The 72,089-nt window shown below is 33.6% G+C and overlaps 4 protein-coding genes across 8 annotated transcripts; all 4 read left to right on the forward strand.

The window, feature by feature from the left end:
- Positions 1-7,255: 7,255 nt before the first annotated feature.
- LOC146897761 (uncharacterized) lies at positions 7,256-9,162 on the forward strand. The gene is made up of 3 exons (XM_085733831.1): positions 7,256-7,374; positions 7,467-7,528; positions 8,729-9,162. Exons 1-3 carry the CDS (start codon positions 7,317-7,319, stop codon positions 8,855-8,857), a joined length of 249 nt encoding a protein of 82 aa, XP_085589957.1. The 5' UTR covers positions 7,256-7,316; the 3' UTR covers positions 8,858-9,162.
- Positions 9,163-27,750: 18,588 nt separating this feature from the next.
- On the forward strand, positions 27,751-34,732 carry LOC146897762 (AT hook motif DNA-binding family protein). Of its 5 annotated transcripts, none has more exons than XM_085731799.1 (6): positions 27,751-28,081; positions 29,105-29,620; positions 32,051-32,118; positions 33,074-33,205; positions 33,590-33,751; positions 34,324-34,732. In XM_085731799.1, exons 2-6 carry the CDS (start codon positions 29,194-29,196, stop codon positions 34,561-34,563), a joined length of 1,029 nt encoding a protein of 342 aa, XP_085587925.1. In that variant the 5' UTR covers positions 27,751-28,081; positions 29,105-29,193; the 3' UTR covers positions 34,564-34,732. The 5 variants fall into 5 exon arrangements, with proteins under 5 accessions (XP_085587925.1, XP_085587927.1, XP_085587928.1 ...); XM_085731801.1 differs by having other exon boundaries at positions 28,080-28,157; XM_085731802.1 differs by lacking the exon at positions 27,751-28,081 and adding an exon at positions 28,177-28,885.
- Positions 34,733-38,667: 3,935 nt separating this feature from the next.
- On the forward strand, positions 38,668-39,196 carry LOC146897763 (putative ripening-related protein 1). Its single transcript, XM_085733231.1, has one exon. The coding sequence runs from the start codon at positions 38,669-38,671 to the stop codon at positions 39,116-39,118; it is 450 nt and encodes a 149-aa protein (XP_085589357.1). The 5' UTR covers position 38,668; the 3' UTR covers positions 39,119-39,196.
- A 3,368-nt stretch (positions 39,197-42,564) lies between these two features.
- Positions 42,565-45,117, forward strand: LOC146897764 (protein GAMETE EXPRESSED 1-like). Its single transcript, XM_085733229.1, has 6 exons — positions 42,565-43,122; positions 43,279-43,866; positions 43,947-44,073; positions 44,177-44,363; positions 44,485-44,632; positions 44,737-45,117. Exons 1-6 carry the CDS (start codon positions 42,635-42,637, stop codon positions 44,984-44,986), a joined length of 1,788 nt encoding a protein of 595 aa, XP_085589355.1. The 5' UTR covers positions 42,565-42,634; the 3' UTR covers positions 44,987-45,117.
- The last annotated feature ends 26,972 nt before the right edge of the window (positions 45,118-72,089 follow it).

Here is a 72,089-nt window from a genome sequence, read left to right on the forward strand (position 1 = left end):
CTACCCACTCATACAAATAGGTAGGTGGTCCACCACAGACCACTTGGGGTTAGCTTCACATCATCATAATCGAGCATAATCAAACATAAACATTCAAGGATTTCATACATAACACATACATATTCAACATTCCTAGAACACTATCATCACATGAATATTATCTCCAGTTCAACATAGATCATATCATCCCACCTTTATCATAATACATCAAGTCTACTCATACCTTAAATCATCATCAAGATTCATCACTTAACAACATCAATGAATGTCATAATTACTCACATTATTCCTCGTTTAGCATAATTAACTCAACAATACAATTCATCATTTCGAAAGTATAAGCAAGAAAGTCATCGTCACCAAAAAAATCATCAAATCACATTCATATAAATCACACGTCATTATTGTCACCAAAGTGAACATCGTCAATTAAAAATCGTCATGTGTACAAGTATAACAAAACATCAACAAGTACACAATTCACCAATTTCACCAATGCACATAAATATTTATGCACGTAATCAACATAATCAAATAATTCACCATTCACAACATACATCAAGCACATAAGCAATTATGACTCATGTCAAATTATGTAATGCGCCTAGACACGACACCTATATGCATGTGGTACCAATCACCAACAAAGGTCGTCACCTCATAATGCAACAAACACATCATATCACCAACATTTGAATAGAAAGTATTTGATCACCAACATTGGATATCAATATCCTACGACCTATGATGCATGTACATACGACACACTATGCACATACTCAACGACAAACCACCAACATTTTCACCTTCATTTTACATACATGAATTCACCAACAATATCACTATCATTTGCATGTAATAATTCAACAACATAATTCATCATCAACATAATCAACATCAAAACATAAACATGTTTATCACCAATCATTCCTCAAATATTCATCACCAAAAACAAACACTTTTCATACATGCAAGCACCACAACTATCATCATCAAATTGCATATAAGAGTTCAACAACATAATTAAATACATGCAATCACCGCATCCAATCATCAACATTTAGCATGTATAAATACAAAACACTAACCACCAATAACGTAATTATCATACCATAATTCATCGACACAAACAACGACATAAACACCCTCATCAAGTTCAACATCATTAACATAATCATCAAAGATAACATTTTCAAGGGAAATCACTATTACGGAGTTCAACCAAAACTAAGTAAACATATGCAATTGCCTCAACAAAACACATGCACTACTAGTAGCTTAGGTCTCTAGATTTTGGTAATGCATAATAGATTTATTCCATATTTTAAATCAAATTAACATATTTTGTTTGAGCTATTCATTACCTTTTTTTAGTAGTTAAGTTGAATGTATGAAATTCATGTTTCCATTACTCTATTTGCTTATGTTCTTTTAATCCTTATAGAGAGTTTAATGTTATGGTGGTGAAAAGATGACGCTTGTTCCGATTAATGTTTTAACTACCGTTATAGTGGATTGGTTCGTCGCACAACTCATTTTAAGGAAGTTTAAACAACATAATATGGAAGGTCCTTTGACAAACTCACACCATAGTATAGTAAGTTGGTTTGGGGAACCAATTAAATATGTTTGAGATGCTTTGGATTATCCCGTCTGGTACTTAATTTTTTCCTTGCTATTCTCCATATGATTAGTGACTTATTCACCTACTTAATTATATTTTTAATACTATCACGTTCTTTTTCATTTTCATGACAATTAATCAGTTTTTCTGCAGTGGTGTATGTTTAGCTCCAAGAATTGTAACAACTGAATATGTTGCATCCACTTGGAGGGGTGCGATAATTATTTCAATCGGGTAGTTTTCAAACCGATTAAAAAAAATTTACAACAACTTTGTCAAGCCAAGGTGAAATGTTGGGAATGTATTCAGTGGTATTTTCTTTGAATTCTCAAAGCCCTTTGCTATTGGCGATAAAATTAAGGTAAGTTAAGTTAATAGATATAGGGTTTTTTCCATTATATTGGGGTTTTTCCTTTGATCAGATGGGTGTCCTAAGATGCAGGGTTTTTTTGAATGTGCAGGTTGGAGAGATCGAAGGTCAGATTCTTGAAATTGGTCTAATTAGGACCAAGCTATTGAGTCCTCAAAACCTACCAATAAATCTGCCGAATTCATATTTTGCTGACAAGGTATATTGTCTTTCCCCTTCTTCTTAAGTTGTGGCAACTCTCAGCAGCTTCACTCATAATATTTATGTTAATTTGTAGGCCATTTTAAACATCTCCTATATGGAGTATCATGCTGTAATTCAGAAAATAACTCTTAAAATTAAGGATTTTAGCAAGATACCTAAGATATCAAATGATGTTAAGGAGATGCTAAGATCAAATGAACAATTTGTGTTAAAAAAAGAGCTTCCTTGTTGCTTCATGTCCGGTGTGCTTAGTTCATATGGCAAACTAAGTATTGCATATAACATAAAAAACATGGTATGCCCATTTTTATATTATTTAATGTTTTTTGTTTTATTTTTTGGTTGACAAATTATTTTCATGTTGTTGCATATGAGTTTTTCTCATGATTTTTTCAGCAAAGAGATGAATTGAGTTCTGCAAATGGGGACATTTTTGTTAAAACAGTTGACATTGTGAGGAACCACGACATTGTTCTAATATATGAATTACCATAACACAAAAGCAGAGGAGGTTTTGGTTGTTATTTTGAATCAATTTACATATATTTTTCAAGTTTCTATAAACTGACAGTGAAAAAAGATAGTGAAAAAAAGTCTTGCATCTTGAAAAGTTGAACATGCATGTAAATTGCAATGCAATTAAGAAGTGAAAACAAAGTGTAAAGAAATGGTTTAGCTCATCTTATTTCTCAATACATCTGATATTAATATACAAGTGTGGCACTCACAGTTTCTCCTCATATTGTGTCGATGATATTACACCTAATTACTGCTATGTTAATGAGCTTAATTACAATACTGCTGTAAACAATTCAATTTGAAAAACAGAATCAGATTTTCCTAATTCTATGTCAAATGTTGAGTTATTAAAGTAAGAAAATCAATATTTTTTTGACAAAAGTAAAAAAAATCAATACTTGATATTTTAACTATTATGATTTGTATTTATTATCCAACATATTTCTAAACCTCAAAATTTTGGGGAAAACAATCAATTTAAATAGAAATATATTTTTTTAAGGAAATAGGAATATACATATAATGTAACATATTTTAATTGTAGATGTTCATCTAGATTGGTGGGTCAAGATAAGGGTCTAAAATCCTCCTGACCTTACCATAACTTAATATTTTTTATGTTTTGTTTTTTGAGCATTGTGTTAATTTCTTTTTTTAATTTTTAAATGTTTCACTATTTTTTTTTTGTATACCTCTAAATATGCTAGTTAGGCGAGCTTTTATCATCTTGTATTAGTTGTGACTTAAATTTGAAATTAATTTTTTTTATTGTTGGGCAATATGTAGATATTTTTGTTGAGTTTTGTATCTTAACTCTCTACTTCTCGATTTTGTATATAAAGTTTGGTCAAATCAATCTTCAAATTCAATTTTTTTCTTGAAAAATTTATCTTTTTACTATAACTCATAATTGTAGTCAAGAGTAATCTTATCGAATAAGTTTGACTTTTCAATCAAGATTTTTAATTGTCAAATCAGAAAAGCAAAAAAGAACTTTGTATAACAATACAAAGTTTTAACTTTATTTGGCTAGGTCTTTTACAACAACTTCATTGTATGTTTGGTGTGACAAAATTTATTTTTAAAAGAATCGATATAAAGGGTTTTGCGTGTAAAAATCAATTCTATAATAAAAATTTATAAATTTTAACTTCAAGTAGAATTAACTCTAAAAATAAAATCAATTCTACTAAAAATCAATCAAACATGTCAGAGTTAGTTCTACACTTCAAAAAACAACTCTTGAATTATTGCATAGTAAATGCATGCTTAGACTCAACGTTTAGGAGATATGAAACTAATTCTAGAAATAATTGATTTTGATATGCTTTTACTATAAATTAGGTATTCGTTGTGTACAATTACAAACACTAATTCTTCGAACTCATACCTAGAATTGAAATCAATACATTTGTTTAAACTTAAACATTTGAGTGAGGCTTTAAAAAAAAGTGTTTTTGAGTGGTTTATTTCTTGAATAGGATCAATTTGTTTTAGTGTTAATTTAAATTAAAAGTTGGAATTTTGAATTTTTGTCTCTTGAATTGAATTTTGTTTTTGATGCATTAGTGTTCAAGTCGCCTATATATAAATATATCTAAATATAAATTACTTCAACATTGTTTTTTGTAAAAAAAAAATCAAATTCATTTATAATTAATATTGGCTATTGTTAATGCATGTTTGAATTCACTTTTATGATTAACAAACGTGGTTGTAGACACAAAAAACAGTTTTAGTATATTTGATTTTTTTTTCAAGAGTTAAATATGTTTTTGATCCTTATAAATATATCAACTTTTCGTTTTGATCCCTCATAAAAAATTCCTTCAACTTTTAGTCCCTATAAAATTTTCAATCGTTACTTTTGATTCCTATTTTTAAGATAATTTTTTGTATTTTAATGAAATTGTATGTAAATGTGTAAAATATTGTAAAGAAATAATGTAGTTGATATATTTGTTGAGAAAATTTTACATATAAATACTACATATACACTAAAAATAATAAGAAACAATGTAAAATTTTCTAAAGAGGTAGAAAGTGTATGGAGCTTTCTGAAGATAATACATCATACATAAGTTGATAAGTGTAGTTGATATATTTGTTGAGAAAATTTTAAGAATTATATAAAATATTACACCATGAGTGTGTATGAAATAACTATACAACACTCTTTGAAGAAGAAGAAAAAATCTCATGTACTCTCCACTTTTTTTTGTCAAGTTGTCCAACCCGTATTTGTTCTAATACTTTTATACTATTTCATCTATATACGACGACTTCTCTTCCACAAAAAATTACAGGTTGGTAGAATAGTGTTCTTCTTACTTGTTGAGTGAAAAAACTGAGGGATTTGGCTCTCTCTTCCACAAAAAAGTATATGAGAAAGTGAATAGGATAATTTATATTTCTATAAGATGATAAAGAAAGTTCAATTATTTATTAGCACTGCAAGCCACTTACACCTTCTCCTTAAAAGTTTTATCTACCGTAACTATCAAATAATTGTGATTTTATATAAGATGATTCCAAAAAACAAAAGTGATGTTTATACTAATGAAAAACCAAGTAAGTTCAAAGGATAAACTCATTAGTTATATTTTCTAGAATTGTAGAATGTTACTCTATATTAGCATTGTATGGATGATATATAAATCAATTTCCTAAATAATTAAATGATCTACTTCCCCTAATAAAAATAATCAAATGTTCCATTAGTTTACGTTATTTTCGTTTTCCATTGAACTTACATGTTCATGCTTGATTTTCAAATGTAACCTTTCTTTCAGAAGAAAAAAAAAGTAGAATTAGCATTTAGCTCTATAATGTTTGATTTTCCAATTTATAATGAAGCACTATTAATATGAGATTGCTTTTAATACCAATAGATCAAATGGAATTAAAATGTGATAACCTAAAGATTAGTTTTGAATGAATAATGATGTGATAAGAGGAATAATAGATACCTTTTATATATTAGCATCATATATATAGTGAAATATGACCTCTTACAACCTGAAAAATAAATTAAGAAACATACAATAACTTTAGTACAAATGAAGAATAAAAAAACTTTGTTAAATATTAATATGATAGTATATCAATATAGAACCATGGTGAATACATTCGCAGTTTGAGTGGAATTGTGAAATGTGTAGGAATGAGTGGATATAAAGGAGGAAAGTGAATCTGAAAAGATTATGCACTAAACTTTATCACTTTGTGGGTTATGATGGAGGAATGTTAATGAATAATCTTTTAGGTTATGGACGTTTCTTTTTAATGAGAATTGAATTAATTTCTTTGTGATTTTTTTATATATAATTAGACATTAATTGAATTGATATAGTATAGTGGATAATTGGAAGGTTTTAAGAGAGGTTATACATTTAATTGAAATAGTGGAAAGTTGCAAGATTCAAAAGAGGGATAAAACTCTTTCTAGAGTGCCACATAAGCATAATGGAAGCCTAAGAACAATCCAAGGTTCTATTACAAAGATATATAGAAGATAGATATATAGATATAGATAGATACATTACTAATGAAAATTCACCTTTAAGTCATATATTATTTCAAAGAGGATCAAGTTGGCCTTTACATCTCTGATATTTCCCCAACTTTTTTCACCCAAAATCAAAGTGTCGTTAGCAAGTTGCAAGCGTGAGATGCGAAAATTAGAACCTACACCACCACCATAACCAAAAAAGAGAATCATATGGACAAAAACGTTTAACATAACATTTAAACCTTCAAAAACAATGAAAAACAAAAACGGCAAATTTTTTGTTTTTTAAACTTCTTAATTGGACTACCATTAACTAAAACAAATGATGTCGTTGGTAGCTCTTTATGGGACTACCAATTTGACTTTTTTATTTTGGGGGAAACAATGAAAAACAAAAAAGGCGATTTTTTTGTTTTTTAAACTTTTTAGTTGAACTACCATTAACTAAAACAAATGATGTCGTTGTTAGCTCTTTATAGGACTACCAATTTGACTTTTTTATTTTGGGGTCTTGTACATAGACTTTACGTGTTTATTTTTTTTTTGGTATACCTATGTACGATATCCATTGCTTTTATAACTTTATGTTTCTTATCTTTGTTTATCTTGACATAGACTTGTAAAATGAAGGGACAAATTCATTGACAAGTAAAGTAGGAAAATCAAAATTATAATTAAGCCAATAAATATTATTCATTCCGATCCTTTTATAAGATTTTTTTTTTAAGTTCATTGAATATCTAATCTTATAAAATTAAACTAATTTTTAAAGAGTAAGCAAAATACATTAATTATGAAATGAATAAAAAAAAGATTATTTTTTTTAAATAAAAGGATAGGAGGAAAACTACATAAAATGGGTAAAATTGAATACATTAATTATGAAATGAATAAAAAATGATTATTTTTTTTTTTAAATAAAAGGATAGGAGGAAAACTACATAAAATGGGTAAAATTGAAGGACCAAATGCAAAATAACTCAAAATTCTTATTCTTATAAGAGACAGGGTTTTCCCAAATTCATACAAATTAGGGTTTTCTGAAAAATCAACAGCTTCTTTGAGACTACGCAACACACGAAGCAAAAATGTCGAAGAAGAACGACCTCGCCAAGAGAAAGAGACAACACGAATTCGAACTGCGAAGTACACTCTCACCTTCGATTTTGCCCCCAATTTCAAACCTAATTTTCTAATTTTTCACATTCTAATTTCATTTTTGCAATGATTTCTTTCAGGAGAAAAACTTGAGAAGGAGAAGAAAGAAAAGAAGCTCCAAGCGAAGAAAAACAAGATGAAAGTAAGTGCTTGCTTTTGATTTTTACTTCATTTTTTGAAAAAAGATAATATATGATTTTGGGTTTTTTATATTTGTTTTTGATTTAATTTAATTTTTTATGCCAAAGTTGTGAACTTTTTGTTCAATGGGATAATGGGTCAACCATAATCTCCCTGAAAAGTTAGCAGTGTTTGATAGAACTGAATTATAGTGAAGTTAGTTGTTGAACATAAATTGGTATTATTTTTGTTTTTTAAATGATATTGGTGAGTTTGGGTTTCCTATATTTGTTTTAGAGTTAATTTGATTTTTTATGCCAAAGTTGTGAACTTTTATATTATTGAGATTGTGGGTCAACCATAATCTACTTTTTGGTATTTCATAACATTTGATAGTACATGAGTTTATAGTAGCCGAAAATTAGGTGTTGAATTTGAAGTGTTTGATGAACATAAATTGATATGAACAAATATGTTAATAAGTTGAATGAATGTTGCTAACTAAGAAGCATAGAACACACGTGACACAGATACTGATAATAATCTATGAAAATAAAAGTAATGGAATGTTATTAGATGTGTCAGTGTCAAATACCAGACACTTTCTAATCCTGCCAGACTTGAGATCCTTGGGTGTTGGCATTGAATGGCCTCTGAGTAGGGCACCTCCGTCGACTGCAGCCTTCTTCTTTGGGCGAATGAGGGTGTTGTACTCGCACACGCTCCAACAGTCTAGTTAGCAAGCGCAGTGGAATGATAAGTATATGTGGGTAAAAGTGAGCGTATCTGACCTAATGTCCATGAGCTAGTATTTATAGAGTAGGTTTAAAGGTTTTGGTCCCTGTACCTTTACTTGGACAACTGTGAGTGCCCTGGTCCCTTGAGAGATTAGTGCCACAGACCAGGTTATCTGTTTACGCTTGGCCTCATGTGCGGTATCACAACCCCAATGATTCCTTGTGCGAGGAGCCCTTTGGGACATACTTGTGGTCAGGCATCAGCCCATATCAGAACACTTTCAATCTAAAGTGGCAGTGATTCATAGGTGCCTACATATTATGCGTGTGATTGTGCAATAAAAGCTGGATATTAGATTTAAACTTTGGAAGGAAAACTAAAAGTAGAGATTAGAGAGGTTGAATTGTTGTTTTGTGTGAGTGTTTGTGTGTATCATGAGGATTAATGGTTGTATGGTTCGGTTTTTGTTGGAAAATTTGTTTAGGTTGATGGTAGTGACAAGAAAAAGAAGGGTGGTGGAAGTGGATTTAAGGTGGGAAAGAAATACCTGAAGACCAGGTTGTCAGCTCTGTCGAAAGCTAAAGCTGCGCAGGCAATGGAGCTCGACAAATAAGGCGGCATTGTGAGGTCTCGTTTGCTTTTGTGCCGATGCCGATGCAGTGAAATTAATAGATGACAGAGTTGTTCTGAGGTTCTGTTTTTGTATTCTTTTTTATGTTAAGTTATTTGACTATGAGGATGTGAGATGTATATTAGTAACTAATCTCATTGTAGTTGCTGTCTTTCTCTTGCAATTTTGTCTCAAATCAACCATGTACTTTTTATTTATATCTTGTAATTGATTGATGAAATTTTACATGCTGGAAAACAGAACATACACAGAATGAAATTCACCACCGGAAAGGGATACCATTTCAAGGATAACGAGTCCTTTTTCTGGCCGTCTGATTAGACAATATATTACATTCAGTCCAATGTAACGCACGTTTGGTTTGGTGTCTAACAATGTCTAAATAAATGTGTTGGCCATCTGTTTAGATGTTACTATGTTAGTGTTTGGTAGGCTGTGTATTATTGATGTTGATATAATCAGAATGCATTAATATCTGTAGGTCTCCATTATTACATTCAGTCCAATGTAACGCATGTTTGGTTTGGTGTTGGCCATCTAACCAAACACACACGAACACATGCGCATGCAATCTGTTTACAAAAAAAAAATACGGTATTCATATCTATGAATCTGATCTTAAAGGGGTTTTCAGTTTTACTTGTCACACAGGTCGACATGTGAGGGTTGGTAAACCGATTATGTGTTATAACATGAAACAACTAGTGTCTGAATGCTCCTAGAGTTCGGTAACTGGTTTTTTATTTTTGTTGGTAACATATACCAGTAAAAATAGATTGATTTCATATACAAATCAAAACTCAGCTCTTTCTTTAGTTCACTTATGACAATCTGGCTACAACCTGAAGTAACACCCTTTTTATGCTATTTTTGTAGACACTTGAAAATATGCATTTTTTTGTTGTGGTTGAACAAGTAATGGAGTGTTATAAATAAGGGAAATACGTTTCAAATTTCTATTTCTTGTGGGAGGGTGTAAGGGAATGTTGAAACTTGAAACAGCGGCTATTCATCATTAACCCATTGTTCTCTATGACCACCAAAAAAAGAAAACAATGTCTGTCAGGTTAATGAACTGCAAGTTGCATAATGTTCTTGGTCTTGAGAATTACTCATTGAAGCTTAACAGCACAATTTAATATATAAAATAGAAGGTGAAAAATGTTCTATAAATGAAATATATGAATATTATTTATTGAATGTTGCTTGTTGGCGTTTCCCCCCCCATGAGTTTTATTCTTTCTCCCCTACCTGCTCTTTCATTCTCCAATTTCATAACCTAACAAAAAATTATTTTCTCAGATATCTGACACTAATTAAAGTATATCATAAAACATTTTCAGTAGCCTGGTGTTCAAATGTAATACTCGGTGTTTGCTCAGCGCACCTATTCATATAATTGACATAGTTGTTTTGAGGTTCTGTTTTTGTATTCTTTTTTGTGTTAAGCTATTTAACTATGATGGTGAAAGATGTATATTTGTAACTAATCTCATTGTAGTTGCTGTCTTTCTCTTGCAATTTTGTCTCCAATCAACTATCTACTTTTATCTTTATATCTTGTAATTGATTGATGAAATTTTACACATTGGAAAACAAAACATCCACAGAATGAATTTCACCACGGGAAAGGGATACCACCATTTTAAGGATAACGAGTCCTTTTTGTGGCCGTCTGATTTGACAATGTATTACATTCAGAACGCATTAATATCTGCAGGTATCCACAGGCAATTATTTTGCTATTACAAATAAATATGATATTCATATCTATGAATCTGAACTTAAAGGGGTTTTCAGTTTTACTTGCCAAACAGGTCAACATGTGAGGGCTGGTAAATCGATTATTGTGTTATAACATGAAACAGCTAGTGTCTGAATGCTCCCAGAGTTCAGTAACTGGTTTTTGGTTTTTGCAGGAAACATACACCAGTAAAAATAGATTGATTTCATATACAAATCAAAACTCAGCTCTTTATTTGGTTCACTTGTGACAATTTGGCTGCAACCTGAAGTAACTTTATGCTATTTTTGTAGACACTTGAAAATAATTTTTTTGTTTTTTGTTTTTTTTTTTTGTGTGGTTGAATTGAGTGTTACAAATAAAGTGCGTTTCAAATTTCTATTTCTTGTAGACACCTGAAGTAAAGGGAATGTTGAAAGTTGAAACATCTGCTAATCATCATTAACCATTGGTCACCTTAATCACGACGAAAAAAAAAAAACTCTGAGATTAATGAACTGTAAGTTGCATAAAGTTCTTGGCCTTGAGAATTACTTATTGAAGCTTAAAATGCACAATTTAATATATAAAATTGAAGGTGAAAAATGTTCTATAGATGCAATATACGAATATCATTTATTGAATGTTGCTTATTGGCGTTTTCCCCTATGAATTTTGCATCCATTTTTTCTTTGAAAAAATTACACTCATCTCCCTTGAGGTTTTCTTGAAAAGCACCAACACCCCTTTTAGTTTCAACTAAACACTAACCTGACAAACGCACCCCTTTGGATTAACAAAGTTAGATCACCGTAGTTACCCTTCCACTTTCATTCACCTTCAATCATTGTCACTCTCTCCTACCATCTTTTTCATTTTCTAAGTTTAGAACCCAACAAAAAATTATTTTCTAAGATAACTGTATATCATAAAACATGTTCAGTAACCTCGAGTTCGAATGTAATACTCAGCGTTTGTTCAGCGCACCTGTTCATATAATTGGTAAGTGCAGAGAGGGGAAAAACAAATGCAGCCCTCCCAAGCAAGCAACTGTAAATTCCGAATCGGCAATGAAGTTACAAAAAAAATTAAACGATTCATAATGTATCTCAGAAGTTAGTTTTTAAGAAGATTTCAGGAATAGATCACATATAATTTGTTCTAGTTCAATCATTTGTACATATTTCAAACATTATTTAAGAAAATAAGGAAGTGATGTTGGAGTCGCATTGAATTATATATTTAGGTAGTGTGGCACACTGGCACGATGCAAAGTGAAGGTGAACGAAAGTGGAAGAGTGATGATATTGTACAAGAACCAAGCCCTCATGAGGATGGGATTATGCTTCTGATCCCTACAAATTTATGATCGGACTTAACCTATTCTTACATGTCCCTTGATTTTGGGTTCTTATCAGCAACCACAAACACTCAAGCATTAGGGTATCCTTCAGTCACGTCTACCAAATTTATTAGTAGTGCAGATGGATTATTATTCATCAGTAAAATTGACTCATGGTCTAAGAAATTGGTTGCACCTCATTTATGGGATACAATGCCATATGATCCCGGTCCACTCACTTCAATTGTTCCTATTGTAGAGAGTGCCGACTAACTTGATTTCTCGCAATGACCTCCATCTTCAGTGCTTCTATAAAAAATTGCATAGGATGTAATCTCGTTCGAACAAGACACGAGAAACCCTCACACTTTTGGGTTTGTCCAAATATTGAAAGTACCGTGCTTTATCCTTATATGATCCGTGGTATGTAGCACTTATTAGGCATGTTTCTTTGAATTGGTTCGCTGACTGGGTCTTTTGGTGTTGTGCATTTTGTGTCCTTATACTTTGATGATGATTTTCGTTATTTTAAGATTAAGATCCCTTTGGTTTATGATAATTATCATGGGTTTCTTTGTTCCTCAAAAGTGTTGAAGATCATTGTTGTTTGTGTTACAGGAAGGATTACAACAATTGAAAATGAACTAGGTGAGAGCATAATTTCTAAAACCAGTTCTCAAAAGGTTGAATTGAGAGTAAAATATTGGGTTTATTGGTTACACCTTCATCAAGTTCCTTATTGTCCTTAAATCACCCACTTCACACTAATGCAATATTCCATCAAAAGAGAGTTTCAAATTCTTTACAACATTTATGTAACAAGACAAATATTGATTCAATTGTTAGAGTCATTGTGGTGACATTTTTTAAGGGGGAAGACCTTGCTATATTGAGGCCTCACACCCTTGCTTTTGTTAGCCTATCCATGAAGCTTGCTGAGATTTCCAACGAATCACCAAGTGCTAAAGATAGTTCAAGTTCATGTAGTCACTAATGTTAAAACTGACTAATATTGTTAGGTTGAGGGGACATTACACGTAAACTGACTTTAATTTAGAGTCAAATTTAACTGGCAACGCCATAAATGTCTGTAACATCTTAAATCAAAAGGCATTTATCTTAGTTAAATATTTGGAGAAGTTCTTAGTTAAATATTGTTGTGAGGTATCTGAATGTGAGGTTTACAATTCTTTAAATAGCTTTGTTGACCTCTACAAAATAGAAATCGTTAATGTTAAATTGTTGAGTTGATGATAATTGACCTACTTACACAAGTTAATTCTTAAAAACTTCTTGTTATTATGTTCAACAACAAAACCTCCACAATGCCTATCACTCATTCAAACTTGTGTGAACACCACACACATAATTAAATGGCAACACTCATGTTCAAACTCTGAAATCGACATTCTCATGTCGTTGAAATTGCCAAAGCAACCAACTACCAAGTGTGGTATTTAGTTGTTATGTGTGGTCACATAATATATGTGTCGAAACATATGTTCTTTGGTCTATAAATTCTTTTATTTTGGGCTTAGAGTGTCTAGCTTTAATATTCCAAAACTTATTTCGTTTTATTTCATTTTATTCCAAAACATATTTTTCACTCAATATTCTTCCCATTTTTTTTTAAACAAAAGAGGACAAAGTCTAAAAGAAATAAAATTAGACAACTTTATGAACATTCCTAGGCATATAAGTCCCATATATGTCATCATAGAGAAGACCATTAATCTTAATAAGAGGGGTCTTCAAAAGAATTCAATTCTAAGAATTCATAGTAAGGTTGAAGTTAGCAAGTCAATCAACACTTATGTTGCTTTCTCTCCAAGTGTGACAAACCTCAATGTGCCTATTACGATTCATGATATTTTGAATACGCCAAATGAGTGGAGGAGTTATCCCATTCATTTTGCAATAAATTGTAGCCATGCAATAAGCAATTTTGAGTCACTTTCTACACACAACTGTGCAACGTCTTCACTCCAAAGCCAACTCCTGACCCTAGTACCCTACATTTCTGCATGAAGAGCATCATAAGCGCCAATCTTGTGATCAAAACTTTTGATCCATCTATCATCAACATCCCGAAGCAATCCGCCGCAACCCGCACGATCTCCATTACCTTTGCACGCCCCCATCACAATTGAGTTAGACCCATCCCTCTTGAGGATGTTTCCAACCAACATGGATTGTTTCACTGTGCTGATTGTCTCTTTGAAGATGATTACAAGTACATTCTTCAATATTACTTGTAAACTTTTGGATGATACAAGTGTTATTATTTGGTCTATAGAGATTTTTCTTCGAAGACTGTTTTGTTCTGCTAATTCCATAAATGCCAGCAAGTAGTCATGAAAGTTGACTTCCACTTAGAGTTGGGCTCTCCATTCCAATGCTTGTTGAGGTTGGTAAAAACCCAATTCCTGCAATCAAAGGAAAAGAAGTCAGTTCTCCAACTAGAAGGTATAAGTCTCATCCATACCTTAGGTGTATAAGTGCAATCTCTCAGCTTATGAAGAGTGGTCTCATCCACAGTCCCACAAAAAGGACAAGTTAGGGATATGCCTACACCCCATCTACTTCGGCAGTAATTAGTTAAAATGCAATCATGAGCAACCAACCAAATGAATGTTTGAATACGACGGGGACCCTTCCAATTCCACAAAGTTTTCCATTTAACTCCAGTATTAGCATAATTTACGTATTGCATACTATGATCACTTTTAACTGATAATTGTCGTGTACTCATGCTTCCCCAGTCAATACTACCAGGACGATCACCACTATGGTGTTAGGCAAGTTATCAAAAAAGAAATTCTAATCCCAGTTACTAAAGGAAGTCACCACATCCTTGAAATGAAGAGTGATATCTACATAAGAATTTGTCGCTACATAAATGAAGGAATTGTTGTTTGGACCACACTTATTCAACCAGAAATTGACGTTGTTACCATCTCCTATCTACCAAACAATGTGTTTGGGGCACCATGAATAAGAATCAATCGGTTCGGATTTCGGACTACAAATCTAGAACCACACCACACCAATTAACCAATTAACATGGTCAATGTCCTTATCATTCAGTGTAATTAAGCGAATTGAATTTTAGCCAAAATGCCTAGTTAAATTTGCATAAATGCATACTCCCTCCGGTCACATTTATAAGCAAAAAACATCTTTTTAGATACATTTAATAATTAACGTATCTGGTCACATTAATAGGACAGATACATTAATTATTTAATGTATCTAAAAAGTTGTTTTTTGCTTATAAATGTGACCGGAGGGAGTATTATCTTAATACCTTATGTTAGCTCGTAGTTTTATAATACAAATATATTAAAATAATGGAAAATGCTTTGTTTTGCGATAGAAATCGTTGCACGAGAAACGACGAATGTTTTACTACCCTTTGGATGTTAAATATTTTCATTAACTAATTAAATTCTCTCTCCCATGTTTTCCTTTCCACCCCTTGATTTCCACAATTACCGGTCGTTGGCTTTCGTCTCGCACTAAATAGCACGTCTGTAAAATAATTTTTGACAATTGTAGTTTAAATAATAAAAAATCGCTTAAACCGCGTTAAGTTAGATCAGATTTTTTAGAGTGTCATTCAAATCGAACAACAAGTAATTTAGTTTTTGGATCGGATGATATTTTGCTCCGTAACATAATGAAACTATACCGTAAACACCGTTTGATCCAATTATAACACCACATCAATATACTACACGATATGTTTTTCTTTTTAATGAAAAAGCTTTCTTCGTTTAGTTGCTCGATTATTTTATTTTTAATAAATTTAATGTGAGTGAATTGTGCTCTGGTCTAAGACAGACAAGACATTCAAACCAAATACCACTCACAAAGAAATTTACATTTATTTGTTTCCAATATAACGAGGCTTGAACACACAACCTTCAAATTTAGAACATGTCTTTTTACTACTACTAGATCAAGCTTTTAGAATACCTAACCTATAATTACTAATAATGTAATTATAGTAAATATTTAAGCTAGCTACTGTCATACTTAAACTGAAAAGAAAGCTAGGACATTGTCATAATGAATGGGATGGAATGACCTATTCAAATAATAAATAAATGGAATGGTAGCCAACTCCTCCTTTTAAAGATTGGGTGATTGTTTAATTTATAAAGTTAACTGTTTTAATTGTTGTTAGCAAACAAAGACGCTGATGGAGTATCAAGAAAGGATTTACTAGTCAAAGAAAAACTCATTTCAAGAGAGAACTTTTTCTGTACCAAAAGACACCACTTATTGTTTCATCAAAAGAAAAAGACACCACTTATTCCACACATGCATGATAGAGCTTGAGGGTTGCTTTGCTTTCCCACTATTCCAACTTTGTACCAGTGTTTTGATTTCATCATTGTACTTTTGGCATGTTTGTTTACTTGGTCCATTAAAGTATGTACAATACCTAGTTGCCAACCGTAGTCGGCTCCGTCGGTAAAAAGTTGACTCATATTTTCATAAAATGTTAGTTTCATTTTTGCTGCCAACATAAGGGTCTTGTTAACATGTAATCAAAAGCATCTATGTTAGCATTCTGAGTCTTAAAATCTACTCTAACTCTGATGAGATAAGCATCCGAACTCATTTCACAAAAAAATTTAATTACCAAAAACAAATATATAGTATAGCACCTAATTACCTAAAATGATGTGTAAAGAGTAATAAGGTGACTTAGTAGTTTGAAGGAGAAACATAGAAATTGAGGTGTTAATGAAATCATTTTCTTCATCTTTCTCTGCTAACAAAATAACCATAAACAACTAATATGTGTCAAAATAATAATAACTAATGTGATGTGGTGTTCTTAGTGAATAATATGGTCTTTTGAATGTTTAACTATGAGTATTGTTTTAGATTGATCCATATGGAAATATGGAATAATATCAACAAAAAACATCATTCAGAGAGATTAATCTCTAACCTTCTAAACATAAAATACAAGAGTTTACATCAAAAAAGAGATGCATTTATTTAATTAATATAACGAATAAAACAAACAATTAATTATGAGTTTAATGGTGGTGGGTCAACGATCCAAAACAACTTTGCAACATAACCAATCAAAACATTTAGAAAGGTGATAAAAATATTCTCTTCAAGCAATTTTTCGGAGGGATTGTCTTCATGCAAATTATTTTGACGATTTGAAAAATCAAATTTTTATATACTTTTTCGTTAAGCTCAAATTGTAGATTCACTCTAGGCTATCAAAATCTTATAAACGGTTCCGGTGGTGTCATGGTTTCAAATTTAAAATCCACATCCGTGTGTATGAATTACTTGTAATATTTACCAGTCCATCTAAAAAAGCTTCGACATTCAAGATAATTAAGATTATGTTGTATAGTTTGAAAGAAAAAAAAAATATTGTTTAGAAAAGATAGGGGAAAAAAAAATCCTTTGAAGCTTTTTTTCCCGATGAAATTCCCTTGAAGCTTGGTCATTGTCAATGCGAAAATTGAATCATGCTCCCAAATCCTATCTGTATATTATATATATGTGAGTGTGGAGCAACCATAATGGACAGTGACTATAATATTTGTAATTTTATTTTGTCAAAAATGCTTATAGTACTATATTTAAATAGCATAGGAATAACATGTGGACAGATGAAGTCATCAAATGCAATATAAAAAACATCAAAGTTGTCTCCGAAAGTATGGGATCATAGTAAATTATAATTCAAGTCCTTCCATATTTGTTTGGAAAAGAAGAATCTATCTAGTTCGTGATCCCATGTGGGCCAAATCAAGGATTTTGATTTTAATTATTTCTTCATTTAGGACACTCGAAAACAACAAATATAAGGCGTGCGGAAGCTCTCCATTAATTTATTTATTTATTTTAACAAGTTCGATGCAAGAAAGGAAAACTACTATACCCTAAGAATATTAATTATAGGCTTAATAGCACTTTTGACCCCCTATGTTTGACAAAATTGCGATTTTGGTCCCCTATCTTTGAAAACTACAAAACCGCCCCCTATGTTTCGTTTTCGTTGCACTTTTGGCCCCCATGGTCAATTTTGACCTGGTCCACGCTGACATGGCACCCACATCACTTATATGAGGGGCCAAAATCGCAACATTTGCAAACATAGGGGGCCAAAAGTGCTATTAAGCCTATTTTTTATTTTTTTAATTCATTTTCTTTTTTTTTTCCAATTTTTTTTGTTTTGAAAAAATTAAAAAAAGAGGGAAAATTAATAAAAATCGAAAATAATGAAAAAATTTTAAAAAATTGGAAAAATTAATAAGAATGAAAACAAAAATCTGGAAAAAAAAATTTCGCATGACATGTGTGTATATACATACCACATCATTAAATCATTTTAATAATAAAAAAAATAAAAACTGAAAATCTTTTAAAAATAACAAAAAATCAGATTATTTTTTTTTTAAAAATAAAAGATTGATTTTTTTAAATTTTAAAAATAACAAAAAATCAGATTATTTTTTTCGAAAAATAAAAGGAAAAAGCAGAAAAGACATTTAGATTTTTTTACAAAATTTAAAAAATTAGAAAAAGTTCGGATTTTTTTTCGAAATTTAGAAGATATTTAAAAGGCTTAATTGCACTTTTGGCCCCCTATCTTTCCAAAACTTGCGGTTACAGCCCCCTAACTAATTTAAATACAAAACAGCCCCCTAAGTATTGAATCTTTGGCAGTTTTGGCCCCCCAAGGCCAAAAAAAAATTAAAAAAATGACACGTGGCACCTCATTTAGGGTGCCACGTCAGCGTTGGGGGCCAAAACTGCCAAAGATTCAATACTTAGGGGGCTGTTTTGTATTTAAATTAGTTAGGGGGCTGTAACCGCAAGTTTTGGAAAGATAGGGGGCCAAAAGTGCAATTAAGCCTATTTAAAAATACTGGAATTTAATTTTCAAAATAAAAAAAGTTTAGATTTTTTTGCAAAAAAAAAAAACTGGAAAATATTTAAAATTTTAAAAATCTGGATATATATTTTTTAAAATCCAATTACAATCTGAAAATTAAATTTTGAAAATCATATAATCTGAAGAAAAAAAAATCAATTTTAGTTCAAAAGAGATTGGAAGAGCAACTTGAGGTACTCACTTTTTAAATTTTAATGTTTCTTAAATAAGACACTTTTTAAAATTTTACACGCATTAATAATTCTTTTTACAAAAATATTCCTATGTAATTCTAGCTTCTCAGATTTTTTTCCTAAATTTTAATTAAACTAAAATCAATTTTTTTCTTCAGATTATATGATTTTTAAAATTTAATTTTTCTATTGTAATTGGATTTAAAAAAAATATATATCCAGATTTTTAAAATTTTAAATATTTTCCATTTTTTTATTTCAAAAAAAAATCTAAACTTTTCTTATTTTGAAAATTAAATTCCAGTATTTTTAAATATCTTCTAAATTTCGAAAAAAATCCGAACTTTTTTCTAATTTTTTAAATTTCGAAAAAAAAATCTAAATGTCTTTTCTGCTTTTTTCTTTCATTTTTTGAAAAAAATAATCTGATTTTTTGGTATTTTTAAAATTTTAGAAAAAAAATCAATCTTTTATTTTTTTTAAAAAAACTGATTTTTTGTTATTTTTAAAATATTTTCAGTTTTTAATGTTTTTTTATTATTAAAATGATTGAATGATGTGGTATGTATATTAAAAAATAATCTGATTTAGATGGGATCAGGGGGGTTTTCGAAAGAATCTTCATATTTCAAGGTTGGAATTGAAAGAATCTTTTTTACAGGGGGAAAAACCGGAACTCGCCTAAATTACAGGGGGTAAAGACATATTAACCCTTTTTTTTATTTTTTCAAAAAAAAATGGAAAAAAACCGAAAAAATGATTTAATTTTTTTTCCAGATTTTTGTTTTCACTCTTATTAATTTTTCCAATTTTTTTTAAATTTTTTCAGTATTTTTTTCATTATTTTCGATTTTTATTAATTTTCCCTCTTTTTTTTAATTTTTTCAAAACAAAAAAAAATGGAAAAAAAAAGAAAATGAATTAAAAAAATAAAAAATAGGCTTAATAGCACTTTTGGCCCCCTATGTTTGCAAAAGTTGCGATTTTGGCCCCTCATATAAGTGATGTGGGTGCCATGTCAGCGTGGACCAGGTCAAAATTGACCATGGGGGCCAAAAGTGCAACAAAATCGAAACATAAGGGGCGGTTTTGTAGTTTTCAAAGATAGGGGGCCAAAATCGCAATTTTGTCAAACATAGGGGGCCAAAAGTGCTATTAAGCCTTAATTATATTATGAGATTGTTATATATATGGGAACATGATCGCGTAACTTTGACATGGAAAATGTATGGTACCTTTAATAAATTTCGTTTGTTCGATCAGTTGGATGCATCAGATTAAGCCATGTGTACAACGATCAGTTGGAAAACACTATATACCATATGAATATTAATATAACCTAATTAGCATAACAGTCTCCAATGTGATGGTTCACTGCATTTGTTATTTTGGAACGGCGGAAGGTGTGTATCTTCATACAATTCGATGCTCAAGTAGCATAATTGAGGGTAATGGTTGAAAAGTATTGGGGACTGTATAAAGTCTCTTTATATATAGAGAAGGTGCAGGTGCCGTTGTTAATGGCAGAAAGTCATACATGTACAGTAGCAGGAACCATAACCTTCGAGTGTTACGAAGTGGTGGTTATGGGGAACCGTTATGATTATGTATTTGAATTAGTGCCCAGTTTTGCTACGAGCACTCCCTCACAGAGAGGGGGTGTGAAGTAGATAGAAAAAAATCGGGTTTGTTTTATTGGGCATGGACTGATGCGAGTGTGAGCCTTTAGACAGTTCCGACACCTTCCTTTCCCAAGTGCAATGTTCCTCAAGTAGACCTTTTGTCACTATACACACTGTCACCGCGCCACTACTCATCGTCAACCCTCTGCCGGTGATCATAAGGTTTTTTTTTTTCTTCTTTTATATGAATGAAAGGCTTATAATAGGGCTTTAATGTAAAAAAAAAAAAAAAAAAAGATGATTGTTAGGTTGATCACCAGGTTAACATGTCCTATGAACACTCCAGTTTCATGTGAGATCATTGTGCCATGCACTCCTTAGCCGACACATTAATATTCAATGGATGATTTTTTTTTTAAGTAATATTCAAAAAAGATATTCAATGGATGATTGTTATGTGGTAGTGACGAAAAAATATATTTACCAAGACCAAATAATAAAATGCATATTATGGAAAATGCTAATAAGTGGCTTTGTTTATTCAATAGATGATTGTACATGTTAGCAAGACACTTAGCCAGAGTACCAAATTTATATACGATCCAAAAGTGAAATTAATCAACTATTTTTATGCATATTAATTGCCTTAACTAATTGTATCTATCTTCATCTCACGTGTCCATTCTTATCTTAAATAGTACTCAAAGCAATTTACAAAAAACTTTGATAATGATTTATGAGACAATAGATGATGATACATATATCTTCTTGTTTTGTCATAGATGTACTACCAATAAGGAAGAGATTCTTGGATGAACTTGAAAGGTTGTCAAGAAAATAGCATATGCCAACCTTTGAAAGATATTTTATTGTGTGGTGTAGGATGGTCATGGACCATTAATATGGAGAGAGCAGAAGTAAGTCACATGCAAACAAACAAATTGAGGCATCTCTCTATATAATGATATGAGACTGAGAGTGAGTCAGTGCAAAAGTGCTATACCCGTTTTCAGTAAGCTCTGCCACTTTTTTTGTCACGATTTTTCTCTTTTTTGCACGCGCCTTTGGATGAGTCAAATTAAATTAGTGCAAGAATTTTCTTATTTTGATATAGGAATTTAATCTTTTTTCTACTTTGTTTGGTTTTACATTTGAAGTAGTTCCTTAAAAAAATCATTTGAAGTAGTCAAAATTGATTTTTGAGGCAGGGCTTTTGCCCTCTAGAGCGGGTATTGTAGTTGTTATCGACGTTTTTTAAGTTAATTTTCTTCTTATGATTCTTTGAAATATAAGGCGTGAATCACCTTAAGATAATCCTGTACCACTTTTTTCATAATAGACACTGAATTTGGATTTTGTATAGTTGTCTTTGGAATATAATTTATAGCTTTTAAGTCTAAGCGTTATTTTTACACTGAAATTCATTTTCCAACTAACTTTTAAATATATTCAAACACATACCACTTTTTGTTCAACTCATTTTTAAATAAAATAGATTTTATAAAATTAATCATTCAAAATTAATTTTCATCAATGTAAAACCAAATATGCACTTAATATAATAAAGTCTCGTATAGAGTGTTCATATTTAAGCCGATATAAATTAAAATATTAAATCGATACCAAAAAAATAAAAAAATAGCACAAAACTCAATATTATGACATATTTTGTGTCGTGCTTTTGTAAAAATTGTTCGAATTGAATTTCAGATTCCTTTATCCGAACCGAAACCAAAATGCATACATAAATTTTAATACTTATTTTTTTATTAATATGAGATATTGAATTAGTATTTATTTCTTAGTTTTAATCCTTTTTAATAATATATATTAAATAATATTTTTTTGCTATTTCATTTTCCTTTCATCAAAAGGACAATAAAGACAAGGAAAAAAAAAATAGTCAATCCACTGCTTAAATTAGAGGTATATGTAAACAAGATGATATTCAATTGATGGGGAGGAGAAGTCCACATCTTCAAAAAGTGGCATTAATAGCATCAAATCTAATCAACATATTTGTTTGCTTCTCTCAAAGTAAACATAATAGATGATGCAGATGATGATTTTGTTTTGCTACAAATATAATAGAAGATTGTTGATTTTGTTTTGCTACAAATATAATAGAAGATTGTTATTTCGTCAATTAGATTTGAGTATATTATATATTATAGTTTGCATCAAATATATTATAGTTCAATTGTTAGAAAACTTGCTTAATTTGATGAGTCTTTTATTTTTCATTTTTACTTTTTATTTTTCAAGGTTTGATTTATGTCCCCGAATTTTGTTTTCCTTTTTTTTTTTTGTCAATAAATTTTTAGCTTGAAAAATACATCACTTTATCACGACGTTGTATATAATATAAGTATTATTATAATATTTTATAATTGTAATTTGGATTAACCGGAAGACCACTAAAAACTAAATGAAGTTTAAGTAGAACATATCACACTTGAGGTGCTAGTTCAATGTAAGAGTTTATCTTTGTAACCTCGGTTTAAATCAACTGCTTCGGTTAGATTGGTGAAACCGACATCATGAAGATGCAAGTGCAATATAGAGGCATCGTTTTATGCATCTCGAAATAGAGTTGCATGATCGGCAACTGTCCAATGTGGATTTTAAGCTAGACTTGAAGAACATGGTTGATTATTGCAATTTAGGCAACAATGACGTCACACAATTTGAAATTATTGTAATTAATTCTAAAAATTATTTTCGTTTATTGTTAGAAAATTCTCATTTTGAGTTTAGTCAGAGACAAACAAATGATGTTGTTAATTCTCAATGGTCGGTCTTGCCCAAAAATATTGGAGAGAGCGACAAATACTAATTATTTTTTTAATGCAGATAATATTACTGACAACTACATTAAACACAAAGTGTGCGAAGAGTAGATTAAAAAGAATAAATAGTCGATACATTGTCAAAATGCTACAAAACACAAAGTGAACTTGAGAGATTGTGGGACGAGAGATAAGAGAAATCTCATAGTCGTAGACGAGAGCTTGAGCGATCGTGGAAAATACCCAAATATATAAAAGGTATTTTGGTCTCTCTCTCTCTCTCTCTCTCTCTCTCCCTCTCCCTCTCCCTCTCCCTCTCCCTCTCCCTCCCTCCCTCCCTCTTAATGAAGGGTGATATGGCTACCATGAGCTTCCATTAAGAACCGTCATTGTTTAAGTTTTAATACGTGTAGCTATATTTTTAGCTAACTCTCATACTTATACCATCATATATTTATGTTTTTTTTGGCAGTGATCATATATTTATGTTTTGATATCTAATGAAATGTTATGAAAAAATCTACAATTAATTATAGAGAAATGATATTTGTACAATCATTTTGTGATAACTTTTGCATAACTTTCTCTCTTATACTCACATGACAATCTTATTATCTCTCTTACTTTTTCTCTCTCCATTATTTTTGACCAATAAGAAGAGAGAAAAACAAGGTTGTCACCAAAGTTGTCATCAATTGGATGTACAAATATCACTACTCTTAATTATATTATGTTATATGATTAATGAAAAACACCTACTAAAACGAGTACTAATTGACTAGCACGAGTAGTAATAACAATGTTAATTTTTTGTTTAAAAAAATAAAAACAATGTTAATTTTTTTATTTGTTTTTTTGAAGGAACAATGTTGTTCATTAGTTCCCATATATATTTTCGATGATTTAGAGGCAACCTATCACCCGAATTTTGTGTAGGAAATATATTTGCCAAACTGCGCGCGTGGACTACCTGCTTGTACACCTCCTTCCGTGGGTGACATTCTAACTTTCTGTTAGTCTTTGTATAGACAACCCACAATCTGTTAAAAACTCCAACTTGATTACATAATCCATCAATATTAAATTAATTTGAAAACATCACATTCCACTTATACAATCTAAACATATTTTGCTCCAATGGTAGAAACGCGAAGGCTCTGTTTGGTAAAAATAGCGGATAGCTGATAAGCTAGCTGATAGCTTTTAGCTGATAAGCTAATTGAAGTGTTTGGTAAAAATAGCGGTTCAACTAGTTGATAAATGTAAAATGACATAAAGGGTATTCTTAATTCATAATAAAAATTATATCAATTAATATTTAAGTATTTGTAATTTTGTAAACTAATTTTTCTTTAAAAAAATACTTTAAATTTATTAATTTAATATATCCTATGTATTATAAATTAAATTAAATTTTATTCACTAAAATTTTATCTTATGTTTATTATCATTTAAGTGTTTCCACTTTATAAAGAAAATAACATTTACCTCAAAAACAAAAAAAAGGTAACACTAATAGAGTAATACTAATAAAGTAACACTAATAGAGAATAAAGAAAATAACACTTACCTCAAACAAAATAAAAAAAATAAAAGTAACACTAATAGAGTAATAGTATTTTGTTTCGTAAAAAAAAACGAAGGTATATATTTTTTCAAAAAACAAAGGTCAGCTATATACAAAAATTGGAATAAAGGGATAGTAGTCTTTATTACTTAGCTTATTACAAAAATTGTAATGGATAAAAATGGAATTTAAATGAAATAATAAGGGTAAAATTGGGAAGAAAAAGTGAAAAGCTATAAGCTATAAGCTCAAACGCTACTTGGATTAGCTTCTGAAAAATAGCTTATAAGCTCGTGAAATAAGCTATAAGCTCATGGTCAAAAAGTGTTACCAAACAGAGCTTTTTTTGTCAAATGAGCTTATAAGCTAGAAGCTAAGAGCTAAAAGCTCTTTTTTTGGGTTTACCAAACAGACCCTAAAGCAACTTTTATGCAACTTATTTTCAATAATTTGTCTTATGCAACTTTAGTGATTCAGTAGCTTATTTAAGCTACTTCAACTATTTCTTTGCTAACCATACTACCACATCATGGTTTTTTCAATGAAGAGAAAAAAAGAGAAGAACGATTCATCATTTATGAGACACGTGCCAATACAATTTTTTTAAACATAAAAAGATGTCGAAAAAGAGAAACATAGTTGAATTGGTTTATAAGTCACAATTAAATTAGCCAACGTTAGTGTCATTCTCTCCATAATGATACACAAGTGAAGTCCGTTAACTATAATATGAAATGGAATATGTAGGGTCTAATATTTACCACAGTCACATCATTTTTTGTTATGGTCAACCATAAACTTATATGCAAGATTCTCCTCTCGTGCGTTGGTAACTTTTGCCATTAAGAATCGTTTGTGTTGTTGATCAAATTGGTGAATTTGGTGGGTGTTAGCTTTTTAAAGCTACTTCTCAATGTCTTTTATTAGATTTTCTGAGTATTTATTGCTTGATCTTATCATTGTTCTATTTGTTGTCCTCTCCTTAGAAATAGTTCACTAAATCTAAAATATGTTCCTTCAAACAACGTTGTAATTGGAAGGTTTTATGTTCCTTTCAATACATAATTAGTTGACTCGGTAAGGTTTACTGTCATATGACCTGATACCTCCCTTTATCATATGTCTGAGTTCATTTTTCTTTTGAAATACTATCGACCCACCTCACCACCTCTCAGTCAAGCAATTTTCTCTGCACTAATAATCAAAATATGGCTTCTCCAATGCACAACATAAATAGATTAAATGATAAAAATGATTGTTAAGATCCAATAGTCGAGTTGAACCCTATTGTTGTCAAGCCTTTGATCTTGATGTTCAACATATCTAGAGCCCACAAGGGAACTACTATTTGAAATAATTAAAAGGGGATTGTTAACAAGTGCCCTTGGGGCACTTGTTAAGAAGTTTAAAAATGAAATTTTATCTTAGGAATGATGTATTCAACACATTGAAAGTTTAAAAACTAACTTTATCTACATAAAACTTGTAAATTATTTCTATATATGAATCCTTAACTAGTGCCCTAAGGGCATTGGTTACTAAAACCCTAATTAAAATGCCAACTAGATCTTATGTCTTATAACAATCAAGTTAAATATGATTGTAAGTAGCACATGTTCAGGATTTTCTTCTAGCTATACCGATTGATGGGTTAGGTCAGCATATGTCACCAGTGGAGTACCGTATTATCCTTAGATACCGCCTTATGATTCCATTATTTTCTACTGATGATGTATGCCCTGTTTGTCGTGAGGTGTGCCTGGATACTTTTGGGGAGCATGCAATTCATTATAAGGAGCTTCCTGACTTTAAGTACATACATGACTTTGTTAGGGATGCCCTTTTTGATATATTCAGGCGGGCGACAGTATTAGTGAAGAAGGAGGCCTCTATAAACTTGCTGACTGACCCACTAGATAGAAGATTGAAACTTAGGCCTGCAGATGTTATGGTGTACGGATGGGTAGGGGGAAAACATGCATGTGTGGACTTGATAGGGGTTTCACCACTCGTGGAATTATGAGGGCTTTTACGGTAAGATAGACATCCCTAAAAGTTGTGTCAAACAAAGTGGCCAAACATGAGAAAACGTGTTCTGACAATCAACGTGTTTTTATACCATTTGCTTTTAACACTTTTGACTTCCTAACGATATCACGACTCATAGGTCCATGAATGTTGGTTGTGTTTACCAGGATTGATTTTTTCATCCAAAAGGATCCAACGGTACAACTTATTGCTCGTTTACCTTATATTTATATATATATTAGTAATAAAAAAATAATTTGATAGCTAATGCTGTGAATTCTGTCCATTATTATATAAAAAAGATAATTAGTAATAAAAATAATTTATCTCAAAACATAAATTTATATAAAAAAATCTTTACAAACGAAAATAAAACTTTTCATTATTGAGAGTGTTTGCATGGTATCCAAAAAAATCCTAGTTCAAACTTGAAACATCCAAAAAAACAAAAAAGAAGAAGTGCTTTTGTGTTTTGTTGAAAAGTTTTGTTTGTTTGTGAAATGCCAGTGAGTAAAGCATATAACTAAACTCTATCCTACAGCATCTTTTCATCATCACCATCATCGTTCATCATCATTATTCAAACTAAACAAGGACCCTCATCCCTAGAAAAATAAAATTATGCAATCTTGATAATGACTTATGCAACTGACACACACACACATTAAGAAAGAGAAAAAACAGACACACACACACAACAAACATAGCATAGCAAAACACTATTCAACATTCATGTTTTTTTTTCTCTTCCCTTTTTTTTACATTCTGTAGTTAATGTTGTTTGTTCTCATCTTCTGTTTCTTTCTTTGCACTCACTCACTTTTTCTCTCTCTCTCTCTCTTCTGTCACCCACCATCATCTCTCTTTAATTCCCCATATGAAACCGTTGAACATATTTCAACTTTCACACTAGCTTCCACCACATCTTCATGAAGAATATGAACCACTTGATCACAATTCACAATTCACAATACCCTCTTGAGTTTTGATTCTCTCTCTCTCTCTCTCTCTCTTCATATGTTAGTACCCTCTTCTCTCTTTTTTCATGTGTGTATTCATTCATAGGATAGCACTATCTCTTTCTTATGCTTTGAGGTGTGAAATATCTTTTACTGCTTTTCACTTAATTCACCAAAGTTGTAGCCTTTTTGTGTTTTTTCTTAAGCTGTTTTGTTTTAGTGTAGCATTTTGTTTTTTCTTAAGCTTTGTAAAATTGACTTCAAGTAAAAAAATGATTTTTTTCTTCTTTTTTGGCTTTTTGATTTTGTGAGTGTATGCATCAAAGGATAAGCTTAAAAGGGTTATCTTAGAAATTGCTTAATGTTAAAGATTTTGTTATGGTTTGGTGGTGTGACTGTGAGAGTGGACCTGTTACAGTTCAGCTGGTCTTTATCTTCAACTTGAAGTCTTTTTTAATTTTCATGTTTCTATATAGTTTGGTATGATGTAATCTAGCTTCTGCTTTTGTCCTCACTCTAATTGAATTTGTAGAGTATTTCCATTGATCTAGCTCCTTGTTGTACTTTTTAGTTGTCTTCTGCATGTTTGGTTTGCCTTTGAGTCTTAAGGTCCTTTTCTTTTTCCTTTGCTTGCTTTTCACATTTAGATATGGATGTCAAACATTCATATGTATAATTGAGTAGAGCATAACCAAGTGGTTGATGAGTTTAAGTTAAGGTCGGATCAATGAGGAGTATTCGAGTTCGATCCCTGACTTAAACAATCTTTGGCTAGACTTTGCTTACCTTCTGGCCGAACTTTGGATTACCAGAACCCCTTTTTTCTGAGAACCATATGGTTAAAACGAAATAAAAATCAGTAGAGTACGATTACTATTGTTGAGAAACTTTATTTGTTCTATCTTTTCAGTTTTTATTTGTATGATTTGTGGCTAATTTTATCAAACTGCTGTCATTGATTATATGGTTAAATTTTAAGCACTTCTTGACACTCTTGTTTGTGCCTGCATATTGGATTTCATTGATTTCATGGTTTTCTGACTTGTGCATTTGTTTCTTTGTCATTGATTTTAAATGTGACAGAGATAGGTGGTAAAGTTTGGATTGCTGAATATTAAAGGGAAGTTCAATTTTTGTTGTCAAAGATTGTGAAGGGGCTTGAATTTAAATGCATGGATCGAGGGGACCAAATGGCGGCATTATCCGGTTCTGCATCATACTTTATGCAGAGAGGATTACCTGGTTCTGGAAACCAACATGAATTGCATAATTCCCCTGGTATTCGTCCGCTGAATACCAATTCATCGTTTCAATCAAGTATTGGTGGTGGTGGTACTATTGGATCCACGATGCCGATGGATTCTTCTGGAATTGGATCTCAATGTATCAATGTAGGTGCTCCTTCTGGGGGTGCTGCTTCAACCGGTGAACCTGCCAAAAGGAAGCGTGGAAGGCCTAGAAAATATGGGGCAGATGGAAGTGTGTCGTTAGCATTGACTCCAACACCAGCAAGCCATCCTGGAACCGTACCGCAAGTCCAGAAACGCGGTCGAGGGCGCCCTCCAGGGTCCGGGAAAAAACAACAGTTGGCTTCTTTCGGTAAATCTCTATTCCACTTTTTATTTTGTGGCGTTTAATTATAGTATAGTAATTTTAATTTGAACTTGAGATATATCTGTTTCGTAAATTCATATCCATGTGTTGTTCGATTGTATAGTTTTTGAAGTTTTATTGAGTCAAGGTTTTTTTATTTGTTCATACCGGCATTCTAATCCCTTAATGAACTGAATTAACAATGAATTTTACATTCTCACATACACAAAACACTGTCTATTCAAAATTTTACGGAATACAAAGATAGATGGGCTGTGCACAGAAGTGGTCGAGCTTTCAAAAGTCTTGGTTCATTCTATCTGTTTTAAATTTTTACGATATTTTCCATGAAACTATCAGCGTCGAAACTTGAAACACTTGATTGCTTAGACCGTTACTTCACATTTTTCAAACATTGACTTAACTTCTATTATTTATTCAAATATTGCAGTCAATGTGTATCGTTTTCTTTCTCCGTTACTTGACTTGTTTTCAATGTTTGACGTACGTTTTCTTCACATTTTTCAAATATTGACTTAAATTTTATTATTCAAATATTGCAGTCAATGTGTATTGTCGTTTTCTTCCTCCGTTACTTAGCATGTTTTTCAACGTTTGACGAACGTTTTATTTGTAATTATTACACATGACGCGTGAAACACCCTATTGTTTCAGCAATTACATCACTTTTTCCCCAAAGATTTTACTGATTAAATTACAGCTGACACATCGAAACTTAGACTATTTTGGTCATTGGTTATTTTTCAAAGATTAACTTCAATTCTATTTGTTTAAACGTTACAACTAACACGCCAAAACACTTGTTTCCTAGTAGTCCACATTATTTGTTCCTTTGTCACTAAGATAATATTTGACAATTTATACCTTTATATTTGTTTCAATACAACAATTTTTTACCATACCAGAAATATTGATGCATATTTTTACTGGGATTATAAGTGAAATGGGCCAGTCCAGGCTAGGCCTTATTATTAAATTGACCTGGCCCATTTAACAAATTTAAATCATTAGCCTACCTAGTCTATTTACCTAATATAGTTGAAAGCTTATTTTTATAGTTGGACCACTAGAGCTATCTCTTTAAAGAGATCACCAAGTATATTTTTGATGACAATACAATTAATATTTACTATATTGAGAACATTAACAATAAATTTTTTATTTTGGATGAGCTAAAGAGTACAGACACAAATTTTGTTTTCTTACATAGGTTCTTTTTTTTAAAATAAATCTTGACCTAGGTTAGGTTTGGGACAGCCTATAAGCCCGAAGAGGCCTCTTGACCTATTCGCACCCCTAATTTGGATGCAGGCATGATAAGTGGTTTTGGTTTATTAAACTTTTGTTTTAATACACAATATAAATTGTCCATGATAGACCTGTCCTGTTTTAAATTTTAATACACAATTTCGATATAGATGTTTTTTTTTTTGGGATTGGGGGGAAATGGGCTTTGCTAAGCTAGGTTTGCTGTAGATAGACCTGTCCTGTTTCAAAATTAAGGCCCAAGTTTGGTCTGTTTATCTGAGGTCGCCTTTTTATAGCGAGGCCTTTAGGGTGTGTTTGGATTGAGGGTTTAGGAGGGGAAGGGAGGGGAAGGGAGGGGAAGGGTTGCTTTTCTTTTTTTAAATTACGGACTATACAACATGTTTTTCTAAAATAAATTAAGTGTGATTGAAGTATTATATGATCGTTTATCATGTTAATATGTTAACGTTCTAAAAAACAATTCATAGTGTCCGCAATTTAAAATGAAAAGTAAACCCTCCCCTCCATTCCCCTCCATCCAAACACACAAATCCAAAAGCTTACCTCTTAATGGGATGACAGGCCTAAGTCTTTATGTAATATATAGGCCACTAGGACTAACTCTTTAAATAGGTCAAACTGTATATGGATTCAAGGCATTGAAATGAATATTTAGTATAATGTCAAACAATAGCAATAAAATGGTCATTTTATTACTTATATTTATTCATACGGTTAGCTTGTCAAGACTATAAGACATTTCAGATAGGCTAAAGTCTGACTCTTTTATTTAAATGGTCTTTTCATTTGTGAAGTAGTAATGCAAGTCTTAAGATTAGCTACAAGATATTTGATTTGTTTTTGCCTCCTATGAAGTGCACAAGGACAAGTAACTGTATTTTCAAAACCTCAACTCGATGTTCTTGAGAAACGTGACCGGCTGAGTTTAGTTTTTAATGAAATGGTTTATAAGATAAATTTCTCTTAGAATGATCTTATGCGGCAAGTAGCAAAGATGGATAAATTGTTGTGAATCTGTGGTATAAAGAAGTATAACTTGGGCTGCAAGTTTCTTGTCTAATTCAACCTAAGTGATTGATTTATGTTAATTTGGTTTTACTAATTCTATATATTTATGAGTTTAATGTTTTGAGTTGTTGTTGGCAGGTGGTTTGATCTCTAGTTCAGCTGGAAATGGTTTCACTCCTCATGTCATCTCCATTGCAATTGGAGAAGTATGCTACATTTCTTTTAACAGTATCAATCTTTCTTTTTTGTTATTATATATGTCTGTCGTTTATTTTTGGCTAAAATACATTTTTAGTACCTTTAGGGTGTGTTTGGATTGAGGGTTTAGGAGGGGAAGGGAGGGGAGGGTTCAATTTTCTTGTTTAAATTACGGACTATATAACATGTTTTTCTAAAATAAAGTAAGTGTGATTGAAGTATTATATGTTCGTTTATCATGTTAATATGTTAACTTTTTAAAAAACATTTCCTAGGGTCTGTAATTTAAAAATGAAAGTAAACCCTCCCCTCCCTTCGCCTCCTAAACCCTCCATCCAAACACACCCTTAATCTATGTTTTGGTTCCAATTTGGTAGATTAGCTTTTAAAAGCTTTAATTGGGTCATTTGTCCAAGCTTTAATTGGGAATTGGGCCACATATCTATTATTTATGATTTGCAATTGTCCCTTATTTTATAAAATTTACACCTATCTGGACCCCTTTTCTATGTAACACTAGCACTTTAGATTGAATGTGTGTCCAGTGCCCAATATGTGTACATGGCTACATTCAATTATTCCATTTTATCAAATTATTACTAGTGTCGACATGTCAGTTTTATTAGTTGCTTATTTTATATCAATACGGTCCTTTTCGAATACAATTTGAGCGAAAAGGTCCACGTTGAAACCAAAAATCCGAAAATTTTAAAAGTTACAGGACCAAAGAAATAAAATAAGGGACCAAAGATATGTTTTAGTATTTAGTTTTGTTAACAGTGCTTTTTTTAATGGAAGTACTTTTTTAGAAAGGGAATTCATTCAAGACATGAAATCATGCTTTAGAAAATCTTCGATGTTTCTTTTAGACGATCCGTTTGAATTTTTGTCTCATGTTCTGCCATTTGTGTAATCATATGTAAGACACACTCTTTTGAAAATAAATCCTTTTCTTCTGTGTAGGACATTGCAACAAAAATTCTGGCATTTTCTCAGCAGGGACCTAGAACTATATTTGTTATGTCGGCCAATGGTGCTGTCTCTACTGTGACACTTTGTCAGGCTTCGACATCTGGGGGTTCTGTCACATATGAGGTTTGGAGCTTTCTCATTTCTACGTACATCTATGTTTCTATTTGTTTCTAGTTTCATAAAGAATTATGATTGTTTAAATACATATACGCATATCTGTTCTTGTATAGAAGTGTTATACATGCACATAATCACATAGCAACCCTTTATGGAAATGTTAGTGAAAGCACTAGCCATTCTTTAGAAGAATTGCTTAGCTTAAGAATTTAATCAATTTTTATAGGCAAATGTTAGCGGTAGCATTTCCTTATATGATCGCCATGTTATGAAGTTAATAATCTGTTTTTTTTTTCTTACCCTTCAAAAAGTCTCTTTAGCATGTTAAGTTTGTTTATTCTTTTGTATATATGATTATGTTTAATAATTTGTGGTCTTTTGCCTCAATAGGGGCGTTTTGAGATACTTAGCCTGACGGGCTCTTACTTGGTTGCTGATAACGATGGCTCGCGTAATCGAACGGGTTCATTAAGTGTTTCTCTTGCCAGTCCTGATGGCCGTGTCATTGGTGGAGGCGTCGGTGGATTGCTCATTGCTGCAAGTCCTGTTCAGGTAACTGCTATTCTACCGCTGTTAGGATAGCATTGAAAATCCCCTTTCTCACCTCAAAATTAGAAACATAGAAAACATTTTCTATGTTCACTCAAGTGTTTGTTTGTTGCTGTTTTACTTTCTGAAAAATTCCCTTTTACCTCTGTTTACTTTGTGAAAACATTTTCTATTTCACTAAAGTGTCTGTTTAGCTTGAGAAAACGTTTCATGTTTTCATTTTCTGTTTTCACTTTTACTTGCAAAATTGTCACGTTATTTACACTTATGTTTTCTGTTTGTATAGGAAATAGTGGCAACATTTTGTGTTTTCACTTTTACTGCACAAACATATGACTATATTTAATTCATATACATCATCATCAGTGTATAAAGATTTTTTAAGTTGCCAATCAGTTAGAATAGTAGATCATTAAAACATTTGATTTTAATCACAACTACTTAAGTTACACATGATCGGTTGTGATATGTCGACAATATAAAACATTTTACACCAATATATTATCAAAATTAAACTCCGCTGCAAAACCCTAGTTTTATTTGGATAGCTAAATTCGATTGGTCATGACTATCAGGTGATAATCGGGAGCTTTATGTGGGGTGGACCAAAAACCAAGAACAAGAAGAATGAAGATTCAGAAGATCAAGAAGTTGGTGTAGAGGAAAATCATCATCATGGAGTTCATAATCCAGTTGCAATGAATAGCATTTCACCAAATCAAAGTCTGACTCCAACATCTCTCAATTCTTGGCCTGCATCGCGTCCATTGGATATGCGTAATTCCCATATGGACATTGATTTAATGCGTGGGTGACAATTTATTTTATTAGCATACACCAGTATTGGGTATACATATTTAAGATTCATGGTTACTCATCTAATTTTCGCGTAGTAATGACTCAATGTGAAGTTCAAACTTTAGAGTAGAATTCTTTCTTGACTTTTGGAATTTGATTAATGTCAGCTATGGTTGATTGACTTTAGAGGTTCTATTCATATTTTTGTAGCTGTGAGGAATTTTAATTTTTAGATTTTGCTTTTTGTGGTTCAAGGGTATGTCGCGACTCGTGGTAAAATGTTGTAGTTTTAATCAACGAGATTAGCAGAAGTGGCTAATCTTCGACATGTGGTGACTTAGGGCTTGAAGTTCTTGGAGAGGTTCCCTCTAACAAGATTATTTCCATTAGGAAATCTTGCGATTTTTGTCATTAGATTGTTTCATGGAATGCAGTGATATGATGCAAATGATGATTTATTTCTGAATCCAGGGAAAACCTAGACCGGGTTTTGTTTCAAATTTGTTTTTTGTGTTGTAAACAAAATGGCAAACACCACCATAAACTCACACACACAAAGTAGAGTTTGAAAGCGGAAGCTCCCAAAAAGTATCCAGACTAACATTGTTAGCATTGGCGATTGGGCTAGACTATAGAGTATTTCTTTTTAATGAGGAATCAAACTTGGTACTTCAGAATTTACAACATTCACACACTTGGTTTGTCAACTACTTGAGCTAGACTCTGGTGGTAAAACGAATTGAGTTACATATTAGAAAGTTTGTTATTGTAATTTTATTTCATAACTTACTATAAATTAAATATTTTTTTTAATCTAAATCACCACCATTCATGTTTAGTCTTTATACAAATTTTATTTACTGTTAGTATTTTTTTTCTTCAGATTCCTAGAGAAACAAAATAAATAGGGACAGACTAATAATTGCTGAGTAAAACATTGTTGAAGAAACAAATAAAAATCATTAGTATCAACATCAATTGCTTGTTGTGTGTAACTATATAACTTCGAAAATAACAAATACTAGTCCTAGTCCAAGCACTATTTATAGTAAGAAATAGGAATAGCTTGTTATATGATGCTCAAATGATTGAGACTTGTGATTTTGTCATATTTATGGACAATAACATGCTGATGCTATGCACCATAAATACCAATGCCATATGACAACCAATTGATCCATTTTTTTTACCGTGAAAGTTAAAAGATATGATTGTTCAGTATCTATGATCACGTACATTTCAATGTTTACTAACACAACAAGAAAAATAGTTATAAACTAATAACATGTCGGCTTGAAATGTGGTTATGTAACATTGTTTAGGTGATTTACTGGAAATTGGAACAATGAGAGGAATAGTGGCAGAAGTTAACTCACTATGCTTCATAAGATCTATAATATATACACAACTATATATTTTTAATGTCCCTAATTCATTGAAAGAACTACAGTTAAAAACAACAAGAAATGTTCATGAAAAGGTAGTTACTGTCTTCATGTGATTAAAAAAGTAATGCCTTGCCGTATTTGGGTGCACTTCTGAGTCCAGGGGAGGACAACTCATAGGGAATTTATGTTCTCCAGAAAAACCATTGGCCTGCATGAATACAATAGAAAAATTTAATTTTAAACCGTTGTCATTAAAAAAAAAATTACACATAATCATGTTATACCATCTCCAATGGGAGGGTCTTAAACATTTAAAACTCAATACCTATTAGATACCTTCATTTGGGAGAAACTTTTTCGGGGTCTTATAAGACCCGGGATCTCACTTAAAACCCTCAATCATAAGCGGGGTCCACACTCCTTTAATATTAAAAAATTAAAATGTAATAATATAAAATTATTGATAATTGTTTAGTGGATCCCATTTAAGGAATTTGTGTGAGATACTGAGTTAGAGATATTGAGTGCTTATTATCTACTATTATTAAAAAATTATAAATGATTGATGTGTACACGCGGCATGTAACAGCCCAGGTGGGTCCCAGCTAGGCACTGTACCCCCCGGCACTGTTACTCACAAGCTTAATCACTACCCCATGATTGATGTGTACACGCGTCATGTAACAGCCCAGGTGGGTCCCGACTAGGCACTGTACTCCCGGCACTGTTACTCACAAGCTTAATCACTACCCCCCTATAGTAGTGCTTTTGCCTCCCGTGGGAATCGAACCTAGTACCTGGGGTTTGTACACGCGGCATGTAACAGCCCAGGTGGGTCCCGGCTAGGTACTGTACCCCCGACACTGTTACTCACAAGCTTAATCACTACCCCCCTATAGTAGTGCTTTTGCCTCCCGTGGGAATCGAATCTAGTACCTGGGGTTAAGTACTAGTTCAATGCATTCCCACTACCAATTGAGCTACTAGCTCAATTGGTAGTGGGAATGCATTGGAGTAGTACTTAACCCCAGGTACTATGTTCGATTGGGTACTATGTTCGATTCCCACGGGAGGCAAAAGCACTACTATAGGGGGGGTAGTGATTAAGCTTGTGAGTAACAGTGCCGGGGGTACAGTGCCTAGCCGGGACCCACCTGGGCTGTTACACGACACCCATTTAGATACCCAAAAATGGATGTCTCCATTGTGGATGCTCTTACAATATGTCATTATAGTGAGATGTGATTGGATGTTTTTGTATAATATTTTTTCTTAATCGATGGACGGATTAGAGAACATATTTTTTTTTCTTTCAAAAAAAAAAAGAACATATGTTTTTGTATAGTATTTTTGTCGGTCAGACTAAAACTTGTTAATGTATATAATTTTTTTTAGGGGATTAATAATATATTTTTTTTCAAGTAGCTTAATGGCTGAAACTCACATATCACATATATTAAACGTGGAGAAGTGGGATGTTCGAGGTTCAAACTCCGACCGCTGCATATCTCATGCATTGTACTCCCTCCGTTTCAAAATACATGTCCAATTTTTGCAATGTGCACTATTCACTTGACTTACTTTGACCATACTTTTTAACTAATATATAAATACAAATATTAACATGTAAGATGTTGTTTGATTTGTCTCGACAAATATTTTTAAAATATTAAATTTTTATAATTTTTTACTTTAGATAATTAAAGATATTAACAGTCAAAATTGTGCATTGGCATATGTGAAGTGGTTGACTTGGACATGTATTTTGAAACGGAGGGAGTATATAACAATGACTTGAATATATGTTTGGTGTTTGTAAATATATATCTAGTTGTAAATTTGTTAAAAAAAACAATGAAAATTATAAAATTTCTTATATTTGGTTAAAATAATAAATTAAATATTTTAAATAAATGATAAATAATCATTAAAGAAAATGCCGAGATTTGGTGTATATATATATATATATATATATATATATATATATATATATATATATATATATATATATATATATATATATATATATATATATAGGGTAATGCTAATGCACACACACTCAAAAAATAGAATGTGTATTTTAGCATTCTACACTTTTTACATTTTGACAAAAAACCCACACTATTCTTTTTAAATGCCACTAAACCAAATGGATGTTAAGGTAATTTAAATTTTTTTCTCTCTCATGCAATAAATGAATCCATCCCTTTTGGTCAAACATTCTTATCTCTCATGGCTGCAAATAACCTTGTTTCTCAGTTTAATATATATATATATATATGTATATATATATATATATAGAAAACTAAGTTATTTGTGGTAAAAGTGAATATTAAATAGCTTATTCATCTTAAAGAGTGACTTCTAGCCAATAAACTACTTAAAAAAAAATCAAAAGAAATAAGTTAATGCATTAAAACATAATATATAATTACTATGTACACATGTTGATTCTTAATTGTCAACAACAGCTTGTTTTTTATGGAGGTAAGATCAATATTGTAGCATAAGGTTTTAACTTATTCTAAAAAAATATAATGTTTTTCATGATAGCTAGGTGACAGACCCGTATATGCTCCACCAATTTAAACTAACCATTGGTCTTGATGAAAAAACAAAGTTTTTAAATTAATTTGACACAAGAATTTTGTCTTTTTGAACTTGATATCTCTATAAATACCCTGTTGAATAAACTCTTTCTCACACCATCATTGAAAATAATAAAAATAGTAAAATGAAGGGTGTCAAAATTAGTTCAAATTCCATTCAAACAATGGTCATTCTTCTAATCCTTGTATCAACTTTGTGTCCAAGCATTGAAGCTTCAACCAGAAAACCAAGAAGGTTTAAACCAGAACATCGTCATAAAGCAATCTTAACATTGAACAGCTTTGAAAAAGGTGGAGATGGGGGAGCAGCATCAGAATGTGACAACAAGTTTCACTCTGACAAGACACTTGTTGTAGCATTATCAACTGTTTTGTTTAACCACAAAAAGAGATGTTTGAAAGAGATTACTATTTTTGGTAATGGTAAAAGGGTCAATGCCAAGGTTGTTGATGAGTGTGATTCAAGTAAAGGGTGTAAGAACAATATTGTTGATGGTTCTGCTGCTGTTTGGAAGGCTTTGGGTGTGCCCAAAAACAAAAGGGGTGAAATGGACATTTTCTGGTCAGATGCTTGATGCAAATAAGTGAGAATTAGTTATATCTAAGTTTGTATAATAATATAAAGAATAAAGGACACAAATTTCCCATTTAAAATAAAGGCACAAATTCTGTATAAAAATGTCATGAAAGAGTTCTACAAGTAGAGCTTTCATTCTCCACATTAGTATCATGAAAATCATACATTCAACTTACTCCTTAAGAGAGAAAGAAACATAGAAGATGTCTTGTTAGATGTATAATATTAATGATATGATGAAAAGAAAGATAGAGAGAAACTGAAATTTTGAATGATGTATGGAAATTAAAGATGTCTATGTATCATTGTTGTAATATGATTAGTATGTCAATGTAGTTTCAGCTTAGTGATATGAAATTGACTTTGTTACGCCGAAATATGAGGCAAAGTTCATGTAGTAATTTCTCTATTTGATTAAATTACTCCCTTCGTCGTATTTTAAGTTTCTTTTACTATTTTTTATTGTCTAAAATTATTTGTTCATTTTATAATATCAATACAACATTTATCTTTTCTATTAACATACCCTTATTTATTGCATTTCAATAATCTAAATACTCCTCTAACTAGAATTAACAACGATGTTTTAGTAAATAAAACATATTTTACGATTAAAATAAAACTATTTATTATATTCATAATATATGTGCAAAACTCAAAAGAAAAATCTAATTTGAGATGCAGGGAGTAATAATTTATTTATTTGACTTTCACATGTTTCTTTTTAAAAAAATCTTCACTATAGTACACATGTTCTTCAGCTATATCTTTAAATTTATGTTAAAAACACACCTTGATTTGTGCCAAAAAACAGTTTTAATAGCATTTTCCAAAAAAGTTAATAAAACTCAAACCATTGGAGCAGGGCCGTTTTTGGAAATTTGATGGTCTAGGACGAACGTATAATCTGGATCCTAAATAAGAGTATATAAAAAATTTAAATTTCCGTAGTGTGAAAATAATTTGCTTGAAGAGGATAGTTTTTACTACGTTAAAAAATAATCTAACAAAAACATCAAACAATTTCTACGGGCATTTCTAGATACTAAGTCACTAATAACTGTGTCTGCATCAATATGTTCTATCATATTTATCTCAATACATAAAATGACTAGATCATTCAACCTTTCTTGTGACATTGACGATCTCAAGTCGTTTTTCAATAATTTTAACATCTAAAAACTTCTTTATGCCACAATCACCAGCATAGTTAAGAGAATTCGATAAGCAATTGAACATTTGGATAACAATTTGCAGCTTTGACAAACTCAAGAATTTTAAATGTTGACATCAACATATGTGACACAGACATTTGCAACACCTTTAATTTAGAAAAATGATCATTTGCATCAACATATGACAAATCCTTATGAGAAAACGCAACCTTAAAAGTTGTGCAAGATCTTTTAATTCAGCGTTATCCAATGATTTCATCATTCTTGCACTATGGGATGGTTTCTTTTGACGGAAGGGTTTGGAATGGTGAAAGGCTACGGATTTGAACTTTCTTTATAACATCACAAAAAATTATTAATAGGTCAACAAAGAACTACTCCCTCCGGTCTCATATGTAAGAAAAGATTTTTTTTTTAAGTTCATTGAGTAATTAATGTACATAGTCTATATTATATGTAAGATACATTCATTAATGTATGAACCTAAAAAAAAAATATTTTCTTACATTTGAGACCGGAGGGAGTAAGTCCATTATTAACAACCACATCTCCCTTTTTTCAAAAAAAAAAACCACATCTCCCTTGAAAATTGAAGTAGTAATATTTTTAAAGGCTTAATGAACTCTTAATTTTTTTGTTTGGGGCCAAAATTTCTTACTTATATTTTAGAGCCTAGGACGATCGTCCTTCTTGCCCTGCCTCATATACGGCACTGCGTTGGAGAGGACGCTCACTCTTTTTTCCCTTCCATAATTAAATAGCATTTTTCAAAATTTTGTTAAAGAGCATATATATTTTTTGTTTAATCTTATGTATGTCAAGATTTTTTTTTATAATCCAAATAAGACAAAGAAAAAAAATACTATTTGCAAGTATCAAGGATATTATTGTTGTTTAATATACATGATCATAATGAACTCCATAAAATATATGACTGAATAGATTTGTTTAAAGGGGTTGCGACTGATCATCTTGCAACACACCACGAAACGACGTATCTGTTCAACAATAAACGAGGGACACAAATATATATTACTCATTTCACAAAAGTATTCAACCATTCCAATCTATAGGTATGTCTCTCTCTGTTGTCTTTTTCCTTTTCTTCATTGGATTTTATTATGTATATTATATAGTTTTATCAAGTGCATATTGCTTATATTACTTATTGATTATCATACACTTTGGTGCACGTAAATGTGAAATTTTGACCACAATTTACTCTTATTATTTCCAGGTTTGAATAATTTTGTTGTTTTACTTAAATTTCTTTTATTTTTGTTCCATCTCAAAGTTTCGTTGTCCTCATTGTTCCTTCTTTGTTTTTCATCTTGTTGTTTTCTGGATACTGCAGCAGACCAACGGTTACGTAACGTTAATTTACTTGTTTGTTATTTGACCATTGAAATCTATATTGTAACATTGGTGATAATGTTTTATCTTTGAAGAAGAATATCAATGATAAAGATCTTTATTTAGTTTTTTTTAAGGTACATGGTATTATTTAGTTTTAATATGATCATATTGGTTTGATTTAATTGACCACTTATTAGTTTATTTAATAGTTACTTTATTGTACAGTTAACATATGTAGATTGCAAAGCAATATTTTAAAAATTAAAATGGACACTGATTAAAAATAAAAAATAATTCATGTATTCACGCAGTCAGTACATAGTGATCGTTAAATTAAAACTGAACAATCCACATTTTCAGTTTAACATTCCCCTCAATTATTTTTTAACATGTTGGGAAGTCACTGTTTCTTATAAAAATATTTTCTTTATATTTTCATGCATCATTTTTTTTGCTAATAATATTTTTAACATCATTCGTCATTACTTAAAACACTTGATTTTATACTATATTTTCAGAGGATTCCATGATGTGATGCAAATTATTTAATTAAGTGATTATCTATATTCCAAAATCATTAAATATTTCCTTTTAGGAATAGTGTGATGAAGAGAGAGATTAAATAAAGAAGTCTCCTTTACATTAGTTTTGAAGGATCGAACTTAGGTTTTTTGAATAATTGTTATTTGATGGAACTCTTTAACCATTTGAGTTCCATTACTTTCTTAAAACAACTTTTCATATGTTGGAAAAATATATTTGGTTTGTGTCTTGTTTTTCTTCATATTTAGTTTTCATGTGTTCAACCTGAAAAGGTATTTAACCTTTTCTTTTCCGTAGATTGATGCCTTTGAATGTGTGTAGTACAATTATTCTCCTCCCTTGTCTTCTAAATTGTTAGCATTCTTCTATTATTTTATAATTTTGTTTGATGCAGGTTTAATCTCCCCTTGTGAAACTTTAAAGTGAGGTAAAATTCTCAAATGCATCATAGGGTTCATCTTCTTGTTCATCTTTTGCTCCTTTTCTCATTAAGATGTGAATCATGGGGTTGGTTTTCATCATCTAAGGAAGAGAGTCATTCTAATGAGAGGTATGAGAGGTCTTACCACAATAAAGGAAGTTTTAAAGGTTCGAGTGCCGAGTTCTCTATTGAGGCTTTCAATGATCCAAAGGGAATGAAGCTAATAGAGAATGCTAAGAATAAAATGGTTGGCTCAAATACTTGTTGGCAAAATGCTTATCAACATCTTTTTGCCGGATGTTCCGAGATTTTGGCTGCCGATGAGAAAAGGTCTAGATTAGCTTGGCATCTAAGTGATTGTTTTCAAAGGGATTCTGGAAGGGATTCTTTTCCTCATTGTGACTCAAAAACATCAATTGCAAAATGCTTGAGAAACTTAGATGACCTTGCTCATAAGGTTTACCTTGAATTCTACCTCGAAACCAACTCAATTTGCTATCAATTACAGTTAAGTGCATTTGCTTTTTACCAAACTATTTGTATGTTGTTTATGCAAGAAAAATAAAATAAATAAAGAGTGTAAGAAAAATGCTTAATGATATATTTATTTTTCAAGAAGTGGTGTTTTTGTCCAAACCCTAATAATGTTGTGTACTTTTACAGGACACATGCATTCAAGCATGAAACTGAGAGACTTGTGACCGAATTGAAAAGTTCTGCGCAATATGTCGAGGACAAGTTAGATAGAATCGAAGAGAAATCCGATGATTTGTTACAAGGCTCAAAAAAGATTTTTGATTCTCTTGAATCAGTTAATAGTCACACACAATTAGTAGCTCAAACTGTCAAGAATGTTGAAACTCATATTGATGTGGTATTAAGACATTCTGAAAGTGTTTACGAACAAACTACAAAAATTGCAGCATCGCAATCACAACTAGAAGAAGGTCAAGAGGACATGAAGAGGAAGTTAGAGGATGGTGTAGCATTGCTCAAGGAATCTTATAGTTATTTGGGAAAAGAAATAGAAAAGTTAAGAGATGAAGCTATTGAGATTGAAAATGAAGTGATCAAAGTTGGAGATGCTATGTCATCGAAGATGAACACGCTACAAAGCAAAGCTGAAGATATCGGAAATATGGCTGGGATTTCCTTAGAAAAACAACAGGAACTTTTAGACGGACAATCCACGGCACTCACAGGCCTAAATTCGTTGAACGAGGTTCAATTCAAAGCACTAGAGGAGAGCAGGTAAGATTGGTTAAATTTGTATTCATAAATCAGATTTTGCATTTGCAAAGTGCTAATCTCATATAATTGGTGAAATGTAGGAAAAGCCTACAATATTTTGCTGAATACGGACATAAGCAGCAAGAAGAGCTTTTACGACGTCAAGAACAGATGCAAGGAATTCACGATCGGTTAATGGAAAATTCAAAAACAATATTGACTGCTCAGGTTTGAAACTATAGTTTCTGTGTGTTAAATCCTTATACACATGCATCCTTAATAATTTTTTTGATTAAGAATAATTACTTATACTTTATCTCATACTTTATAGGAAACATTTGAGGCAAAACAGGCTACTATGTTTGTTGCTTTGGATAAAATCTTTGCTTTGCAAAATGCCATGTTGCTTGAATCAAGACTGATTAAAGCTTTCTTCATGTATGCCATATCAATCTTTGTCATTTTTATGTTGACTAGCACAAAGCAAACCTACAATGTTCGACCGTTACTTTACATTGGTAAGTATACCAACAAGTGATTTGTCTCGTAAAGTGAGAAAATTAAAGGTCGATATTGTAATCATCAACTATTGATATTAATCGTTTTACTCTCTAACTCTCTGTTATGGTTTGTTTACAGAGCTTTGTGTTGCTCTCTTTGTGGAAGTATTCATTATTCGTTTAACGAACAATGATATTGAGCAACAAACATGGATAATAAACACGGTCCGATTATTTTTTATGGCAGCTGCTTCAGTTCAACTTATGTATACAATTTTCACATACAGGTAAGTATACCAACAAATAATCTATAACTTTTTGATGCAAAACTCATTTCAAGTTTGATTATCAAAACAAAACAAAATAATAGAATTGTATGTTAATCATGCAGGGACTATGAAAGGTTGAACCATCATATGCTCCTAACACTAGTAAATAAGATTAACAACATTCAAAAATTGAAGGAGCCTGAAACTACTGATTATGTGGATTGGTATCGATTGCTTGATACTGATTTACCTGATGATGTGAACTGTCTTGATGATCCGGACTTTGTAGTTCCCGAAGAAGTTGCAGAGAATTCAATCACAACCTCTACGACAAAAAATTATAATCTGCGTTCACGCAATCGTTTACATTGATTCTTCCCGCCACCATAAACACATACATTTTCATGATTATGGATTATATATCCTAATGTATATGTAACTATTAATGTGATTGCATGTGAAGGTTGTAATGAAGAATAAACAAGAATTTACTTTTTGCATGATATTCATTTTGATTAAGAGTTGAATTCTCATAGTTGGTGGACATTATATGTCTTTATTTACAAGTGGTCTTCACAACTACTAACCAAACTGAAATGAAACAAAATAAAAGTACTTCGAAGTTTGAACGAATCTTTAAGTGCAATTAACCAAACAATTGAGGGTTAAAAGAGTTTCACTAAGGATGAATCGTTTGGGAGAACCCGAACTTGTTTTCTGGGTAGAAACCATTGTTGGCCATGCTATCTTTATCTCACGACGGAATTCCAGATTACTAAGGTCTCTTTTCCTTTGGAACTGGAGGGTTAACACCAAAAAATAAATCTTGAGTGCAATCGGAGTTAAGTATTCACAAAGTCTAGATTCACCGGACACCGTGTCCACCCATGACTCCTCGACTTTGAACTTCAACCCACCATGTTTTCTCCGAACTTGAATGTGATCATGCATACATGCATACATGCATAAACTTTTTTCCATGCATTTATCGGAGGACTTAGACAAGTCATTTTTTGAACATCACGGATGTGAACGCCAAGTGATACCATCTCAACTAAACTTTTAGTTTTGCTCAAGATTTTCAAATAAAACCGTGTTTCTCTGTGATGTTCACAACCACTTTGAAGAAGTCCTCTGACAAAAAAGAGTCTTTTCGCATTTGCATATCATGCATCATATGCATCATTCAGTGGTCACAAAAAGCTTCTCTCGTGCTCATTGCCTCCTGGTTTTGTCCGCCGCAGTCTGAAAAGTGGCTCGTGCTCGCAAAGTGTATCAACCAGATAGAATTCACCAAACAAGATTTCACAAGAGAAGGGTTATGGCTAACTTTGAAGAAGAAAACGCTCGGCTCCATGCCGAATTGGCTGCTATGAAAGAAGACTTGGCTAAGGCTCATGACACTATGTCTGCTTTGCTGGCTGCACAAGAACAACCAGCCACATCTGTCCCAGTTTCTACTGAAGCAATTCCGTCTATCCCACTATCTACTGTGGCTACTGATGCTCGTTTTGTTATGCCCAATGGGCGTCCTTATGGTCTCTCAGCTTACTATTCTCCTCAATTTTTAAAGTTTTGAATGCACCATTTTTTAGACAATTTTTCTTTTTTGGACTTCTTATCAAATGTCCCTATGTCCTAGGGACACTTGTTAGCATTTTCCATATTTTTATTTATGGAATCCTTAACATAAGTAAAAAAACACCATAAAAAACACCATAAAACACCATAAAAAGTCTTACGAATTATATGGAATTATTTCTATTTTATAGAAGTTTTTTATTAATATAATTTCTTAGTTTTTTTTTTTTACTATAAACAAGTCTCCGTAAGTTAATAATATATGTTTATATAGAGAATTCATCGAACAAAAAATAATGTTTATAAATTAGAGGGCTTTTCAAAATTTGAGAGGCAGATTTTTTATTTTATTTTTACCTTAAAATGAGTAGTAAAGAATTAGTATTAGTTTGAGTCTTGGACCCTAAACAAAAATGAATTATATTTTCTAATGAATAGTGTCATATATTATTAAGTCTTACGAATTATATGGAATTATTTCTATTTTATAGAAGTTTTTTATTAATATAATTTCTTAGTTTTTTTTTTTACTATAAACAAGTCTCCGTAAGTTAATAATATATGTTTATATAGAGAATTCATCGAACAAAAAATAATGTTTATAAATTAGAGGGCTTTTCAAAATTTGAGAGGCAGATTTTTTATTTTATTTTTACCTTAAAATGAGTAGTAAAGAATTAGTATTAGTTTGAGTCTTGGACCCTAAACAAAAATGAATTATATTTTCTAATGAATAGTGTTATGCCCTAATTTTGGACCTAAAAATACTAATCAATTTTTCTTTTCTTGCATTATAAATCATCTGAACTGTCTCTGATCAATTGCATCTTTCTCTACATTTTATTTCAATGTTATTTGCAAAATTCACATAGAAGGGTATTTTAGTCATTTCCTGCATTCAACTCATTTTAATCCTTGAAAATTGTTTGAGTCTTTTAAATTGGTTTGTATAAGCCTTTGTTTCAATCTCATGTCAAAATTCATTTCAAAAATATCAGTTAAGTTATTTTTTAGTCAGTATAGCCCCTAGGGGGATTTTAGTCATTTCCTGTGTTAAAATTTCTTTCAATCTTTTAAAAATTTGTTTAAATAGTGTGAATAAGTCTTCATTTCAATCCTATGTCATAATCCATTTTAAAAATTGCATTTGAAGTCATTTTGGGTCAGTTTTGCCCCTAGGGGCATTTTAGTCTTTTCAAGTCTCAAATCTCTGTTCAAATCTTAAAAATTGCCTCTGAGTCTTTCAAAGTTGGTTTAAATAAACTTTTGTTTCAATTCTCTGTTAAAAATCATTTTAAAAATTGCATTTTGAGTCATTTCAAGTCAATTTTGCCCCTAGGGGCATTTTAGTCTTTTCATGTGTTAAAACCCTGTTTAAATTCTAAAAATTGTCCCTGAGTCTTGTATAAGTTCTTGCTTTAATTTCCTGTCAAAAATCCATTTTGAAATTTCATCTGAGTCATTTTTAGTCGTTTTAAGCCCCTAGGGGCATTTTGGTCATTTCACATGATATTTCTGATTCGTTTTAATCTGCTTTGTTGTTTTTAATCGTCTCATTTTACGTTAATTTTCAATTTACTTTTTCAATTCAGTTTTAGTTTTAATTTTCATTTCGGTCCTTGTACTTTTGTTATTTACATTTTAATCCCTTTTAAGTTTGTTAGAGTCCAAGTGCCATGTGTCCAAATGCTATTGGTCCTTAAAAGTTTGTTACAAGTCAAGTGCCACATGGCATTATTTCATTGGTCCAAGCTTACCACATCACCTATATAAGTCAAAGTCTTAGTCAATTTTTCACCACCAATCATTTTTTTTGCAAATTCCAAAAAAAATCACAAACTTTTTTTTTTCCTCCCATTTCTTCCTCCTCCTTCTCTCACGTAACCAACCTTCTTCTCCTCCATAACTAACTCCTCTAACCAACTTTCCACCACTTCAACCACCATAACCACTTCCCTCCACCACTTCAACCACCATAACAACCTCTTCCACCACCTTTAACCACCCTAACCACCAAAAACCACCACAACTTCACTCACACAAATCCATCGAACCTAACCACTGTGAACAATAGCAACAGTTTGGATCAAATCCGGTATCTACACATTCGATAGCACATAGTCTCTGAAACGATCACACAGGGTTCGAATTCCACAATAACAGTGGTACACAATACGCAAACCGTTTTCGAAGAAGGTGAATTCGAATCACCGTGAAAGAACAAAGAGCAAATTGGAACCGGAGTAGATCAAAGGAAAGGAACGGCAGAACGGATTCGAACATGAAGCAAGAAGATTCGTGACTCACGCGAAATCCAGATCGTGAAACAGAGGTTCACCGGAACCGAAGCTTCAGGTGGCGAACAGCGGCAATTTCCGGTAACGACGAAGCTTTCAGAACGTGATCAAGGAAGGAACAGCAAGAACGAAGAGGAAAAGCGAATTCTTGTTGCTGATTCCCGTCGAAAGCCCATTGTTCCTCCAATTTTAACTCAGGTATCGCCTTTTTCCTTCGCCTGGTTCGACTTGCTGCACTGAATTTTCTTCTAGCCTAAGAGTTGTTTCCTACGTGTTTAATGCGCTGAAATCTTGATTCACCATCGCTGGTGTGTGAATCTATGTGCGTTCGTTCCCCTTCATGTGCATTCCGATCGGATTCTTGCCGTAAAACTGTATGTGTATGGTTGCTTGTAAGCCTGGCCGTGTTTGTCTGGTATGTGTGTAGAGTAGTTTCGAAAATATGGCTTCATGTGTATGTCTTGGTTGGCATGGCTGATTGTTTTGAGAAGGAGAAGAAGTTTGAAAATGTTGGAGAGAAAAGAGGGAGTCTGTGCCTGCGTGTGATTTAGGAGGAAGAAAGGGTTTTGATCCATTCTTGACCCATAAACCCATGGGTCTAACCGACCCACCCCCATTCCTTAGGCCCATATATTTGCCTTTTGTGTAATTTCTTTGCAGTTTTATTGTTTGCACCCCCCTTGTATCTGCTGCTTTTGTTGATTTTCGCTATTTGCACCCCTGTCCATTTAATCGTTTCATGAAAAATCCTAAAAATTTTCCTATGCATTCTTGGACTTTCATTTGATGTTTATATGTATCAAATTTTGATAAAAAAAATGTGTGGTATTTTCTTGATTAATTGTTTGCTCTTTGTTGAAAATTGTGAAGTTTCGTGTGTTCTCGTGTCCAAAAACCCTTTTAAAAATTTCCAAAAAATTCATGAGTAGTTCTTGATAATTTTGTGGTGTTCTTGTGATAATTTTGCATATTAAGGATTGGTAAAAATAATGGGGCTAATTTTCTTACCATTTTGTGATATTTTGTGCTAAAAATGAATGAAACTTTGCTTGATTTCAATCCCAATTGCTTGATGAGCACTTGTGACCTATACCACTTGATTTCATAGGGTTTTAGCTACTGTTTGTGTTTAATATTGTTGCATAATGGTGAATTTTGGTTGGTTACTTAGTGATGACATTCTGTCATTACGTAATATTAGGGACTTATTGTGACTTTTTGATAGAGTTCTCATGCAATTTTTACTGTTCTGGAGTGCAAAAAGCTTAAAATTTGAAGTCTGTTCGAAGGGAATCGCGCCACGCCAATTTCAAGCCGTGCTGCGATTTTTGAAGCAAAAATACACACTTCCTGTAAAGGGGAAATCGCGGCACGCCAATTAACAAGGCGCGGCGCGATTTTGATGGGTCAGGCCCATGACTTCTATAAATACTGCACTCAATCTGAAGAACAAGGGTTACGATTTTGGAGAGCAAAGTGCGATTTTGAGACATCGGAGACGGCTAGAAGGACGATTTCTTCATCCTTTTACCAATTCATGTATGTTTTAATTATTTCATTGATTATGCTATTTGTAAACTCGATTATGAGTAGCTAAATCTCTTAGAGATTAGATCCGAGATGAATCTTTGTAACCCTAATTGACACATGTTGCTGTGAAACTCTATTTTGTTTATGAATTCAATTCTAGTTTATTCAATTCAATTGTTCTTAATGCTTTTTATATCTTGATCACATATAACTTGATTTCGTGAGAATGAATGACCACTGACCATGGCTTTCAACTTAGACCTAATTGAATTGTTCTAATAAACAGGGTTAGTCTAGGAATAGATAATCGTTTATTAGTGATAATAGGTTAACGTTCGGTAAAACCTTCAAGAATTAATAGACCACCTAAGGAATTAGGGGCTGTAGTTTAAGAAGAGGGTCCTAACTCAAGGGATTGATTAAGGCTATTTTGTTAATCATCGTAAATTAGAAAAGGATCCATAACAAATAGGTGCAGTAGACCAATTAGGGTAACTTAGAGGATTCGACGGATTTGATCTCATCTTTCTCTCTTATTTTCTAACCAAATCTTTATTTTATGTTTATTTACTTTTTACGCAAATCAAATCTACTGCCTAGTGGCAAACAAAATAACTTTTACGCATCCTAAATATTAACCTTATTGCTGAATTGAGATTAACACAGTCCTCGTGGGATCGATATTTTTACTACTTCGATAGTATTTGGTGCACTTGCCAGAGATCTATCAAGTTTTTGGCGCCGTTGCCGGGGACTGTTGAGTCATTTCAATTTTTCAATTTTGTTTTTATTTAGGATTTCTGTCATTTATATTTTTGTATATATATTTATAAAAAAAGAAAAAAAATATTATGCTCTTTGTTTTCTTCTCATTGTACTGTGCTACTGAAAAGTTTATCCAAGTTTTGCAGCTATGATAGACAGGGTACTCCTCTATGACACAGAAGAGATTGCTAAGTTGCAGTATGAAAAATATATGCTATCTTTTAAGATCAAAATTTTGGACAACAAAATCTCGAGTTGTGGTCATTATGAGGCGAATCAACCAGGTAGTGATGGTGAAGGGAAGAAAGAGGTGATCAACATCGATTACAATACTCAACTTCAGAATATTTTAGATGATTTCTTGGTGTCAAATCAAGTTTCATTTGAGAAGTTTGATGTTCAGTGTGGTGATCTTGTTGAGAAAGCACATGAGTCTCAAAGGAAGCTAGTTCAGATGGAGACTGAATGTCACAAGGTTGTTGTGGAAGAAAATCCCAAAGTAAGGAGTGTTGACATTTTCCCGAAGTCTGAACCAACGGAGGTTGAGGAAATCACTCGTGTGCAAATGGATGCATGTCCTTCTTTACGGTGGGAGAGCTTAAACTCTAAAGGTTTATCAGTGAGAGCATGGGAGCATCTACTTCTTTGCTACAAATTCATGGAATTCCTACCAAACAAGAGGAAGAAGAAGGATGATGTGTTCTTTCTGACATATTTGCCACCCTAACAGTGGTTGAAGCGTCAAGCTCAATGACGTAAAAGAAAGCGCTGGGTGGGAGGCAACCCACTATTTAATTTTCAGGTATGATTTTATTGCTTTCAAAAATACAAAAACACAAAAATATTTTTCTTTTCTTTTTATTACAAGGCAGGAAAGTTTAAAAATTTGTTCAAAATATACCTCTTGCCAAGAAAATCATGCAAGGTACTGATGTCTTGCATAATTCTCTCCTCAAAAGTTTTTCAAAAATTCAATGAACTCAGGCATTGTTCAAGAAAACAAAAAAAAAAAAATTTTGGCCTGAGGAAGCAAAACACACTCCCTGTTTCATCAAAATCGCGCCGCTCTGTGTAATTTGGCGTGCCGCGATTTCGAGGAACAGAAAAGCACTTCCCCTGTTTTAATGAAATCGCGCCGCGCCTTGTGTTTGGCCGCAGCGCGATTTTGCTTGGAAGCTGCACAGATGTTTCAAAAACCAGCCTTTTTCACCATCCTTCCCATTCCCATTTTCCTACCGTTACTCTGTCAAAATTTCCCTACAAACCTAACCACGAAATTCCTTCATTATCATCATCTTAATCACTTCCTAAACATCATCAAACCGCAAATTCATCATCCATTCATCAACCTAAACCTCCACAATTCACCAATTTTCCAAAACTCCACAAATTCCCCATGCACCATCTTCCTTAACCACAAATGGCCTCCAACCCACGAAACACCCACTCAAAGAAAGCCACCAACCCCAAGCCATCCACAAGCAAAGCCAAACACCCTCGTGCCGCATCCGAACCACCCGAAAACGTCATTCATTTCATCAATGACCAAGCCCAAGAGTTCCCCCAATCCATGAAAAGTTTTGAAGTTGTGGGGGAGAGAAAGTTTGACTTCACAAGGCTTGTTAAGTATCCGTTCTTTGAGGCTGAATTACGAAGGAGAGGGTGGACGAAGTTGAATGAGGTGATCGAAGAAGCGAACAACAAAACCGTGATCGTTGAATTCTTTGCAAATGCACGGGTTTCCGATACACCCTTTCAATCTTTTGTACGAGGCAAGAACATTGATTTCAGCCCTGAAGCTCTTAATGCATGGCTGAATGTTCAACCACCGGAGGAGTGTTGGGTTGAGAAACTGAGGAGGGAGAGATTTGGTATGACAGAGGATACATTTGAAGACATCATTACCACGATGTGTAGGCCTGGGTCTACTTGGAAAAAGTCCCGGATGCTTACCTATGCTGAGATGTTACCATGATGATGTGAACATGGGCTGATCTACTGATGGATTAGCATTTTCTGCTTTGTATTTTATTTTCAGTTATTTTTCTTTTGATGTATTTTCTTTATTTTCTTTTTAATGTCGAAGTCCATTGAACTATTTCCCTATTGTAATTGCTCCTTGTAACACCCCGTTTTCCCAACATAAAAATTTCATTTAAAATCAGAGTATTTTGATCACAACGGAATGTCACATACTTCATTTAAATCATAAAATGGATAATAATAATAATCCTTCAAATTCAACATCATGAAAAATCTTAAACTATTGCAGCGGAAATTAGTTCAACATTTAAAAGTCTTGGCACGCAGGCCTTATTGAAAAATCTCATAAATTAGTTCATAAAAGAGACACGTATGGAATAGAAGTAAATGTAAGCCCCCATCCCGTTACGTATCAGAGTACCTAGACACCAACTGAGAGTCCACTCATGAACGCCTCTAATCTTTATTACCTGCACATTACCCACGGTCGAGGCAACATATACGCAGAAGGGGTGAGATTTCATAATCAATACATTAAGCATATAATCCAATAAAATGCATTTAACAACTTAAACATTAATAACATATCAACAATTAACAATCAGTATATTTTTCATTTCATAACAATACGATCATCAAATATCATTACTAATTTTCATCACAATCATAATCAACTTAACACTCAGCATGACGACACAACTCATCTTTGACCATGCGACTCTATCAACTCAACATCAACTAGACAACACAACTCATCTTAGACCATGCAACTCTATCAACTCAACAACAACTTGACAACTTAACATCATGAACTTCTTGATATGCAAATGCATGTGGTACCAATCAACAACAAATGAGCATAATAGGCTCTTCAACGTGTGAGCACAAAGGCTGCCGGGCCTAAAGCCCCCAACTTTAATGAGCACAAAGGCTGCCGGGCCTAAAGCCCCCAACTTTAATGAGCACAAAGGCTGCCGGGCCTAAAGCCCCCAACTTTAATGAGCACAAAGGCTGCCGGGCCTAAAGCCCCCAACTTTAATGAGCACAAAGGCTGCCGGGCCTAAAGCCCCCAACTTTAATGAGCACAAAGGCTGCCGGGCCTAAAGCCCCCAACTTTAATGAGTATGCAATGGACTCGAACTTCCAGCAACTTAGACGACATCATGAACGACTCATACGACTCATAATCATGGACAACTTCTTAATTTCTTGCAACATAGACCGACTCATGCAATCTCAAGACATTAAAGGTCAGCAGCAATGAACAGCAACAGATTTACAACATATAACAGTGTTGGAATATCTCAACATCATTAAAGGAATGGATTACATCAACATAAATATCATAAAAACATCATAACATTATTCATGCAACATTACTAATCATTTCAGTCATATAAACAGACTTCTGTAACATCTAGAAACATTCTAAATCACCCTCATTCTTACTTCTAAGGTCAGCTCAAGACTATACGTGCGAAAGGATCGCATCGGGACAATTTTGGGCAACTAACAGCCTAACTCGCAGTTGCGAGTAACTTCACTCGCAATGGCGAGCAAAGTGTGCATTCTGGGTTCCTACGTATTTACTCGCGGTGGCGAGTTATTCTGCTCGCAGTTGCGAGCTTACAGGTCACTCGCAGTTGCGAGTTGCATTGCTCGCAGTTGCGAGTTCTGGGTTCTAGCTCGCAGATGCGAGTGTTCTTGCTCGCAGGTGCGAGCGATGAATGTCAGTACGGCCAGAAACCTAAAAATTCCAACTTTTCACTTAATCTCCTAATTCTAACCTCAATTCAACATCTAATTATCATCTTATGGTATAACTAAGTTCTGTACACTAATTTAGCATCAACCTAACATCTTTTCATGATTCAATCATCCAATTCGGTCTTAAACCTAATTCCCAATTCTAACCAAAACTTAACCTAATCATGCCAAATTCATCCTATAGAATCATACCCTTAATAGTAATGAAAATTAGTCTCACCCTTACCTGATAATAGCAGAATCGCAGCTCTCCCTCTAGTTCTCCTCTTTTCTGACTTTTCTCCCTTTTTCTCCAAAAACGTACGTATTCTGTTTTCTAACTTTTGTTGTCTATTTATCTCTTCTAATTACTCTTATCACTACTAATTGCTCATCTCACATCACAGCCCAATTTTTCATATTTTTATTTTATTTATCAAATCTTATTTTATTTAATAATAAAATAAGTCATAACAACATAGCAACTTCACCACAACAAAATACTCCACATTATGCAGTTATAAATCATATAACCCACTCAACTTCATGAATCATAAAATTCACACATATCAATCATGAAAATCACGTAAATCATATATATAAATATATTTTTAAATAATCGAATAATTAAGACGGGCGTTACAACTCTCCCCAACTTATAGAATTTTCGTCCTCGAAAATTTACCTCAAGCAAACAACTCTGGATAAGACTCCATCATCTTACTCTCTAGCTCCCATGTCAGGCTTTCACCAGTCGTTCCACTCCAAACAACTCTCACTAGAGGTATCTCCTTGCCTCTCAACGTCTTCATCTTGCGATCATCAATCCTCAAGGGTAAGGTCTCCACCGTAAGGTTGTCTCTAACTTGCACATCATCACTCTGAATCACATGGGATGGGTCTGGAACATATTTCCTCAGCTGCGACACATGAAACACATCGTGCAAATTCGATAAATGCGGTGGTAAGCCAACTCTATAAGCCACCGTGCCAATTCTCTCGGATATCTGATAAGGACCAATAAACTTTGGAGTCAATTTCTTTGACTTCAATGCACGACCGACACCGGTCGTTGGAGTAACTCTCAAGAACACATGGTCTCCCTCTTGAAACTCAAGGTCTTTCTTACGCTTATCATGGTAGCTCTTCTGTCGACTCTGCGACGCTTTCATCTTCTCTTGAATCATCTTCACCTTCTCAGTAGTCTGTTGAACAATTTCTGGTCCTAGAACCACACTTTCACCGGTCTCAAACCAACACAACGGAGTCCTACACCTCCGACCATACAAAGCCTCGAAAGGTGCCATCCCAATACTTGAATGATAGCTGTTATTATAAGTGAACTCTATCAACGGAAGATGACTATCCCAAGTTCCACCTTGCTCAAGTACACAAACTCTCAACAAGTCTTCGAGTGACTGAATCGTTCTTTCCGACTGACCATCTGTTTGAGGATGATAAGCCGAACTCAATTTCAACTTAGAGCCTAAAGCCTCTTGCAAACTCTTCCAAAATCTAGAAGTAAATCTTGGATCTCTATCTGACACGATGCTTGAAGGAACACCATGCAATTTCACTATGTCTCGAATATAAATCTCTGCCAACTGAGCCACAGGAAAACTAATATTAATCGGAAGGAAATGTGCCGACTTCGTCAATCTGTCAACAATCACCCAAATGGCGTCATTTCCCTTAGGAGTATTCGGTAAACTTGTCACAAAATCCATGGATATACTATCCCATTTCCATTCTGGTACATCTAACGGTGTCATCAACCCAGCAGGTTTCTGATGCTCCACCTTCGACTTCTGACAAATCAAACAAGAGTACACAAATTGTGCCACATCACGTTTCAATCCTGACCACCAAAACAGCTTCTTTAAATCATGATACATCTTTGTAGCTCCCGGATGAATGCTCAAGCTACTCCTATGACTCTCTTCCAGAATCATCTTTTTTATCTCATCATTGTCTGGAATACAAATCCTACCTCGGAACCTCAACACACCTTGATCATCGACTTTAAAGTCACCATCTTCAGTTTGATTACTAGCAACCAACAAGTCCACAAACTTAACATCAACCTTCTGTGCATCTCTAATACTTTTCAAGAAATCGTTATCAATTTTCAGCATTCCTAACTTAACGCTCCGAGACGACATTTCACAAACTAAGCTCATATCTCTAAATTGTTCAAGTAATTCAAATTCCTTCACCATCATAGCAGACATATGTAAACTCTTCCTACTTAAGGCATCCGCAACAACGTTAGCTTTACCCGGATGGTAATTCAAACTAAAGTCATAATCCTTCAACAATTCGAGCCACCGTCGCTGTCGCATATTCAATTCTTTCTGATCAAACAAATACTTCAAGCTCTTGTGATCACTAAACACCTCAAATCTCGAACCATACAAGTAATGTCTCCAAATCTTAAGGACAAATACGACTGCAGCTAACTCAAGGTCATGAGTAGGATAGTTTCGTTCATGAGTTCTCAACTGTCTTGATGCATAAGCAACAACTTTACCATCTTGCATAAGTACACCGCCTAAGCCCAATTTGGACGCATCACAATACACTGCAAAAGGTTCATCAGGTTTTGGCAAAATCAAAACTGGAGCCGTCGTCAAACGCTTCTTCAATTCATTAAAACTGTTCTCACAATGAACATCCCACACAAAGGTTTTACCTTTACACGTCAACTGTGTTAACGGAAGTGCCAACTTAGAAAATCCTTCTATAAATCTTCGATAGTATCCTGCCAAACCCAAAAAACTTCTAATCTCTGTAACCGACTTAGGAGTCTCCCATTGTGATACTGCTTCAACTTTAGATGGATCAACTGCAATACCACTACTAGAAATAACATGGCCCAGAAAACTTACCTCGTCCAACCAGAATTCACACTTGGACAATTTAGCATACAACTTCTTCTCTTTCAGCACTTGCAAAACGACTTTCAAATGTTCTGCATGTTCTTCTTCTGTCTTAGAGTAAATCAAAATATCATCGATGAACACAACCACAAAGCGATCCAAAAATGCATGGAAAATGCGATTCATATACTCCATAAACACGCCAGGCGCATTACTCACACCAAAAGGCATCACCTTATATTCATAATGACCATATCGCGTCCTAAAGGCCGTCTTCTGCATATCTTCATCTTTTACTTTAATCTGATGATAACCCGACCTTAAATCAATCTTGCTGAACACACGTGCACCCACCAGCTGGTCCATCAAATCATCAATTCTAGGAAGTGGATATCTATTCTTTATAGTTACTTTATTCAGTTGTCGATAATCAATGCACAACCTCATACTTCCATCTTTCTTCTTAACCAACAATACCGGCGCTCCCCAAGGTGAAACACTCAGTCTAATGAACTTCTTATCTAGCAAATCCTCCAACTGTTTCTTCAACTCAGCCAACTCAGAAGCTGACATACGATAAGGTGTCATTGATACATGCTTCGTTCCCGGAACAAGATCAATAGAAAATTCAACCTCCCTCTCCGGCGGCAGACACTTCCTGATGTGCCGGTAAGATCACACAACAATCTCTTCAGGAAAACTTCGGGAAATCCTCACACAATTTGCAACTTATCACTCACTGCTTGATTCTCAATAGACAGTGACGCCGTCAACGAAACCATCAAAATTCCATCACGTGCTAACTTCTTCAGCTGCTTAGTAGACAAAAACTCTGCTCCACTTTCTTCTTCAACAGAAGAGAAATACACCGACTTACTAAAACAATTAATATGGACATGGTTGTACTCTAACCAGACCATACAAGGGTTAAACAACAAACAACAACAGGACAACTCAAATACAGTACAAAACTGTAAAACGACACATCGACTCATCTACTTGGCCGGACGGACCGACCTGCTCTGATACCAATTGTAACACCCCGTTTTCCCAACATAAAAATTTCATTTAAAATCAGAGTATTTTGATCACAACGGAATGTCACATACTTCATTTAAATCATAAAATGGATAATAATAATAATCCTTCAAATTCAACATCATGAAAAATCTTAAACTATTGCAGCGGAAATTAGTTCAACATTTAAAAGTCTTGGCACGCAGGCCTTATTGAAAAATCTCATAAATTAGTTCATAAAAGAGACACGTATGGAATAGAAGTAAATGTAAGCCCCCATCCCGTTACGTATCAGAGTACCTAGACACCAACTGAGAGTCCACTCATGAACGCCTCTAATCTTTATTACCTGCACATTACCCACGGTCGAGGCAACATATACGCAGAAGGGGTGAGATTTCATAATCAATACATTAAGCATATAATCCAATAAAATGCATTTAACAACTTAAACATTAATAACATATCAACAATTAACAATCAGTATATTTTTCATTTCATAACAATACGATCATCAAATATCATTACTAATTTTCATCACAATCATAATCAACTTAACACTCAGCATGACGACACAACTCATCTTTGACCATGCGACTCTATCAACTCAACATCAACTAGACAACACAACTCATCTTAGACCATGCAACTCTATCAACTCAACAACAACTTGACAACTTAACATCATGAACTTCTTGATATGCAAATGCATGTGGTACCAATCAACAACAAATGAGCATAATAGGCTCTTCAACGTGTGAGCACAAAGGCTGCCGGGCCTAAAGCCCCCAACTTTAATGAGCACAAAGGCTGCCGGGCCTAAAGCCCCCAACTTTAATGAGCACAAAGGCTGCCGGGCCTAAAGCCCCCAACTTTAATGAGCACAAAGGCTGCCGGGCCTAAAGCCCCCAACTTTAATGAGCACAAAGGCTGCCGGGCCTAAAGCCCCCAACTTTAATGAGCACAAAGGCTGCCGGGCCTAAAGCCCCCAACTTTAATGAGTATGCAATGGACTCGAACTTCCAGCAACTTAGACGACATCATGAACGACTCATACGACTCATAATCATGGACAACTTCTTAATTTCTTGCAACATAGACCGACTCATGCAATCTCAAGACATTAAAGGTCAGCAGCAATGAACAGCAACAGATTTACAACATATAACAGTGTTGGAATATCTCAACATCATTAAAGGAATGGATTACATCAACATAAATATCATAAAAACATCATAACATTATTCATGCAACATTACTAATCATTTCAGTCATATAAACAGACTTCTGTAACATCTAGAAACATTCTAAATCACCCTCATTCTTACTTCTAAGGTCAGCTCAAGACTATACGTGCGAAAGGATCGCATCGGGACAATTTTGGGCAACTAACAGCCTAACTCGCAGTTGCGAGTAACTTCACTCGCAATGGCGAGCAAAGTGTGCATTCTGGGTTCCTACGTATTTACTCGCGGTGGCGAGTTATTCTGCTCGCAGTTGCGAGCTTACAGGTCACTCGCAGTTGCGAGTTGCATTGCTCGCAGTTGCGAGTTCTGGGTTCTAGCTCGCAGATGCGAGTGTTCTTGCTCGCAGGTGCGAGCGATGAATGTCAGTACGGCCAGAAACCTAAAAATTCCAACTTTTCACTTAATCTCCTAATTCTAACCTCAATTCAACATCTAATTATCATCTTATGGTATAACTAAGTTCTGTACACTAATTTAGCATCAACCTAACATCTTTTCATGATTCAATCATCCAATTCGGTCTTAAACCTAATTCCCAATTCTAACCAAAACTTAACCTAATCATGCCAAATTCATCCTATAGAATCATACCCTTAATAGTAATGAAAATTAGTCTCACCCTTACCTGATAATAGCAGAATCGCAGCTCTCCCTCTAGTTCTCCTCTTTTCTGACTTTTCTCCCTTTTTCTCCAAAAACGTACGTATTCTGTTTTCTAACTTTTGTTGTCTATTTATCTCTTCTAATTACTCTTATCACTACTAATTGCTCATCTCACATCACAGCCCAATTTTTCATATTTTTATTTTATTTATCAAATCTTATTTTATTTAATAATAAAATAAGTCATAACAACATAGCAACTTCACCACAACAAAATACTCCACATTATGCAGTTATAAATCATATAACCCACTCAACTTCATGAATCATAAAATTCACACATATCAATCATGAAAATCACGTAAATCATATATATAAATATATTTTTAAATAATCGAATAATTAAGACGGGCGTTACACTCCTGCACTTGTTTTTTATTAATGAATTTGTTTTGTTTCATGTGACCTATTCCAGTTTAGTAACAGTTGTTTGATGAAACGGTATTCCAAAAGTTCTAAAGGAGGGGTGACTTGATTCAAAGGCGAAGTGTACGGCGTTGCTAGGTAGTCACATACTCCCAGAAATCTCAGCCATAAGGTTCATTGCCAAATTTTGTTTTTCAATTTACTTATATTTAGATTTGTTTTCCATGCAACTACATTTCTAGAACTTGCATTGTTTCTCTATTATTGATTGGTCTTTGTCAATTACACACTGAGGCAAAAGTGCTTGGTCCTGTGAGCCTTTTTGAAGCCTACCCTGTTTCAATTTGTTAAATTTATCCTTTCTTAACCAATTGTGAGCCGGTAGGATTAGAACTTTTTGTTCAGTGACAAACTACATTACAAGCCTAGAGACTTTTAGGATTTGTCCCTTAATGTATTTTCTGAGTTAAGGCATTGTAGTATGTTGCTAAAGATTAAGTTTGGGGTTGCTATTGGAATTTGCAACCAACTAAGTTTGGGGTGGGGGTACTAGAGAATAAGAGAACAAAAATAAAAGAATTATGAAATTGTCATGCAAAATATACACAAAAATGGTGTATCGAAAAAAAAATGAATGAAATTGAATGCTGAAAAGGGACAAAACATTGAAAATCCGAGTAACTTCAAACTCGATTGTCCCTAAATGTTAAAAAATGTTCTCTAGTACCTTTGCATTGATTGTATTTCCATAAGGTGAATGAATGAAGGATTGAACTTTGTGCTTTAACTTCCGTAGGAATGCCTAACTCAAATTTTGTGTAGCCTACTTATCCAAATATATCCCACCTTTCACCTAAGCCCCGTTATAACCCTAAAGACCTCAAAAGTGTGTAATGATATTGACTTTGATTGATGTTTAGAAACTTTTCAAGCGTATGGTAATATGTAGACCTGCATGTCGACTGGTAGAACCCTATTTCATATTGATGCGTGGAGTCGTGAACTGGTGGATGCGAACAAGTCAAACTAGCTCATCTTTAGCTAGAAGGAGAATGAACTTTTGGGTACTATCGTTTTGTCAGGTAACTGTTATTTTACTGTCGTTTGTCACTGTTGCAAGCAAATTCCTTGAGGACAAGGAATGGTTTAAGTTTGGGGTTGTGATGACATTCTGTCATTACGTAATATTAGGGACTTATTGTGACATTTTGATAGAGTTCTCATGCAATTTTTACTGTTCTGGAGTGCAAAAAGCTTAAAATTTGAAGTCTGTTCGAAGGGAATCGCGCCACGCCAATTTCAAGCCGTGCTGCGATTTTTGAAGCAAAAATACACACTTCCTGTAAAGGGGAAATCGCGGCACGCCAATTAACAAGGCGCGGCGCGATTTTGATGGGTCAGGCCCATGACTTCTATAAATACTGCACTCAATCTGAAGAACAAGGGTTACGATTTTGGAGAGCAAAGTGCGATTTTGAGACATCGGAGACGGCTAGAAGGACGATTTCTTCATCCTTTTACCAATTCATGTATGTTTTAATTATTTCATTGATTATGCTATTTGTAAACTCGATTATGAGTAGCTAAATCTCTTAGAGATTAGATCCGAGATGAATCTTTGTAACCCTAATTGACACATGTTGCTGTGAAACTCTATTTTGTTTATGAATTCAATTCTAGTTTATTCAATTCAATTGTTCTTAATGCTTTTTATATCTTGATCACATATAACTTGATTTCGTGAGAATGAATGACCACTGACCATGGCTTTCAACTTAGACCTAATTGAATTGTTCTAATAAACAGGGTTAGTCTAGGAATAGATAATCGTTTATTAGTGATAATAGGTTAACGTTCGGTAAAACCTTCAAGAATTAATAGACCACCTAAGGAATTAGGGGCTGTAGTTTAAGAAGAGGGTCCTAACTCAAGGGATTGATTAGGGCTATTTTGTTAATCATCGTAAATTAGAAAAGGATCCATAACAAATAGGTGCAGTAGACCAATTAGGGTAACTTAGAGGATTCGACGGATTTGATCTCATCTTTCTCTCTTATTTTCTAACCAAATCTTTATTTTATGTTTATTTACTTTTTACGCAAATCAAATCTACTGCCTAGTGGCAAACAAAATAACTTTTACGCATCCTAAATATTAACCTTATTGCTGAATTGAGATTAACACAGTCCTCGTGGGATCGATATTTTTACTACTTCGATAGTATTTGGTGCACTTGCCAGAGATCTATCAAGTTTTTGGCGCCGTTGCCGGGGACTGTTGAGTCATTTCAATTTTTCAATTTTGTTTTTATTTAGGATTTCTGTCATTTATATTTTTGTATATATATTTATAAAAAAAGAAAAAAAATATTATGCTCTTTGTTTTCTTCTCATTGTACTGTGCTACTGAAAAGTTTATCCAAGTTTTGCAGCTATGATAGACAGGGTACTCCTCTATGACACAGAAGAGATTGCTAAGTTGCAGTATGAAAAATATATGCTATCTTTTAAGATCAAAATTTTGGACAACAAAATCTCGAGTTGTGGTCATTATGAGGCGAATCAACCAGGTAGTGATGGTGAAGGGAAGAAAGAGGTGATCAACATCGATTACAATACTCAACTTCAGAATATTTTAGATGATTTCTTGGTGTCAAATCAAGTTTCATTTGAGAAGTTTGATGTTCAGTGTGGTGATCTTGTTGAGAAAGCACATGAGTCTCAAAGGAAGCTAGTTCAGATGGAGACTGAATGTCACAAGGTTGTTGTGGAAGAAAATCCCAAAGTAAGGAGTGTTGACATTTTCCCGAAGTCTGAACCAACGGAGGTTGAGGAAATCACTCGTGTGCAAATGGATGCATGTCCTTCTTTACGGTGGGAGAGCTTAAACTCTAAAGGTTTATCAGTGAGAGCATGGGAGCATCTACTTCTTTGCTACAAATTCATGGAATTCCTACCAAACAAGAGGAAGAAGAAGGATGATGTGTTCTTTCTGACATATTTGCCACCCTAACAGTGGTTGAAGCGTCAAGCTCAATGACGTAAAAGAAAGCGCTGGGTGGGAGGCAACCCACTATTTAATTTTCAGGTATGATTTTATTGCTTTCAAAAATACAAAAACACAAAAATATTTTTCTTTTCTTTTTATTACAAGGCAGGAAAGTTTAAAAATTTGTTCAAAATATACCTCTTGCCAAGAAAATCATGCAAGGTACTGATGTCTTGCATAATTCTCTCCTCAAAAGTTTTTCAAAAATTCAATGAACTCAGGCATTGTTCAAGAAAACAAAAAAAAAAAAATTTTGGCCTGAGGAAGCAAAACACACTCCCTGTTTCATCAAAATCGCGCCGCTCTGTGTAATTTGGCGTGCCGCGATTTCGAGGAACAGAAAAGCACTTCCCCTGTTTTAATGAAATCGCGCCGCGCCTTGTGTTTGGCCGCAGCGCGATTTTGCTTGGAAGCTGCACAGATGTTTCAAAAACCAGCCTTTTTCACCATCCTTCCCATTCCCATTTTCCTACCGTTACTCTGTCAAAATTTCCCTACAAACCTAACCACGAAATTCCTTCATTATCATCATCTTAATCACTTCCTAAACATCATCAAACCGCAAATTCATCATCCATTCATCAACCTAAACCTCCACAATTCACCAATTTTCCAAAACTCCACAAATTCCCCATGCACCATCTTCCTTAACCACAAATGGCCTCCAACCCACGAAACACCCACTCAAAGAAAGCCACCAACCCCAAGCCATCCACAAGCAAAGCCAAACACCCTCGTGCCGCATCCGAACCACCCGAAAACGTCATTCATTTCATCAATGACCAAGCCCAAGAGTTCCCCCAATCCATGAAAAGTTTTGAAGTTGTGGGGGAGAGAAAGTTTGACTTCACAAGGCTTGTTAAGTATCCGTTCTTTGAGGCTGAATTACGAAGGAGAGGGTGGACGAAGTTGAATGAGGTGATCGAAGAAGCGAACAACAAAACCGTGATCGTTGAATTCTTTGCAAATGCACGGGTTTCCGATACACCCTTTCAATCTTTTGTACGAGGCAAGAACATTGATTTCAGCCCTGAAGCTCTTAATGCATGGCTGAATGTTCAACCACCGGAGGAGTGTTGGGTTGAGAAACTGAGGAGGGAGAGATTTGGTATGACAGAGGATACATTTGAAGACATCATTACCACGATGTGTAGGCCTGGGTCTACTTGGAAAAAGTCCCGGATGCTTACCTATGCTGAGATGTTACCATGATGATGTGAACATGGGCTGATCTACTGATGGATTAGCATTTTCTGCTTTGTATTTTATTTTCAGTTATTTTTCTTTTGATGTATTTTCTTTATTTTCTTTTTAATGTCGAAGTCCATTGAACTATTTCCCTATTGTAATTGCTCCTTGTAACACCCCGTTTTCCCAACATAAAAATTTCATTTAAAATCAGAGTATTTTGATCACAACGGAATGTCACATACTTCATTTAAATCATAAAATGGATAATAATAATAATCCTTCAAATTCAACATCATGAAAAATCTTAAACTATTGCAGCGGAAATTAGTTCAACATTTAAAAGTCTTGGCACGCAGGCCTTATTGAAAAATCTCATAAATTAGTTCATAAAAGAGACACGTATGGAATAGAAGTAAATGTAAGCCCCCATCCCGTTACGTATCAGAGTACCTAGACACCAACTGAGAGTCCACTCATGAACGCCTCTAATCTTTATTACCTGCACATTACCCACGGTCGAGGCAACATATACGCAGAAGGGGTGAGATTTCATAATCAATACATTAAGCATATAATCCAATAAAATGCATTTAACAACTTAAACATTAATAACATATCAACAATTAACAATCAGTATATTTTTCATTTCATAACAATACGATCATCAAATATCATTACTAATTTTCATCACAATCATAATCAACTTAACACTCAGCATGACGACACAACTCATCTTTGACCATGCGACTCTATCAACTCAACATCAACTAGACAACACAACTCATCTTAGACCATGCAACTCTATCAACTCAACAACAACTTGACAACTTAACATCATGAACTTCTTGATATGCAAATGCATGTGGTACCAATCAACAACAAATGAGCATAATAGGCTCTTCAACGTGTGAGCACAAAGGCTGTCGGGCCTAAAGCCCCCAACTTTAATGAGCACAAAGGCTGCCGGGCCTAAAGCCCCCAACTTTAATGAGCACAAAGGCTGCCGGGCCTAAAGCCCCCAACTTTAATGAGCACAAAGGCTGCCGGGCCTAAAGCCCCCAACTTTAATGAGCACAAAGGCTGCCGGGCCTAAAGCCCCCAACTTTAATGAGCACAAAGGCTGCCGGGCCTAAAGCCCCCAACTTTAATGAGTATGCAATGGACTCGAACTTCCAGCAACTTAGACGACATCATGAACGACTCATACGACTCATAATCATGGACAACTTCTTAATTTCTTGCAACATAGACCGACTCATGCAATCTCAAGACATTAAAGGTCAGCAGCAATGAACAGCAACAGATTTACAACATATAACAGTGTTGGAATATCTCAACATCATTAAAGGAATGGATTACATCAACATAAATATCATAAAAACATCATAACATTATTCATGCAACATTACTAATCATTTCAGTCATATAAACAGACTTCTGTAACATCTAGAAACATTCTAAATCACCCTCATTCTTACTTCTAAGGTCAGCTCAAGACTATACGTGCGAAAGGATCGCATCGGGACAATTTTGGGCAACTAACAGCCTAACTCGCAGTTGCGAGTAACTTCACTCGCAATGGCGAGCAAAGTGTGCATTCTGGGTTCCTACGTATTTACTCGCGGTGGCGAGTTATTCTGCTCGCAGTTGCGAGCTTACAGGTCACTCGCAGTTGCGAGTTGCATTGCTCGCAGTTGCGAGTTCTGGGTTCTAGCTCGCAGATGCGAGTGTTCTTGCTCGCAGGTGCGAGCGATGAATGTCAGTACGGCCAGAAACCTAAAAATTCCAACTTTTCACTTAATCTCCTAATTCTAACCTCAATTCAACATCTAATTATCATCTTATGGTATAACTAAGTTCTGTACACTAATTTAGCATCAACCTAACATCTTTTCATGATTCAATCATCCAATTCGGTCTTAAACCTAATTCCCAATTCTAACCAAAACTTAACCTAATCATGCCAAATTCATCCTATAGAATCATACCCTTAATAGTAATGAAAATTAGTCTCACCCTTACCTGATAATAGCAGAATCGCAGCTCTCCCTCTAGTTCTCCTCTTTTCTGACTTTTCTCCCTTTTTCTCCAAAAACGTACGTATTCTGTTTTCTAACTTTTGTTGTCTATTTATCTCTTCTAATTACTCTTATCACTACTAATTGCTCATCTCACATCACAGCCCAATTTTTCATATTTTTATTTTATTTATCAAATCTTATTTTATTTAATAATAAAATAAGTCATAACAACATAGCAACTTCACCACAACAAAATACTCCACATTATGCAGTTATAAATCATATAACCCACTCAACTTCATGAATCATAAAATTCACACATATCAATCATGAAAATCACGTAAATCATATATATAAATATATTTTTAAATAATCGAATAATTAAGACGGGCGTTACACTCCTGCACTTGTTTTTTATTAATGAATTTGTTTTGTTTCATGTGACCTATTCCAGTTTAGTAACAGTTGTTTGATGAAACGGTATTCCAAAAGTTCTAAAGGAGGGGTGACTTGATTCAAAGGCGAAGTGTACGGCGTTGCTAGGTAGTCACATACTCCCAGAAATCTCAGCCATAAGGTTCATTGCCAAATTTTGTTTTTCAATTTACTTATATTTAGATTTGTTTTCCATGCAACTACATTTCTAGAACTTGCATTGTTTCTCTATTATTGATTGGTCTTTGTCAATTACACACTGAGGCAAAAGTGCTTGGTCCTGTGAGCCTTTTTGAAGCCTACCCTGTTTCAATTTGTTAAATTTATCCTTTCTTAACCAATTGTGAGCCGGTAGGATTAGAACTTTTTGTTCAGTGACAAACTACATTACAAGCCTAGAGACTTTTAGGATTTGTCCCTTAATGTATTTTCTGAGTTAAGGCATTGTAGTATGTTGCTAAAGATTAAGTTTGGGGTTGCTATTGGAATTTGCAACCAACTAAGTTTGGGGTGGGGGTACTAGAGAATAAGAGAACAAAAATAAAAGAATTATGAAATTGTCATGCAAAATATACACAAAAATGGTGTATCGAAAAAAAAATGAATGAAATTGAATGCTGAAAAGGGACAAAACATTGAAAATCCGAGTAACTTCAAACTCGATTGTCCCTAAATGTTAAAAAATGTTCTCTAGTACCTTTGCATTGATTGTATTTCCATAAGGTGAATGAATGAAGGATTGAACTTTGTGCTTTAACTTCCGTAGGAATGCCTAACTCAAATTTTGTGTAGCCTACTTATCCAAATATATCCCACCTTTCACCTAAGCCCCGTTATAACCCTAAAGACCTCAAAAGTGTGTAATGATATTGACTTTGATTGATGTTTAGAAACTTTTCAAGCGTATGGTAATATGTAGACCTGCATGTCGACTGGTAGAACCCTATTTCATATTGATGCGTGGAGTCGTGAACTGGTGGATGCGAACAAGTCAAACTAGCTCATCTTTAGCTAGAAGGAGAATGAACTTTTGGGTACTATCGTTTTGTCAGGTAACTGTTATTTTACTGTCGTTTGTCACTGTTGCAAGCAAATTCCTTGAGGACAAGGAATGGTTTAAGTTTGGGGTTGTGATGACATTCTGTCATTACGTAATATTAGGGACTTATTGTGACATTTTGATAGAGTTCTCATGCAATTTTTACTGTTCTGGAGTGCAAAAAGCTTAAAATTTGAAGTCTGTTCGAAGGGAATCGCGCCACGCCAATTTCAAGCCGTGCTGCGATTTTTGAAGCAAAAATACACACTTCCTGTAAAGGGGAAATCGCGGCACGCCAATTAACAAGGCGCGGCGCGATTTTGATGGGTCAGGCCCATGACTTCTATAAATACTGCACTCAATCTGAAGAACAAGGGTTACGATTTTGGAGAGCAAAGTGCGATTTTGAGACATCGGAGACGGCTAGAAGGACGATTTCTTCATCCTTTTACCAATTCATGTATGTTTTAATTATTTCATTGATTATGCTATTTGTAAACTCGATTATGAGTAGCTAAATCTCTTAGAGATTAGATCCGAGATGAATCTTTGTAACCCTAATTGACACATGTTGCTGTGAAACTCTATTTTGTTTATGAATTCAATTCTAGTTTATTCAATTCAATTGTTCTTAATGCTTTTTATATCTTGATCACATATAACTTGATTTCGTGAGAATGAATGACCACTGACCATGGCTTTCAACTTAGACCTAATTGAATTGTTCTAATAAACAGGGTTAGTCTAGGAATAGATAATCGTTTATTAGTGATAATAGGTTAACGTTCGGTAAAACCTTCAAGAATTAATAGACCACCTAAGGAATTAGGGGCTGTAGTTTAAGAAGAGGGTCCTAACTCAAGGGATTGATTAGGGCTATTTTGTTAATCATCGTAAATTAGAAAAGGATCCATAACAAATAGGTGCAGTAGACCAATTAGGGTAACTTAGAGGATTCGACGGATTTGATCTCATCTTTCTCTCTTATTTTCTAACCAAATCTTTATTTTATGTTTATTTACTTTTTACGCAAATCAAATCTACTGCCTAGTGGCAAACAAAATAACTTTTACGCATCCTAAATATTAACCTTATTGCTGAATTGAGATTAACACAGTCCTCGTGGGATCGATATTTTTACTACTTCGATAGTATTTGGTGCACTTGCCAGAGATCTATCACTTAGCTTACAAGTTAGTTGAGTAGTTAAATAATGCAAATATGCTTAAAATTTGTTTTAAAATGCCAATTAAATCATGTTGCCTTAATTCCCATTCCAAGATTTGATTCTAAACCTTTAAAATGTATTGGAATGTGAGAATTATAGGTCATATGGTTCTTGCATTCTATGAACAAATTTTAGTCATGTTTGCACTCTTTTTGCCTTTATTTTGGTTTATTTTCTATCCTTTATGTTCTAGTATTTCTCTTGCTTTATTTCCTTTGATATTGTCATGTGTTACTAACCATTTCATTTCATGTCTCATACTCTCCATAAGCATTCCCATTTCATTCCACATCTCATCTCTTTCTCCACTTTTATTTCTTGCATCTTAAGTTTCAATTCCATACAAAAATTAGAATGTAAAGATTTAGGAATCCTTGTAAAATTTTACTTTCATGCCTTTAATTTCTTGGCAAAGAGGCCATAGAATGTATCTAGGGTATGATGTAATAAGGACAATGGACTCTAATAATGTACACCGACACAAGCACCGACACATGCACACACACCACTTTAGGTATATAGCTAGAATATGCATGTTTAGATGTATGTTTAGGATTGTATGTCTAGATGTATGTTTAGGCCTTAAACCTAGAAAAATCAATTTCCAAAAAAATGTGAACAACGTCATTCAAACTCTTTTTCATAATAAACCTTGGGATCAAAATCCCATTGTAATTTTCCCTTTATTTTCTTAATCAAAATTCAATGAAAAATAATCATGTTTAGACCATATCTTGCAAATGACTAATTCCACCTCACAATTTCATAATCTCATGCCTTTAAGGCCTCTCTCTCTCATTCTTAAAAATTCCAATTTTCAAACTTAAAATCAACCAACAAAAACAAAAACATTTTTGGAAGAGAACTACGGTGGATTTGATCCCTTAATCGGGTACGTAGGCAAGGAACAAAATTCCTTCAATTCAACTAAAATAAAAATTCAAAAACATTCTTCTCCCTCCAATTCTTCACTTAGAATACCATTAGGTTTTAATAAATACTTTCAAAATAGCATTTAAAAATAGAGCGCGCGTAGAAATTAAAGACGGTTCCTATAGGTTACTATAGTCGTTATGGGTGCCTAACACCTTCCCATAGCGAAAACAACTCCCGGACCTCGATTCTCAAGGGTTTTGCTTACTTTTTCCCTTCCCAAGAAAAAATAAGATATCACCGGTTTAAAAGGTTCAAACGTAATCAATGTTTGACACCCGAAAACCAAGATAAAACAGCTGGCGACTTCACTGGGGAGTATTCGAGAGTTACGCCTAGTCTTTATTTCCACGCTTGCGCTCTTTTTACTTGCTTCTTTTACTTGTTTTCTTATATGAATAAATGTTTAATTTCTTGCAAACGTGTGGGGTGAGAATATCAAAAGTCCTGCACCCGGGCTGAGTGAACTTAGGATTTAGGAGGGATATAATCGACAATTCATTCCGGGGGTTGCCTCGTGTTTTGGATTATGCGATCAATCCCACATAGCTGAGGCATTTTGGGGGTGATGTTGTCGGCGCGTGTTGTCGCGTTTAGGCACTTTACTTCTAATTGTTCTATGACGCTATGAACCGTAGATAACCGAACCCATCCATGGCCATTTTCTAGGATGTAGTGCGGAGGCTAAACCGAGTGTTGTCTCGAGCTTTGGTCGTCACGCGATACTACACTCAAGTTAGACCTTCCACGGATAATCATGGAGCGAGTGTTGTCTCGTGACACCGTGATATACGTCGGAGAGGTTGCAATTTGGGAACCTTTTTAGAACCCGGTTACTATTTCCTAAAACCCTAGATTCACCGGACACCGTGTCCACCCATGACTCCTCGACTTTGAACTTCAACCCACCATGTTTTCTCCGAACTTGAATGTGATCATGCATACATGCATACATGCATAAACTTTTTTCCATGCATTTATCGGAGGACTTAGACAAGTCATTTTTTGAACATCACGGATGTGAACGCCAAGTGATACCATCTCAACTAAACTTTTAGTTTTGCTCAAGATTTTCAAATAAAACCGTGTTTCTCTGTGATGTTCACAACCACTTTGAAGAAGTCCTCTGACAAAAAAGAGTCTTTTCGCATTTGCATATCATGCATCATATGCATCATTCAGTGGTCACAAAAAGCTTCTCTCGTGCTCATTGCCTCCTGGTTTTGTCCGCCGCAGTCTGAAAAGTGGCTCGTGCTCGCAAAGTGTATCAACCAGATAGAATTCACCAAACAAGATTTCACAAGAGAAGGGTTATGGCTAACTTTGAAGAAGAAAACGCTCGGCTCCATGCCGAATTGGCTGCTATGAAAGAAGACTTGGCTAAGGCTCATGACACTATGTCTGCTTTGCTGGCTGCACAAGAACAACCAGCCACATCTGTCCCAGTTTCTACTGAAGCAATTCCGTCTATCCCACTATCTACTGTGGCTACTGATGCTCGTTTTG

This window comes from Medicago sativa, chromosome 8, assembly GCF_051527215.1.
Source record: "Medicago sativa cultivar Bolivia chromosome 8, Bolivia_mono, whole genome shotgun sequence".
Classification (NCBI taxonomy): Eukaryota; Viridiplantae; Streptophyta; class Magnoliopsida; order Fabales; family Fabaceae; genus Medicago; species Medicago sativa.

Coding starts and splice junctions, on each gene's coding strand:
- LOC146897761 (XM_085733831.1), top strand. CDS start 7,317: ATGTCGAAGAAGAACGACCTCGCCAAGAGAAAGAGACAACACGAATTC. Junction 7,375..7,466: donor ACACGAATTCGAACTGCGAA/GTACACTCTCAC, acceptor GATTTCTTTCAG/GAGAAAAACTTGAGAAGGAG. Junction 7,529..8,728: donor CGAAGAAAAACAAGATGAAA/GTAAGTGCTTGC, acceptor AAATTTGTTTAG/GTTGATGGTAGTGACAAGAA.
- LOC146897762 (XM_085731799.1), top strand. CDS start 29,194: ATGGATCGAGGGGACCAAATGGCGGCATTATCCGGTTCTGCATCATAC. Junction 29,621..32,050: donor ACAACAGTTGGCTTCTTTCG/GTAAATCTCTAT, acceptor TGTTGTTGGCAG/GTGGTTTGATCTCTAGTTCA. Junction 32,119..33,073: donor TCTCCATTGCAATTGGAGAA/GTATGCTACATT, acceptor TCTTCTGTGTAG/GACATTGCAACAAAAATTCT.
- LOC146897763 (XM_085733231.1), top strand. CDS start 38,669: ATGAAGGGTGTCAAAATTAGTTCAAATTCCATTCAAACAATGGTCATT.
- LOC146897764 (XM_085733229.1), top strand. CDS start 42,635: ATGCATCATAGGGTTCATCTTCTTGTTCATCTTTTGCTCCTTTTCTCA. Junction 43,867..43,946: donor AAAGCACTAGAGGAGAGCAG/GTAAGATTGGTT, acceptor GGTGAAATGTAG/GAAAAGCCTACAATATTTTG. Junction 44,074..44,176: donor AAACAATATTGACTGCTCAG/GTTTGAAACTAT, acceptor CATACTTTATAG/GAAACATTTGAGGCAAAACA.